Source organism: Pan paniscus, chromosome 12 (genome assembly GCF_029289425.2).
Source record: "Pan paniscus chromosome 12, NHGRI_mPanPan1-v2.0_pri, whole genome shotgun sequence".
In the NCBI taxonomy this organism is placed as follows: domain Eukaryota; kingdom Metazoa; phylum Chordata; class Mammalia; order Primates; family Hominidae; genus Pan; species Pan paniscus.
Window position 1 is genome coordinate 13,181,710 of NC_073261.2, and position 72,089 is coordinate 13,253,798.

Sequence of the window (72,089 nt, forward strand, 5' to 3'; positions counted from 1 at the left end):
GGAAATATCTACACTGCTATCTGAATAAACATGGAAATATCTACACCGCTGTCTCTAAAAACATGGAAATATCTACACCGCTGTCTCTATAAACATGCAAATATCTACACAGCTGTCGAGATAAACTTGGAAATATCTACAGGGCCATCTCTATAAACGTGGAAATATCTGCACCACTGTCTATATAAACATGGAAATATCTACAGGGCCATCTCTATAAACGTGGAAATATCTGCACCACTGTCTCTATAAACATGGAAATATCTTCACCGCTATCTCTATAAACGTTGAAATATCTACACCGGTGTCCCTTTAAACATGGAAATATCTAAACAGCTATCTGTATATTCTTGGAAATATCAACACCGCTATCTCTATAAACGTGGAAATATCTACACCGCTGTCTTTATAAACATTGAAATATCTACACCGGTTTCTCTATAAACGTGGAAATATCTACACCGCTATCTGAATAAACGTCGAAATATCTACACCACTATCTGTATAAACGTGGAAATATCTACACGGCTGTCTGTATAAACATGGAAATATCTACACCGCTGTCTCTATAAACGTGGAAATATCTATACCGCTATCAGTATAAACGTGGAAATATCTACACCTCTTTCTGTGTAAACATGTAAATAACTACAATGCTATTTCTGTAAATGTGTAAACATTTAAACCGTTTTCTGTATGAACATGGCAATATTTACACCGCTATCTCCATAAACATGTAAATATTTTCAACGCTATCTGTAAAAACACGGAAATATTTAGACTGCTATCTGTATAAACATGGAAATATCTACACTGCCATCTGTATAAAGATGGAAATATCTACACCACGAGCTATATAAACATGGAAATACGTACACCGCTATGTCTAAAAACATGGAAATAGCTACACCACTGTCTGTATGAACATGAAAATATCTACACCGCTATCTTTGTAAACTTAGAAATAACTACACCGCTGTCTGTATAAACATGGAAATATCCACAGTGCCATCAGTATAAACATGGAAATATCTAAACGGCTGTCTCTACAAACATGGAAATATCTACACTGATATCTGTATAAACATGGAAATATCTACACCGCTATCTCTATAAACGTGGAAATATCTACACCGCTATCAGTATAAACGTGGAAATACCTACACCGCTGTCTGTATAAACATGGAAATATCTACACCACTATCTCTATAAACGTGGAAATATCTACACCACTATCTGCATAAACGTGGAAATATCTACACCGCTTTCTGTATAAACATGGAAATATCTACACCGCTATCTCTGTATACGTGGAAATATCTACACCAATTTCTGTGTAAACATGGAAATATCTACACCGCTATCTCTGTAAATGGGTAAACATTTAAACCATTATGTGTATAAACATGGAAATATTTACACCGCTATCTCTGTAAACATGGAAATATTTACAACGCTATCTGTATAAACATGGAAACATTTACACCGCTATCTTTATAAAGATGGAAATATCTACACCGCTATTTCTATAAACATGGAAATATTTACACCGCCATCTGTATAAAAATGGAAATATCTACACTGCCATCTGTATAAAGATGGAAATATCTACACTGTCATCTGTATACACATGGAAATATCTACACAGCCATCTGTATAAAGATGGAAATATCAACACCGCTATCTGTATACACATGGAAATACCTACACCGCTATCTCTATAAACAGAAATATCTACACCGCCATCTCTATAAACATGGAAATATATAAACCGCCATGTGTATAAATATGGAAATAACTACACAGTCATCTGTATAAACACGGAAATATCTACACCACCATCTGTATAAACATGGAAATATTTACTCCGCCATCTGTATAAACATGGAAATATCTCCACCACTATCTGTAAACATGGAAATATCTCCACCGCTATCTGTAAAAATATGGAAATATCTGCACTGCCCTCTCTATAAACATGGAAATATCTACACCGCCATCTGCATAAATGTGGAAATATCTACAACGTCATATGTATAAACATGGAAATATCTACACTGCCATCTGTATAAGCATAGAAATTCCTACACTGCCATGTGTAGAAAGATGGAAATATCTGCACCACGATCTGTATAAATATGGAAATAACAACACCTCCACCTGAATAAACATGGAAATAACTGCACGGCTATCTGAATAAATATGGAAGTATCAACACCGCTGTCTCTATGAACATGAAAATTTCAACACCGCAATCTGTATAAACATGGAAATATCTACATGGCAATCTCTATAAAAATGGAAATATCTGCAACGCCATCAGTATAAACATTGAAACTAATACACAGTCATCTGTATAAACCTGGAATTATATACAGCACTACCGGTATAAACATGGAAATAACTGCACGGCCATCTGTATAAACATGGAAATATCTACACTGCTATCTGTGTAAACATGGAAATATCTATACCGCTGTCTGTGTAAAGATGGAAATATCTACACCGCAGTCTGTGCAATGATGGAAATATCTACCCCTCTATCTGTGTAAAGTTGGAAACATCTACACCGCCATCTGTATAAACATGTAAATATCTACACCGCAATCTGAATAAACATGGAAATATCTACACCGCTATCTGTATAAATATGGAAATAACTACACTGCTATCACTATAAATTTGGAAATATCTACACCGATGTCTGTATAAACATGAAAATATCTCCACCGCTATCTGTATAAATATGGAAACAACTACACCGCTATCTGTATAAACATGTAAATATCTACACCACTATCTGTATAAACATGGAAATATCTACAACGTTATCTCTATAGACATGGAAATTTCTACACAGGTATCTGTGTAAACACGGAAATATCTTCACCGCTATCTGTGTAAAGATGGAATTATCTACACCGCAATCTGTGCAAGGATGGAAATATCTACACCGCTATCTCTGTAAACATGGAAGTATCTGCACCGCTATCTGTATAAACATGAAATACCTACACCGTCATCTTCATAAATAAGGAACTATCTACAGCGCCATCTGTGTAAACATGGAAATATCTACACCGCTATCTGTACAAACATGGAAATACCAACACCACTATCTGTATAAACTTGGAAATATCTACACCGCTATCTGTATAAACATGGAAATATCTCCACCACTATCTCTATAAAAATGGAAATAACTACACCGCCATCTCTATAAAGATGGAAGTATCTACAATGTTATCTCTATAAACATAGAAATATCTACAGCACCATCTCCATAAACATGGAAATATCTACACCAGCATCTGGATAAACATGGAAACATCTACACCGCCATCTGTATAAACATGGAAATATCTACACCGCAATCTGTATAAACATGGAAATATCTACATGGCAATGTCTATAAACATGAAAAACCTACACCGCCATCTGTATAAACATGGAAATACCTACACGGTCATCTGTATAAACATGGAAATATCTACTCCACTATCTGTATAAACATGGAAATATCTACAATGCCATCGGTATAAACATGGAAATATCTACACCGCCATCTATGTATACCTGGAAGTATCCACACAGCCATCTCTATAAACATGGAAATATCTACACCGCTATCCATATAAGCATGGAAATAGCCACACCGCTATCTGTATAAACATGGAAATATCCACACCAACATCTGTAAAAACATGGAAATATCTACAGATTCATGTGTATAAACATGGAAATATCTACACCTCCATCTTCATAAACATGGAAATATCTACAGCGCCCTCTGTATAGACATGGAAATATCTACACAGCCATCAGTATAAACATGGAAATATCTACACCGCTATCAGTATAAAGTTGAAAATATCTACACTGCTATCTGTATAAACATGGAAATATCTACACCGCTGTCTGTATAAACATGGAAATAACTACACTGCTATCTGTATAAACATGGAAATATCTACACCACTATCTCCATAAACATTGAAATACATACATCTCCATCTGTATTAACGTGGAAATATCTACACTGCCATCTGTATAAACATGGAAATATCTACACCACTATATCTATAAACATGGAAATAGCTACACCGCTATCTGTATAAATATGGAAATATCAACACCGCTATCTGTATAAACATGGAAATATCTCCACCGCTATCTGTACAAACATGGAAATATCTACACCGCCATCTGTATAAACATGGAAATATCTCCACCACTATCTCTATATACATGGAAATATCTACACCGTTATCTGTGTAAATATGGAAATTTCTACAGCGCAATCTGTGCAAACAGAAATATCTACACTGTGAGCTGTATAAACATGGAAATATCTACACCGCTATCTGTATGAACATGGAAATACCAACACGGCTATCTCTATAAACATGGAAATATCTACACTGCAATCTGTATATAAATGGAAATATATAAAACACTATGTCTATAAACATGGAAATACCTATATCGCCATCTCTATACACATGGAAATACCTACACCGCTATCTCTATAAACATAGAAATAACTACACCACCATCTCTATAAACATGGAAATATCTACACCGAAATCTGCATAAATATGGAAATACCTACACCGCTATCTGTATTAACATGGAAACATCTACACCGCCATCTGTATAAACTTGGAAATATCTACACTGTCATCTGTGGAAAGATGGAATTATCTACAACGCAACTGTATAAAAAAGGAAATATCTAAACAGCTATCTGTATAAACATGGAAATATGTACACCACTATCTGTATAAAAATGGAAATATGTACACCGCTATCTGTAGAAATATGAAAATATCTACACCGCTATCTCTATAAACTTGGAAATGTCTACACTGCTATCTGTATAAACATGGAAACTTCTACACCGCTGTCACTATAAACATGGAAATATCTACACCGCCATCTGTATAAAAATGGAAATACCTACACAGTCATCTGTATAAACATAGAAATACCTGCAACGCCATCTGTATAAACATGGAAATATGTACACTGCCTTCTGTATAAACATGGAAATATCTACACAGCAATCTCTATAAACATGGAAATATCTACACCACTATCTGTAAAAACATGGAAATATCCTCAACGCTATCTGTATAAACATGGAAATATCTACAACTTCATCTCTATAAACATGGAAATATCCACACTGCCATCTGCATAAACATGGTAATATCTACAACGCTATCTCTATAAACTTGGAAATGCCTACACCACTATCTGTAAAAACATGGAAATATCCTCAACGCTATCTGTATAAACATGGAAATATCTACAACTTCATCTCTATAAACATGGAAATATCCGCACTGCCATATCTATAAACATGAAAATATCTACACCATGATCTTCATAAACATGGAACTATCTACATCCCCATGTGTATAAACATGGAAATATCTACACTGCCATCTGTATAAAGATGTAAATATCTACACCATGAGCTGTATAAACATGGAAATATCTACACCGCTATCTGTATAAACATGGAAATAACAACACCGCTATCTCTATAAACATGGAAATATCTACACTGCTATCTGTATATCCATGGAAATATCTACAACACTATGTCTATAAACATGGAAATACCTACATCAACATCTCTATACACATGGAAATATCTACTCCGCTATCTCTATAAACATAGAAATACCTACACCGTTATCTGTATTAACATGGAAACATCTACACCGCCGTCTGTATAAACATGGAAATATCTACACTGCCATCTGCAGAAAGATGGAATTATCTACACCGCGATCTGTATAAACATGGAAATATCTACTACGCTATTTGTATAAACATGGAAAAATCTACACCGCTATCTGTATAAACATGAAAATATCTACACAGCGATCAGTATAAACAAGGAAATATCTACAACGCTATCTGTATAAACATGGAAATATCTACACCGCTATCTGTATAAACATGGAAATAACTACACTGCTATCTGTATAAATATGGAAATATCTTCACCGCTATCTCTATAAACATGGAAATGACTACACTGCTATCTGTATAAATATGGAAATGTCTACACCGCTGTCTCTATAAACATGGAAATAACTATACCGCCATCTGTATAAACATGGAAAGACTTACACAGTCATCTGTATAAACATAGAAATAACTACACCACCATCTGTATAAACATGGAAACATGTACACTACCATCAGTATAAACATGGAAATATCTACACAGCAATCTCTATAAACATGGAAATATCTACACCGCTATCTGTAAAAACATGGAAATATCCACAACGCTATCTGTATAAACATGGAAATATCTACACCTCCGTCTGTATAAACATGGAAATATCTACACTGCCATCTGTATACACATGGAAATATCTACACCGCCATCTTTAAAAACATGGAAATATCTACACCGCTATCTGTGTAAACGTGGAAATATCCCCACCGCTATCTTTATAAACATGGAAATATCTACATCGCTTTCTGTGTAAACATGGAAATATCTACACCGCTATCTGTGTAAAGATGTAAATTTCTACACCGCAATCTGTGCAAAGATGGAAATATCTGCATCGCGAGCTGCATAAACATGGAAATATCAACAGCGCTATCTGTATAAACATGGAAATAACAACATCGCTATCTGTATAAACATGGAAATACCTAAACTAATATCTGTATAAACATGGAAATATCTTCACCACTATCTACAAAAATATGGAAAAACCTACACCGCCATCTCTATAAACATGGAAATATCTACACAGCTATCTCTACAAACATATAAATATCTACACCACCATATCTATAAAGATGGAGATATCTACAACGCCATCTGCATAAACATGTAAATATCTACACCGCCATCTGTATAAACATGGAAATATCTACACAGCCAACTGTATAAACATAGAAATATCTACACTGCCATCTGTAAAAAGATGGAAATATCTACACCGATATCTGTATAAACATGGAAATACCTACACCCCTATCTCTATAAACATGGAAATACTGACACAGATATCTCTATAAACATGGAAATGTCTACACCACCATCTATATAAATATGAAAATATCTACACCACCGTCTCCATAAACATGGAACTATCTACACCGCCATTTGTATAAAAATGGAAATATCTACACCGCTATCTGTTTAAACATGGATATATCTACACAGCCATCTCTATAAACATGGAAATATCTACACAAATATCCATATCAACATGGAAAAAGCCACACCGCTATCTGTATAAACATGGAAATATCTACACCGCCAAGTGTTAAAAGTTTGAAATATCTACACAGTCATCTGTAAAAACATGGAAATATCTACACCTCCATCTATATAAACATGGAAATAACTGCACTACCATCTGTATACACATGGAAATATCTACACAGCCATCTGTATAAACATGGCAATATCTACACCGCTATCTATATAAATATGTAAATATCTACAATGGTATCTGTGTAATCATGGAAATATTTACACAGCTATATGTGTAAACATGGAAACATCTACAGGGCTATCTGTGTAAAGATGGAAATATCTACACCGCAATCTGTGCAAAGATGGAAATACGTACACCGCTATCTGTGTAAACATGGAAATATATACACCGCTATCTCTATAAACATGGAAATATCTACACCACTATCTGTATAAACAGGGAAATATCTTTACCGGCATCTGTATAAACATGGAAATATCTACACCGCCATCTGAATAAACATGGACATATCTACACCGCTATCTGTATAAATATGGAAATAACTACACGGCTATCTCTATAAACATGGAAATATCTACACCACTATCTCTGTAAACATGGAAATATCTACACTGCTATCTCTATAAACATGGAAATATCTACACCGCCATCTGTAAAAACATGGAAATATCCACACAGTCATCTCTATAAACATGGAAATATCTACAGCACTATCTCTATAAACATGGAAAGGTCTACACTGCCATCTCTATACACCTGGAAATATCTACACAGCCGTCTGTATAAAAATGGAAATATCTACACCGCTATCACTATACACATGGAAATACCTACACCGCTATCTATATAAACATGGAAATATCAATACCGCCATCTCTATAAACATGAAAGTATCTATACCGCCATCTCCATTAACATGGAACTATCTACACCACCATCTCTGTAAACATGGAAATATCTACACCGATATCTGTATAGGCATGTAAATATCTACACTGCCATTTGTATAAAGATGGAAATATCTACACCACCATCTGAATAAACTTCCAAATGTCTACACGGCTATTTGTACAAATATGGAAATATCTACACTGCTATCTCTATAAACATGAAATATCTACACAGCTATCTGTATAAACTTGGAAATATCTACACCGCTATCTCTATAAACATGGAAATATCTACACCGCTATCTCTATGAACATGGAAATATCTACATCGCTATCTGTACAAACATGGAAATATCTCCACCACTATCTCTATAAACATGGAATTATCTACACTTCTATCTGTATAAACATGGAAATAACTACACCACTATCTGTATGAACATGGAAATATCTACACTGCTATCTGTATAAACGTGGAAATATCTACACCACTATCTGTATAAACATGGAAATTTCTCAAACGCAATCTGTATAAACTTGGAAATACCTACACTGCTATCTGTATAAACTTGGAAATATCTGCACCGCTATCTGTATAAACATGGAAATACCTACACCACTATCTGTATAAACATGGAAATGTCTACATCTTTATCGGTATAAACATGGAAATATCTCCACAGCTATCTGTATAAACATGGAAATATCTACACCACTATCTGTATAAACATGGAAATGTCTACATCTTTTTCGGTATAAACGTGGAAATATCAACACCGCTATCTTTATTAACATGGAAATACTACACCGCTATCTGTATAAATATTGAAATATCTACACCGCTATCTCTATAAACATGGAAATAACTACACCGCTTTCTGTATAAACATGGAAATATCGACTCCGCTATCTCCATAAACATGGAAATATCTACACCGCTATCTGCATAAACTTGGAATTATCCACAACGCCATCTGTATAAACATGGGAAATATCTCCACTACTATCTGTATAAACATGGAAATATCTTCATCGCTATCTGTATAAACATGGAAATAGACACACCGCTGTCTGTATAAACATGGAAATATCTTCAATGCCATCTGTAAAAAGATGGAAATATCTACACAGTCATCTGTGTAAACATGGAAATATCTACACCGCTATCTTTATAAACAAGGAAATACCTACACCGCTATCTGTATAAACATGGAAATATCCACACTGCTATCTGTATAAACATGGAAATATCTACACCGCTATCTGTATAAACATAGAAATACCTACACCTCCATCTGTGTAAACATGGAAATATCAACACTACCATCTGTATACACCTGGAAATATCCACACTGCCATCAGTATAAACATGGAATTATCTACACCGCTATCTCTATAATCATGGAAATATCTACATCGCTATTTGTACAAACATGGAAATTTCTACACTGCCATCTGTATAAACATGGAAGTAGCCACACTGCTATCTGTATAAACATGGAAGTAGCCACACTGGAATCTGTATAAACATGGAAATACATACACCACCATCTGAAAAAACATCGAAATATCTACACAGCTATCTGTATAAATATGGAAATATCAACTCCGCCATCACTATAAACATGGAAATATCTCCAACGCTATCTGTATAAACATGGAAATATCTCCACCGCAATCTTTATAAACCTGGAAATATCTCCACCGCTATCTGTATGAACATGGAAATGTCTACATCGCTATCTGTACAAAGATAGAAATATCTCCACCGCTAACTCTATAAACATGGAATAATCTACATCGCTATCTGTATAAACATGGGAATATCTCCCCCGCAATCAGTATAAGCATGGAAATACCTACACCGCTATCTATATAAACATATAAATACCTACACCGCCGTCTGTATAAACATGGAAATATCTACACAGCCATCTCTGTAAACATGGAAATATCAACATCGCTATCTGTATAAACATTGAAAAAGCCACAGTGCTATCTGTCTAAACATGGAAATATCTACACCACCATCTGTATAAACATGGAAGTATCTACACCTCCCTCTGTATAAACATGGAAATATCTACACTGCTATCTGTATAAACATGGAAATATCTACACAGCCATCTGTATAAACCTGGAAATATCTACAAGGCTATCTCTATGAACATGGAAATACCTACACCGCGATCTGTAAAAACATGGAAATATCTACACCGCTATCTGTATAAACATGGAAACATCTACAACGCTATATGTAGAAACATGGAAATTTCTACACCGCCATCTCTATAAATATGGAAATCTATCCAACGCTATCTGTATAAACATTTTAATATTTCCACCGCTACCATATAAACATGGAAATAACTACACAGCTATCTGTATAAACATGGAAATATCTACAGCGCTATCAGTATAAACTTGGAAATATCTACACCGCCATCTCCATGAACATGGAAATGTCTACACTGCTATCTGTATAAACATGGATATATCTACATGGCTATCTCTATATACATGGAAATATCTAAACCACCATCGGTTTAAACATGGAAATAGCCACACAGTCGTCTGTGTAAACGTGGAAATATATACACCACTATCTGTATAAACATGGAAATATCCATACCGCTATCTGTATAAACATGGAAATATCTACACCGAAATCTGTAAAAACATGGAAATATTTACACATTAATCTGTATAAACATGGAAATATCTACACCACCATCTGAATAACCAGGGAAATATCTACACGGCTATCTGTATAAATATGGAAATACCTACACCGCTATCTCTACAAACATGGAAATATCTACAACGCTACCTATGTAAACATGGAAATATCTACACCGCCATCTGTATAAACATGGGAATAGCTACACCGCCATCTGTATAAACATGGAAATGTATACACCAACATCTGTATAAACATGGAAATAACTACACCGCTATCTGTATAAATATGGAAATATCTACACCGATATCTCAATAAACATTTAAATATCTACACCGCTATCTGTGTTAACATGGAAACATCTACACCGCTACCTGTATAAACATGGAAATATCTACACATTCATCTGTATAAACATTGAAATATCTACACCAATATCTCTATAAACATGGAAATACCTACACCGGCATCTCTATACACATGGAAATATCTACACCGCTATCTCAATAAACATACAGTATCTACACCGCCATCTCTAAAAACATTGAAATATCTACACCGCTATCTGTATAAACATGGAAATATCTATACCACTATCTCTATAAACTTGGAAATACCTACACCGCCATCTCTATAAACTTGTAATTATCTGCACCGGTATCTCTATAAACATAGAAATATCTACACAACCATCTCTATAAACATGGAAACATCTACACCGCCATCTACATAAACATGGAAATATCTACACCACCATCAGTATAATCATCGAAATATCTACACCGCCATCTGTATAAACATAGGAATATCTACACTGCCATCTGTAGAAAGATGGAGATATCTACACCACAATCTGAATAAACATGGAAATATCTACACCTCTACCTGTATAAACATGGAAATGTCTACACCACCATCTCTATAAACATGGAAATATCTATCTGCCATCTGTATACACATGGAAATATCCACACAGCCATCTGAATAAACATGGAAATATCTACACCGCTATCTGTACAAACTTGGAAATATCTACACCGCTATCTGTATAAACCTGGAAATAACTTCATCGCTATCTGTATAAGCATGGAAATATCTCCACCGCTATCTGTATAAATATGGGAAGATCTACACCGCCATCTGCATAAACATGGAAATAACAACACCGCTATCTCTACAAACCTGGAAATATCTACACCACTATCTGTACAAACTTGGAAATATCTACACCACTATCTGTATAAATATGGAAATATCTACACCTCCTTCTGAATAAACATGGAAATATCCACACCGCAATCTGTATAAATACGGAAATATCTACACCGCTATCTCTACAAACATGGAATTATCTACACCTCTATCTGTATAAACATGGAAACAGCTCCACTCTTATCTGTGTAAACATGGAAAGATGTACATCTTTATCTGTATAATCATGGAAATATCTACACAGCTATGTGTATAAACATGGAAATATCTACAACGCTATCTGTGTAAACACGGAAATATCTACACAGGTCTCTGTGTAAACATGGAAATATCTACCCCGCTATCTGTGTAAAGATGGAAATATCTACACCGCAATCTGTGCAACGATGGAAATACCTTCATCGCTATCTCTGTAAACATGGAAATAACTTCACTGCCATCTGTATATACATGGAAATATCTACACAGCCATCAGTATAAATATGGAAATATCTGCACCGCTATCTCTATAAACATGGAAATACCTGCACCTCTACCAGTATAAACATGGAAATATCTACAACGCTATCTCTATAAATATGGAAATATCTACACCGCCATCTCAATAAACATAAAAACATCTACACCGCCATCTCCATAAACATGGAACTATCTACACAACCATCTGTGTAAAAATGTTAAGGTCTACACCGCTATCTGTATATACATGGAAATATCTATACCGCTATCTGTATAAAGGTGGAAATAACTACAACGCTATCTGTGTAAACATGGAAATATCTACAGAGTTATCTGTGTAAACATGGAAATATCTACACCGCTATCTGTGTAAAGATGGAAAACTCTACACCGCAATCTGTGCAAAGGTGGAAATATCTACACCGACATCTGTGTAAACATGGAAATATCTACACAGCTATCTGAACAAACATGGAACTACCTACAACGCTATCTGTATAAACATGGAAATATCTACACCGCCATCATTATAAACATGGAAATATCTACACCGCCATCTGTGCAAACATGGAAATACCTACCCCACTATCTGTATAAATATATAAATATCTAAACCAATATCTCTATAAACATGGAAATATCTACACAGCTATCTGTATAAACATGGAAATATCTACACCGCCATCTGTATAAACATGGAAATATCTACACCGCTATCTGTATAAAGATGGAAATATCTACACCGCTATCTGTATAAACATGGAAATATCTACAACGCTGTCTGTATAAACATGGAAATATCTACATCGCTATCTGTATAAACATGGAAATATCTCCACCGCTATCTCTATAAACATGGAAATATCTACACCACAATCTTTATAAACATGGAAATATCTACACCGCTGTCTGTATAAACATGGAAATTTCTATAACACTATCTGTGTAAACATGGAAATACCTACACCGTTATCAGTATAAATATGGTAATATCTACACCACTATCTCTATTAATATGGAAATGTCTACACCGCTATCTGTATAAACATGGAAATATATACACAGCCATCTCTATAAACATGGAAATATCTCCATCGCTATCTGTATAAACATGGAAATTGCCACACCGCAATCTGTATAAACAAGGAAATATCTACACAGCCATGTGTAAAAACATGGAAATATCTACACAGTCATCTGTAGAAACATGGAAGTATCTACACCTCCATCTGTATAAACATGGGAATATCTACACTGCCATCTGTATACACATGGAAATATCTACACAGCAATCTGTATAAAGATGGAAATATCTTCATCGCTATCTCTATAAACATGGAAATAACTACCCCGCTATCTGTATAAACATGGAAATATCTACACCGCTATCTGTATAAACATGGAAATATCTACACAGCTATGTGTATAAACTTGGAAATATCTACACCGCCATCTCTATAAACATGGAAATATCCCCAACGTTATCTGTATAAACATGGAAATATCTTCACTGCTATCTGTATAAACATGGAAATAGCTCCACCGCTATCTCTATAAACATGGAAATATCTACACCACAATCTTTATAAATATGGAAATATCTCCACCGCTGTTGGTATAAACATGGAAATATCTACACCGCTATCTGTATAAACATGGAAATATCTACATGGCTACCTCTATGTACATGGAAATATCTACACTGCCATCTGTATAAACATGGAAATACCTACACAGTTGTCTCTGTAAACATGGAAATATCTACACCATTATCTGTATAAACATGGAATTATCTACACCTCGATCTGTATAAACATGGAAATGACTACACAGCCATCTCTATAAACCTGGAAATATTTACATCGCTATCTGTATAAACATGGAAATAAACATACCGCTATCTGAATAAACATGGAAATATCTACACCACCATCTGTAAAAATATAGAAATACCCACACAGTCATCTGTATAAACATGGAAGTAACTTCACCTCCTTCTGTATAAACATGGAAATATATACACTGCCATCTGTATACACATGGAAATATCTACACAGCCATCTGTATAAATCTGGAAATAACTACATCGCTATCTCTATAAACATGGAAATAACTACACCGTTATCTGTATAAACTTGGAAATACCTACACCGCTATCGGTATAAACTTGGAAATATCTACATCGCCATCTCTATAAACATAGAAATATATCCACAACTATCTCTATGTACATGGAAATATCTAAACCACTATCTCTATAAATATGGAAATATCTCCACCGCTATCTGTATAAACATGGAAATAACTCCACCGCTATCTGTATAAATACGGAAATATATACATCGCTATCTGCATAAACATGGAAATATCTACACTGCCATCTGTATAAAAATGGAAATAGCCACAAAACGATCTGTATAAACATGGAAGTATCTACACCGCCATCTGAATAAACATGGAAATATCTACATGGCTATCTGTATAAATATGGAAATATCTACAACGCTATCTCTATAAACACGGAAATATCTTCACAGCTATCTCTATAAACATGGAAATATCTACACCGCCATCTGTATAAACATGGACATATCTACACCGCCATCTGTATAAACATGGAAATATATACACCACCATCTGTATAAACATGGAAATATCTACACCGCCATCTCTATAAACATGGAAATATCTACATCGCTATCTGCATAAACATGGAAATATCTATACTGCCATCTGTATAAACATGGAAATAGCCACACCGCTATCTGTATAAACATGGAAGTATCTACACCGCCGTCTGAATAAATATGGAAATATCTACACGGCTATCTGTATAAAGATGTAAATATCTACACTGCGTGCTGCATAAACAGGGAAATATCTACACCGATATCGGTATAAACATGGAAATATCTAATGGGGTATCTCTATAAACATGGAAATATCTACATCGCTATCTCTATAAACATGGAAATATCTACACCGCAATTTCGAAGAACATAGAAATATCTACACAGTCATGTGTATAAACATGGAAACATATTCACCTCCATCTGTAGAAACATGGAAATTTCTACACTGCCATCTGTATACAAATGGAAATATCTACACAGCCATCTGAATAAAAATGGAAATATCTACAACGTTATCTGTATAAACATGGAAATATCTACACTGTCATCTGTATACACATGGAAATAGCTACACAGCCATCAGTAAAAACATGGAAACAGCTACACCGCTATCTCTATACACATGGAAATACCTACACCGCTATCTCTATAAACATGGAAATATCTAAACCGGTATCTTTATAAACATAGAAATATCTACTCCGACATCTCTATAAACATGAAAATATCTACACCAACATCTACATAAACGTGGAAATATCTACACCACCATCTGTGTAAACCTGGAAATATCTACAACGCTATCTGCTTAAACATGGAAATATCTACACTGCCATCTGTAAAAAGATGGAAATACCTACAATGCCAGCTCTTTAAACGTGGAAATATCTACACCGCTATCTGTATAAACATAGAAATACCAACACCGCTATCTGTATAAACATGGAAATATCTACACTGCTATCTGTATAAACATAGAAATATCTACACCGCTATCCCATAAACATGGAAATACCCACACCGCCATCTCTATAAACATGGAATTATCTGCACCGCTCTCTCTATAAATATAGAAATAACTACACCATCATCTTTATAAACATGGAAATATCTACACCGCAATCTGCATATACATGGAAATACCTACACCGCCATCTGTATAAACATGGAAATATCTACACCGCCATCTGTATAAACATAGAAATATCTATACCGCCATCTGTAAAAAGATGGATATATCTACAACGCAATCTGTATAAACCTGGAAATATCTACACCGCTACCTGTATAAACCTGGAAATATCTACACCAACATGTGTATAAAGATGGAAATATCTACACCGTCATCTGTTTAAACATGGAAATATAACACTGCTATCTGTATAAACATGGAATTATCTACACCACAATCTGCATAAATATGGAAATATCTACACCAACATCTTTATAAACATGGAAATATCTACACCGCCATCTGTATAAACATAGAAATATTTACACCGCCATCTGTAAAAAGATTGAAAATTCTACACCGATATCTCTATAAACATGGAAATATGTACACCGCAACCTGTATAAACATGGAAATGTCTACACCGTTATCTGTATAATTATGGAAATGTCTACACCGCTATCTCTCTAAACATGGAGATGTCTACACGGCTATCTGTATGAACACGGAGATATCTACATGGCTATCTCAATAAACATGGAAATATCTACACCGCCATCTGTATAAACTTGGAAATACCTACACAGTCATTTGTATAAACATGGAAATATCTACACCGTCATCTGTATAAAGATGGAAATATCTACACCGCTATCTGTGTAAACATGGAAATATCTACACCGATATCTGTATAAACTTGGAAATACCTACACCGCTATCTGTATAAACATAGAAATATCTACACTGCCATCTGTAAAAACATGGGAATATCTCCACTGCTATCTGTATAAACATCCAAATATCTGCACCACTATCTGTATAAATATGGAGATGTGTACATCGCTATCTGTATAAGCATGGAAACATCTCCACCGCTATCTGTATAAACATGGAACTATCTTCACCGCTATCTTTATAAACATGGAAATAGATACAACGCTATCTGTGTAAACATGGAAATATCTACACAGCTATCTGTGGAAACATGGAAATATCTAAAACGCTATCTGTGTAAACATGGAAATAACTACACCGCAATCTGTGCAAAGGTGGAAATATGTACACCGCTATCATTGTAAACATGGAAATATCTGCACTACTATCTGTATAAACATGGAAATATCTACACCGCTATCTGTATAAACATGGAAATATTTATGACGCTATCTGTGAAAACATGGAAGTATCTACACCGGCATATGTATAAGCATGGAAATATCTACACCGCTATCTCTATAAACATGGAAATATCTACACCGCTATCTCTGTAAACATGGAAATATCTACACCGTCATCTCTGTAAATATGGAAATTTCTACACCTCCATCTGTAAAAACATGGAAATATATACACCGCCATCTGTAGAAACATGGAAATATCTACACCACGATCTGTATAAACGTGGAAATATCTAAAGCGCTATCTGTATAAACATGGAAATATCTACACCGTCAACTGTATAAGCATGAAAATATCTACACCGCTATCTGTGTAAAGATGGAAATATCCACACCGGTATCTATGTAAACATGGAAATGTCTATACTGTTATCTGTATAAACATGGAAATATCTACACCGCAATCTCTATAAATATGGAAATATCTTCACTGTCATCTCTATAATCATGGAAATATCTACACTGCCATCTGTATAAAGATGGAAATATCCACACTGCCATCTGTATAAACATGGAAATATCTACACAGCCATCTGTATAAACATGGAAATACCTACAAAGCCATCTGTATAAACATGGAAATATCTACACCGCTATCTCTATAAACTTGGAAACATCTACACCGCTATCTGTATAAACATGGAAATATCTCCACCGCTATCTGTATAAACATGGAAATATCCTCAAAGCTATCTGTATAAACATGGAAATATCTACACCGCTATCTGTATAAACATGGAAATATCTACACCGCTATCGGTATAAACATGGAAATATCAACACAGCTATTGGTATAAACATGGAAATATCTCCATCGCTATCTGTATAAACATGGCAATATCATCACCGCTATCTGTGTAAACATGGAAATGTCTACACCACGATCTGTATATACATGGTAATATCTACACCGCTATCTGTATAAACCTGGAAATATCTACACCGCTATCTGTATAAATATGGAAATATCTACACCGCTATCTCTATAAACATTTAGATGTCTACACCGATATCTGTATAAACATGGAAATATCTACAGGGCTATCTCTATAGACATGGAAATATCTACACCGCCATCTGTATAAACATGGAAATAACTACACAGTCATCTATATAAACATGGAAACATCTACACTACTATCTGTATAAACATGGAAATATCTACACTGCCATCTGTATAAACATGGAAATATCTACACAGCCATCTGTATAAACATGGAAATATCTACACCGCTATCTCTATAAACTTGGAAATATCTACACCGCTATCTCTATAAACATGGAAATATCTACACCGCCATCTGTATAAACATGGAAGTACCTACACCGTCATCTGTATAAACATGGAAATATCTACACCACTATCTGTATAAACAAGGAAATATCTACACTGTCATTTGTGTAAACTCGAAATATCTACACAGCCATCTCTATAAACATGGAAATATCTACACTGCTATCTGTATAAATATGGAAATAGCCCCACCGCTATCTGTATAAGCGTGGAAATACCTACACCGCCATCTGTAAAAACATGGAAATATCTACACAGTCATCTGTATAAAGATGAAAGTATCTACACCTCCATCTGTATAAACACGGAAATATCTACACTGCCATTTCTATCCATGGAAATATCTACACAGCCATCTGTAGGAACATGGAAATATCTACACCGCTATCTCCATAAACATGGAAATACCTGCACCGCAATCTGCATAAACATGGAAATACCATCACCGCTATCTGTATAAACATGGAATTATGTACACCACAATCTGTATAAACCTGGAAATATCTACAACACCATCTGTGTAAACATGGAAATGTATCCACTGCTATCTGTATAAACATGGAAATATCCCCACATCTATCTCTATAAACATGGAAATATCTACACCGCTATCTGTATAAACTTGGGAATATCTATACCGCTATCTGTATAAACATGGAAATACCTACACCGCTATCTGTATAAACATGGAAATATCTACACCGCTATCCGTATAAACATGGAAATATCTCCAAAGCTATCTGTATAAACATGGAAATATCTACACCGCTATCTGTATAAACATGGAAATATATACACAGCCATCTGTTTAAACATGGAAACATCTAAACCGCTATCTGTATAAACATGGAAATATCTACACCACTATTTGTATAAACATGCAAATATCTACAAACATATCTGTGTAAACATGGAAATATCTGCACCGCTATCTGTGTAAAAATGGAAATCTCTGCACCGCTATCTGTGTAAAGATGGAAATATCCACACCGCAGTCTGAGCAAAGATGGAAATATCTACACCTCTATCTGTGTAAAGTTGGAAATATCTACACTTCAATCTGTGTAAACATGGTAACATATACACTGCTATCTGTATAAACATGGAAATAACTATATCGCAATCTGTAAAAATATGGAAATATCTACACAGTCATCGATATAAAGTGGGAAATATCTAAACCTCCATCTCTATAAACATGGAAATATCTACAATGACATCTGCATTCACATGGAAATATCTACACAGCCATCTGTATAAACATGGAAATAACTACATCGCTATCTCTATAAACATGGAAATACCTACACCTCAATCTGTACAAACATGGAAATATCTACAATGCTATCTGTATAAACAAGGAAATATCTCCACTGCTATCTATATAAACATGGAAATATCTACATCGGTATCTTTATGAACATGGAAATATCTACACCACTACCTGTATAAATATGGAAATATCTACACCGCTATCTCTATAAACATGGAAATGTCTACACCGCTATCTGTATAAACATGGAAATATCTACATGGCTATCTCTATAAACATGGAAATATCAACACCGCCATTTATATAAACATGGAAATAATTACACGGCCATCTGCATAAACATGGAAATATCTACACCACTATCTGAATAAAGATGGAAATATCCACACTGCCATCTGTATAAACATGGAAATACCTACACAACCATCTGTATAAACATGGAAATATCTACACCGCCATCTGTATAAACATGGAAATATCTACACCGCTATCTGTATAAACACGGATATATCTGCACCACTATCTGTATAAACTTGGAAATATCTACACCACCATCTGTATGAACATTTAAATATCTACACCGCTATCTGTAAAAACATGGAAATATCTCCACTGCTATCGGTATAAACATGAAAATATCTACACGGCTATCTGTATAAACATGGAAATATCTACACCGCTATCTGTATGAACATGGAAATATATACACCGCTATCTGTATGAACATGGAAATATCCACACCGCTGACTGTATAAACATGGAAATATCTCCACCGCCATTTGTATAAACATGGAAATATCTACACCGCTATCTTTATAAACATGGAAATATCTACACCGCTATCTGTATAAATATGGAAATATCTACAAAACTGTCTGTGTAAACGTGGAAATATCTAAACAGCTATCTGTGTAAAGCTGGAAATATGTACACCGCTGTCTGTGTAAAGTTGGATATATCTACACCGCAATCAGTGCAAATATGTAAATATCTACACTGCTATCTGTGTAAACATGGAAAAACCTACACCGCAGTCTGTATAAATATGGAAATATCTACACAGCTATCTCTATAAACTGGGAAATGTCTACACCGCTATCTGTATAAACATGGAAATATCTACAGGGCTATCTCTATAAACATGGAAATATTTACACGGCCATCTGTATAAACATGGAAATACCTACACACTCATCTGTATAAACATGGAGATATCTACACTACTATCTGTATAAACATGGAAATAACTACACTGCCATCTGTATAAACATGGAAATATCTACACAGCCATCTCTATAAACATGGAAATATCTACACCGCTATCTCTATAAACATGGAAATACCTACACCGCAATCTGTATAAACATGGAAATATCTACACCGCTATCTGTATAAACATGGAAATATTTGCACCTCTATCTGTATAAACATTGAATTATCTACATGGCTATCTCTAAAAATATGGAAATATATACACCGCCATTTGTATAAACATGGAAACACCTACAGGGGCATCTGTATAAATATGGAAATATTTACACCACTATCTCTATGAACTTGGAAATATCTACACTGCCATCTGTAAAAACATGTATATATATACACAGCCATCTCTATAAACATGGAAATATCTTCAACGCTATCAGTATAAACATGGAAATAGCCACACTGCTATCTGTATAAACAAGGAAATATCTACACCAGCATCTGTAAAAATATGGAAATATCTACAAAGTCATTTGTAAAACCTTTGAAATATCTGTACCTCCATCTGCATAAACATGGAAATATCTACACTGCCATCTGAATACACGTGGAAATATCTACACAGCCATCTGTATAAACATGGAAATAACTGCACGCTATCTCTATAAACATGGAAATATGTACACCGCTATCTGTATAAACATGGAAATATCTGCACCACTATCTGTATAAGCTTGGAAATATCGACACCGCCATCTGAATAAACATGGAAACATCTCCACTGCTATCTATATAAACATGGAAATATCTGCACTGCTATCTGTATAAACATGGAAATATCTACACCGCTATCTGTATAAACATGGAAATATCTACACCGCTATCAGTATAAGCATGGAAATATCCACACCGCTATCTGTATATACATGGAAATAACTACACCGCTATCTCTATAAACATGGAAATATCTACACGACTATAAATATAAACATGGAAATATCTACACCGCCCTCTGTATAAACATGGAAATATCTACACCACTATCTGTATAAACATGGAAATATCTACACCGCTGTCTGTATAAACATGGAAATATCTACACAGCTATCTGTATAATGGAAATATCTACACCGCTATGTGTACAAATATGGAAATATCTACACCGCTATCTCTATAAACATGGAAATGCCTACACTGCTATCTGTATAAACATGGAAATATCTACAGGGCTATCTCTATAAACATGGAAATATCTCCACGGCCATCTGCATAAACATGGAAATATCTCCACTGCCGTCTGTATAAACATGGAAATATCTCCACCGCTATCTCTTTAAACATGGAAATATCTACACAGCTCTGTGTATAAACATGGAAATATCTACACCACTATCTGTATAAACATGAAAATATCTACATCGCTATCTGTATAAACATGGGAATATCTATACCGCTATCTGTAAAAACAAGGAAATATCCCCACCGCTATCTATATAAACATGGAAATATCTACCTCGGTAACTTTATAAACATGGAAATATCGACACCACTACCTGTATAAATATGGAAATATCTACACCGCTATCTCTGTAAACATGGAAATGTCTACACCGCTATCTGTATAAACATGGAAATATCTACATGGCTATCTCTATAAACATGCAAATATCAACACCGCCATTTATATAAACATGGAAATAATTACACAGCCATCTGTATAAACATGGAAATATCTACACCACTATCTGTATAAAGATGGAAATATCCACACTGCCATCTGTATAAACATGGAAATATCTACACCGCTATCTGTATAAACACGGATATATCTGCACCACTATCTGTATAAACTTGGAAATATCTACACCACCATCTGTATGAACATTTAAATATCTACACCGCTATCTGTAAAAACATGGAAATATCTCCACTGCTATCGGTATAAACATGAAAATATCTACACGGCTATCTGTATAAACATGGAAATATCTACACCGCTATCTGTATGAACATGGAAATATATACACCGCTATCTGTATGAACATGGAAATATCCACACCGCTGACTGTATAAACATGGAAATATCTCCACCGCCATTTGTATAAACATGGAAATATCTACACCGCTATCTTTATAAACATGGAAATATCTACACCGCTATCTGTATAAATATGGAAATATCTACAAAACTGTCTGTGTAAACGTGGAAATATCTAAACAGCTATCTGTGTAAAGCTGGAAATATGTACACCGCTGTCTGTGTAAAGTTGGATATATCTACACCGCAATCAGTGCAAATATGTAAATATCTACACTGCTATCTGTGTAAACATGGAAAAACCTACACCGCAGTCTGTATAAATATGGAAATATCTACACAGCTATCTCTATAAACTGGGAAATGTCTACACCGCTATCTGTATAAACATGGAAATATCTACAGGGCTATCTCTATAAACATGGAAATTTTTACACGGCCATCTGTATAAACATGGAAATACCTACACACTCATCTGTATAAACATGGAGATATCTACACTACTATCTGTATAAACATGGAAATAACTACACTGCCATCTGTATAAACATGGAAATATCTACACAGCCATCTCTATAAACATGGAAATATCTACACCGCTATCTCTATAAACATGGAAATACCTACACCGCAATCTGTATAAACATGGAAATATCTACACCGCTATCTGTATAAACATGGAAATATTTGCACCTCTATCTGTATAAACATTGAATTATCTACATGGCTATCTCTAAAAATATGGAAATATATACACCGCCATTTGTATAAACATGGAAACACCTACAGGGGCATCTGTATAAATATGGAAATATTTACACCACTATCTCTATGAACTTGGAAATATCTACACTGCCATCTGTAAAAACATGTATATATATACACAGCCATCTCTATAAACATGGAAATATCTTCAACGCTATCAGTATAAACATGGAAATAGCCACACTGCTATCTGTATAAACAAGGAAATATCTACACCAGCATCTGTAAAAATATGGAAATATCTACAAAGTCATTTGTAAAACCTTTGAAATATCTGTACCTCCATCTGCATAAACATGGAAATATCTACACTGCCATCTGAATACACGTGGAAATATCTACACAGCCATCTGTATAAACATGGAAATAACTGCACGCTATCTCTATAAACATGGAAATTCGTACACCGCTATCTGTATAAACATGGAAATATCTGCACCACTATCTGTATAAGCTTGGAAATATCGACACCGCCATCTGAATAAACATGGAAACATCTCCACTGCTATCTATATAAACATGGAAATATCTGCACTGCTATCTGTATAAACATGGAAATATCTACACCGCTATCTGTATAAACATGGAAATATCTACACCGCTATCAGTATAAACATGGAAATATCCACACCGCTATCTGTATAAACATGGAAATAACTACACCGCTATCTCTATAAACATGGAAATATCTACACGACTATAAATATAAACATGGAAATATCTACACCGCCCTCTGTATAAACATGGAAATATCTACACCACTATCTGTATAAACATGGAAATATCTACACCGCTGTCTGTATAAACATGGAAATATCTACACAGCTATCTGTATAATGGAAATATCTACACCGCTATGTGTACAAATATGGAAATGTCTACACCGCTATCTCTATAAACATGGAAATGCCTACACTGCTATCTGTATAAACATGGAAATATCTACAGGGCTATCTCTATAAACATGGAAATATCTCCACGGCCATCTGCATAAACATGGAAATATCTCCACTGCCGTCTGTATAAACATGGAAATATCTCCACCGCTATCTCTTTAAACATGGAAATATCTACACAGCTCTGTGTATAAACATGGAAATATCTACACCACTATCTGTATAAACATGAAAATATCTACATCGCTATCTGTATAAACATGGGAATATCTATACCGCTATCTGTAAAAACAAGGAAATATCCCCACCGCTATCTATATAAACATGGAAATATCTACATCGGTAACTTTATAAACATGGAAATATCGACACCACTACCTGTATAAATATGGAAATATCTACACCGCTATCTCTGTAAACATGGAAATGTCTACACCGCTATCTGTATAAACATGGAAATATCTACATGGCTATCTCTATAAACATGCAAATATCAACACCGCCATTTATATAAACATGGAAATAATTACACAGCCATCTGTATAAACATGGAAATATCTACACCACTATCTGTATAAAGATGGAAATATCCACACTGCCATCTGTATAAACATGGAAATATCTACACAGCCATCTGTATAAACATGGAAATATCTACACCGCCATCTGTATAAACATGGAAATATCTACACCGCTATCTGTATAAACACGGATATATCTGCACCACTATCTGTATAAACTTGGAAATATCTACACCATCCTCTGCATAAACATTTAAATATCTACTCCGCTATCTGCATAAACATGGAAATATCTCCACTGCTATCGGTATAAACATGAAAATATCTACACGGCTATCTGTATAAACATGGAAATATCTACACCGCTATCTGTATGAACATGGAAATATATACACCGCTATCTGTATGAACATGGACATACCCACACCGCTGTCTGTATAAACATGGAAATATCTCCACCGCCATTTGTATAAACATGGAAATATCTACACCGCTATCTTTATAAACATGGAAATATCTACACCGCTATCTGTATAAATATGGAAATATCTACAAAACTGTCTGTCTAAACGTGGAAATATCTAAACAGCTATCAGTGTAAAGCTGGAAATATGTACACCGCTGTCTGTGTAAAGTTGGATATATCTACATCACAATCAGTGCAAATATGTAAATATCTACACTGCTATCTGTATAAACATGGAAATATCTACACCGATGTCTTTATAAATATGGAAATATCTACACAGCTATCTCTATAAACTGGGAAATGTCTACACCGCTATCTGTATAAACATGGAAATATCTACAGGGCTATCTCTATAAACATGGAAATATTTATACCGCCATCTGTATAAACATGGAAATAACTACACACTCATCTGTATATACATGGAGATATCTACACTACTATCTGTATAAACATGGAAATAACTACACTGCGATCTGTATAAACATGGAAATATCTACACAGCCATCTGTATAAACATGGAAATATCTACACCGCTATCTCTATAAACATGGAAATACCTACACCGCAATCTGTATAAACATGGAAATATCTACACCGCTATCTGTATAAACATGGAAATATTTGCACCTCTATCTGTATAAACATTGAAATATCTACATGGCTATCTCTAAAAACATGTAAATATCTACATCGCCATTTGTATAAATATGGAAACACCTACAGGGGCATCTGTATAAATATGGAAATATTTACACCACTATCTCTATGAACTTGGAAATATCTACACTGCCATCTGTAAAAACATGTATATATCTACACAGCCATCTCCATAAACATGGAAATATCTTCAACGCTATCTGTATAAACATGGAAATAGCCACACTGCTATCTGTATAAACAAGGAAATATCTACACCAGCATCTGTAAAAATATGGAAATATCTACACAGTCATTTGTATAAACTTTGAAATATCTATACCTCCATCTGCATAAACATGGAAATATCTACACTGCCATCTGTATACACGTGGAAATGTCTACACAGCCATCTGTATAAACATGGAAATAACTGCACGCTATCTCTATAAACATGGAAATAGGTACACCGCTATCTGTATAAACATGGAAATATCTGCACCGCTATCTGTATAAGCTTGGAAATATCGACACCGCCACCTGAATAAACATGGAAATATCTCCACCGCTACCTATATAAACATGGAAATATCTGCACTGCTATCTGTATAAACATGCAAATATCTACACCGCTATCTGTACAAACTTGGAAATATCTACACCGCTATCAGTATAAACATGGAAATATCCACACCGCTATTTGTATAAACATGGAAATAACTACACCGCTATCTCTATAAACATGGAAGTATCTACACGACTATAAATATAAACATGGAAATATCTACGCCGCCCTATGTATAAACATGGAAATATCTACACCACTATCTGTATAAACATGGAAATATCTACACCGCTGTCTGTATAAACATGGAAATATCTACACAGCTATCTGTATAATGGAAATATCTACAACGCTATGTGTACAAATATGGAAATATCTACACCGGTATCTCTATAAACATGGAAATGCCTACACTGCTATCGGCATAAACATGGAAATATCTAGAGGGGTATCTCTATAAACATGGAAATATCTACACCGCCATCTGTATAAACATGGAAATACCTACACAGCCATCTGTATAAACATGGAAATATCTACGCTGTTATCTCTATAAACATGGAAATATCTACAATGCAGTCTGAATAAACATGGAAATATCTACACAGTCATCTGTATAAACATGGAAATATCGACACCGCTATCTGTAAAATTTGGAAATATCTACACCGCCATCTGTATAAACATGGAAATCTCTCCACCGCTATCTGTTTAAACATGGAAATATCTACAAAGCTATCTGTATAAACATGGATATATCTACACAGCTATCTGTATAAACATGGAAATATCTCCATCGCTATCTGTATAAACATGGAAATGTGTACATCGCTATCTGTATAAACATGGAAATATCTGCACCGCTACCTCTATAAACATGGAAATTTCTACACCGCTATCTGTATAAACATGGAAATAACTACACCACGATCTGTATAAACATGGAAATATCTACACCGCTATCTGTATAAACATGGAAATATCTACACCGCTATCTGTATAAGCATGGAAATATCTGCATAGCTATCAGTATAAATATGGTGATATCTACACCACTATCTCTGTAAACATGGAACTGTCTACACCGCTATCTGTATAAACATGGAAATATCTACAGGGTTATCACTATAAAAAGGGAAATATCTACAACGCCATCTGTATAAACCTGGAAATACCTACAGAGTCATCCGTATAAACATGGAAATATCTACAGAGCCTTCTGTATAAAGTTGGAAATATCTACACTGCTATCTGTGTAAACATGGAAATAGCCACACCGCTATCTGCATAAAGATGGAAATATCTACACCGCCATCTGTAAAAACAGGAAAATATCTACAGAGTCATCTGTATAAACATGGAAATATCTACACCTCCATCTGTATAAACATGGAAATATTCACACAGCCATCTGTATAAACATGGAAATATCTACATAGCCATCTCTATAAACATGGAAATATCTTCACCGCTATCTGTATAAACATGGAAATAGCCACACCGCCATCTGTAAAAACATGGAAATGTCTGCACAGTCATCTGTATAGACACGAAAATATCTACACTGCCATCTGTATAAACATGGAAATATCTACACTACCATCTGAATACAGATGGAAATATCAACACAGCCATCCGTACAAACATGGAAATATCTACACCGCTATCTGTATAAACATGGAAATACGGGCCCCGCAATCTGTATAAACATGGAAATATCTGCACCGCTATCTGTATAAACTTGGAAATATCTACACCGCCATCTGTATAAACATGGAAATAACTTCACCGCTATCTGTATAAAATTGGAAATATCTACACCGCTATGTGTATAAACATGGAAATATCTACACCGCTATCTGTATAAACATGGAAATATCTCCACTGATATCTGTACAAACATGGAAATATCTCCACCGCTATCTGTATCAACATGGAAATATCTACACGGCTATCTCTATTAACATGGGAATATCTACACCGATATCTGCATAAACATGGAAATATCTACACCGCTATCTGTATAAACATGGAAATATCTACACCGCTATCGGTATAAACATGGAAATATCTACACCGCTGTCTGTATAAACATGGAAATATCTCCACCGCTATCTGTATGAACATGGAAATATCTACACCACGATCTGTACAAACATGGAAATATCTACACCGCTATCTGCATAAACATGGAAATACCTACACAGCTATGAGTATATACATGGAAATATCTACACCTCCATCTGTATAAACATGGAAATATCTACACCACCATCTGAATAAACATGGAAATATCTACACCGATATCTGTAAAAACATGGAGATATCTACCCCGCTATGTCTAAAAACAAGAAATATCTACACCGCTATCTATATAAACATGGAAATATCTCCACTGCTGTCTGTATAAATGTGGAAACGTCTACACCACTGTCTGTATAAACACGGAAATATCTACACTGCTATATGTATAAACATGGAAATAACTACGCCGCTATCTGTGTAAAGATGGAAATATCTACACTGCAATCTGTGCAAAGTTGTAAATATCTTCACCGCTATCTCTATAAACATGGAAATATCTGCACCGGTATATGTACAAACATGGAAATATCTACACCGTTATCTCCATAAACATGGAAATGTCTACACCGCCATCTGTATAAACATGGAAATATCTACCCAGTCATCTGTATATACATGGAAATATCTACACCACCTTCTGTATAAACATAGAAATATCTACAGTGCCATCTGTAGAAAGATGGAAATATTTGCACCGCGATCTGCATAAAAATGGAAATATTTACAACTCTACCTGTATAAACATGGAAATATCTACACCAGTATCTGTATAAATATGGGAATATGTACACCGCTATCTGTATAAACATGGAAATATCTACAACGCTATCTGAATAAACATGGAAATACCTACACCGCTATGAGTATATACATGGAAATATCTACACCGCCATCTGTATAAACATGGAAATATTTACGCCGACATCTTTAAAAATATGAAAATATCTACAGAGTAGTCTGTATAAACATGGAAATATCTACACCTCCATCTGTATAAACATGGAAATATATACACTGCCATCTGTATACACATGGAAATATCTACACAGCCATCTGTATAAACTTGGAAATATCTACACCGCTATCTGTATAAACACGGAAATATCTACACAGCCATCTCTATAAAGATGGAAATATCTCCACCGCTATCTATATAAACATGGAAATACCTCCACCGCTATCTGTATAAACAGGGAAATATCGACACCGTTGTCTGTATAAACATGGACATATCTACACGGCTATCTCTATAAACATGGAAATACCTACACTGCAATCTGTATAAACATGGAAATACCTACACCGCTATCTGTATGAACATGGAAAAATATACACTGCTATCTGTATAGATATGGAAATATCTACACCGCTATCTGTATAAACATAAAAATGACTACAATGCTATCTGTATAAACATGGGAATATCCACATGGCTATGTCTATAAAGATGACAATGTCTACACCGAAATCTGTATAAACATGGAAATATCTACACAGTCATCTGCATAAACGTGGAAATATCTACACCACTATCTGTATAAACATAGAAATATATACACAGCCATCTGTATAAACATGGAAGTATCTACAAAGCCATCTGTATAAACATGGAAATATCTATACAGCCATCTGTATAAAAATGGAAAGATCTACACCGCCATCTGTATAAACATGGAAATAGCCACACCACTATCTGTATAAACATGGAAATAACAACACCGCCATCTGTAAAAACATGGAAATATCTACACAGTCATCTGTATAAACATGGAAATACCTACAGTGCCATCTGTATAAACATGGAAATATTTACACCGCGATCTATATGAACATGGAAATACCTACGCCGCAATCTTTATGAACATGGAAATATCTACACCGCTATATATATAAATATGGAAATATCTTCACCGCTATCTGTATAAACATGGAAATTCCTACACTGCTATCTGTATAAACAAGGAAATATCTACATCTCTATCTGTATAAACATGGAAATATCTCCACCGCTATCTCTATAAACAAGGAAATATCTACACCTCCATCAGTATAAACATGGGAAAACTACACTGCCATCTGTATTCACATGGAAATACCTACACAGCCATCAGTATAAACATGGAAATAACTTCACCGCAATCTCTGTAAACGTTGAAATATGTACACCGCTATGGGTATAAACATGCAAACATCTACACTGCTATCTACATAAACATGGAAATATCTACACCACTATCTGTATAAACATGGAAATATCTACAACGCTATCTGTGTAAACATGGGAATATCTACACAGCTATCTGTGTAAAGATGGGAATATCTACACCGCAGTCTGTGCAAATATGGAAATATATACACCGCTATCCCTGTAAACCTGGAAATATCTACACCGCTATCTGTATAAATACGGAAATATCTACACCACCCTCTGTATAAACATGGAAATATCTACACCAGGATCTGTATAAACATGGAAATATCTACACCGCTCTCTGTATAAACATGGAAATATCTACACCGCTATCTCTATAAACATGGAAATAGTGACACCGCTATCTGTATAAATATGGAAATATCTACACCGCTATCAATATAAACATGGAAATATCTACATGGCTATCTCTAAAAACATGGAAATATCTACATCGCTATCTGTATAAACATGGAAATACCTACACAGTCGTATGAATAAACCTGGAAATATCTATAGCATTATCTGTATAAACATGGAAATATCTACACTGCCATCTTTATAAACATATAAATATCTACACAGACATCTCTATAAACATGGAAATACCTACACCGCTATCTGTATAAACATGGAAATAGCCACACCGCTATTGGTATAAACATGGAAATATCTACTCCGCTATCTCTATATACTTGGAAAAATCTCCACCGCTATGTGTATAAACATGGAAATAGCTCCACCGCTATGTTTATAAACATGGAAATATCTACTCCGCTATCTCTATAAACACGGAAAAATCTCCACCGATATGTGTATAAACATGGAAATACCTCCACCACTATGTTTATAAACATGGAAATATCTACAACACTATCTGAGTAAACATGGAAATATCTACACAGCTATCTGTGTAAACATGGAAATATGTACTTCGCTATCTGTGTAAAGATGGAAATATCTTCATCGCAATCTGTGCAAATACGGAAATACCGACAGCGCCATCTCTGTAATCATGTAAATATCTACACCGCTATCTGTATAAAGATGGAAATACCTACACCGCTATCTGTATAAACATGGAAATGTCGACACCGCTATCTGTATAAATATGGAAATTTCTACACGGCTATCTCTATAAACATCGAAATGTCAACACCGCTGTCTGTATAAACATGAAAATATCCACATGGCTATGTCTATGAACATGGAAATGTCTACACTGCCATCTGTATAAACATGGAAATAGCTACACAGTCATCGGTATAAACGTGGAAATATCTACACAAATATCTGTATAAACATGGAAAATGTACACTGCCATCAGTATAAACATGGAAGTATCTACAAAGCCATCTGCATAAACATGGAAATATCTTCACAGCCATATCTATAAACATGGAAATATCTACACCGCTATCTGTATAAACATGGAAATATCAACAACGCCATCTGTAAAAACATGGAAATATCTACAGAGTCATCTGTATAAACTTGTAAATATCTACACCTACATCTGTATAAACATGAAAATATCTACACTGCCATCTGTGTAAACATGGAAATATCTACACCGCTATCTAAATAAACATGGAAATACCTACACCGCAATCTGTATAAACATGGAAAAATCTACACAACTATCTCTATAAACATGGAAATATCTTCACGGCTATCTGTATAAATATGGAAATATCTACACCGCTATCTCTATTTACATGGAAGTGTCTACACCGCTATGTGTATAAACATGGAAATATCTACACCGCTATCTGTATAAACATGGAAATATCTTCACCGCTATCTGTATAAATATGGAAATATCTACACCGCTATCTCTATATACATGGAATTGTCTACACCGCTATCTGTATAAACATGGAAATATCTCCACCGCTATCTCTATAAAAATCGAAATGTCTACATCGCTATCTGTATAAACATGGAAATATCCACATGGCTATGTCTGTCAAAATGCAAATGCCTACACTGCCATCTGTATAACCATGGATATAACTACACAGTCATCTGTATGAACATGGAAATATCTACACCGCTATCTGTATAAACATGGAAATACCTACTCCGCCATCTGTGTAAACATGGAAATATCTACAATGCTATCTGTATAAACATGGAAATATCTACACCGCTATCTCTATAAACTTGGAAATATCTCCACCGCTATCTGTATAAACATGGAAATATCTACACTGCTATGTGTATAAACATGGAAACATCTACACCTCTATCTGCATAAACTTGGAAATAGCTACACCGCTTTCTGTATAAACATGAAAATATCTACATCGCTATCTGTATAAAAATGCAAACATCTCCACTGCTATCTCTATAAACATGGAAATATCTACAACACTATCTTTATAAACGTGGAAATATCTACAAAGCTATCTGTATAAACATGGAATTATCTACCATGCTATCTGTGTAAACATGGAAATATCTACACAGCTATCTGTGTAAACATGGAAATATGTACACCGCTATCTTTGTAAAGATGGGAATAACTACACCGCAGTCTGTGCAAATATGGAAATATATACACCGCTATCCCTGTAAACTTGGAAATATCAACACCGCTATCTGTATAAACATGGAAATATCTAGACCACTATCTGTATAAACACGGAAATATCTACACCACGATCTGTATAAACATAGAAATATCTACACCGCTATTTGTATAAACATGGAAATATCTACAACGCTATCTGTATAAACATGGAAATAGCTGCACCGCTGTCTGTATAAATATGGAAATATCTACACCGCTATCTCTGTAAACATAGAAATGTCTACACATCTATCTGTATAAACATGGAAATAACTACATGGCTATCTATATAAACATGGAAATATCTACACCGATATCTGTATAAACATGGAAATACCTTCACAGTCATCTGTATAAACATGGAAATATTTACTCCACTATCTGTATAAACATGGAAATATCTACAATGCCATCTGTATACACATGGAAATAGCTACACGGCAATCTGTGCATAGATGGAAACATCACCACCGCCATCTGTACAAACATGAAAATATCTACACCGATATCTGTAAAAACATGGAAATATCTACACCGCTATCTGTATAAAAATGGAAATATCTACACAGCCATCTCTATAAAGATGGAAATATCTCCACCGCTATCTATATAAACATGGAAATACCTCCACCGCTATCTGTATAAACATGGAAATACCTACACCGCTATCTGTATGAACATGGAAAAATATACACTGCTATCTGTATAGATATGGAAATATCTACACCGCTATCTGTATAAACATAAAAATGACTACAATGCTATCTGTATAAACATGGGAATATCCACATGGCTATGTCTATAAACATGACAATGTCTACACCGAAATCTGTATAAACATGGAAATATCTACACAGTCATCTGCATAAACGTGGGAATGTCTACACCAATATCTGTATAAACATAGAAATATCTACACAGCCATCTGTATAAACATGGAAGTATCTACACAGCCATCTGTATAAACATGGAAATATCTATACAGCCATCTGTATAAAAATGGAAAGATCTACACCGCCATCTGTATAAACATGGAAATAGCCACACCACTATCTGTATAAACATGGAAATATCAACACCGCCATCTGTAAAAACATGGAAATATCTACACAGTCATCTGTATAAACATGGAAATATCTACACAGTCATCTCTATGAACATGGAAATATCTACACAGCCATTTCTATAAACATGGAAATATCTACAAAGTTATCTGTATAAACATGGAAATAGTCACACCGATATCTGTGTAAACATGTAAATATCTACACCTCTATGTGTATAAACATGGAAATACCTACAGTGCCATCTGTATTCACATGGAAATAGCAACACAGCCATCTATATTCACATGGAAATAACTACACAGCCATCTGTATAAACATGGAAATATCTCCACCGCTTTCTGTAGAAACATGGAAATATACACACCTCTATCTGTATAAATATGGAAATATCTACACCGCTATCTGTATAAATATGGAAATATCTACACCGCTGTCTGCATAAATATGAAAATATCTACAACGCTATCTGTGTAAACATGGAAATATCTACACAGCTCTCTGTGTAAACATGGAAATATCTACACCGCCATCTGTGTAAAAATGGAAATATCTACACCGAAATCTGTGCAAATATGGGAATATCTATACCGCTATATCTGTAAACATGGAAATATCTAAACCGCTATCTGTATAAACATGGAAATATGTACACCGCTATCTGTATAAACAAGGAAATATCTACGCCACCATCTGTATAAACATGGAAATATCTACACCGCCATCTGTTTCAACATGGAAATGTCTACACCGCTATCTGTTTAAATATGGAAATATCTACACCGCTATCTCTATAAACATGGAAATACCTACACAGCTCTCTGTGTAAACACGGATATACCAACTCCGCTATCTGTATAAACACGGAAATATCTACACCGCTATCTGTATAAACATGGAAATAGGTACACCGCTCTCTGTATAAACATGGAAATATCTACACCGCTATCTCTATAACCATGGAAATATCTACACCGCCATCTGTATAAAGATGCAAATACCTACCGAGTCATCTGTATAAACATGGAAATATTTACACCACTATCTCTATAAACATGGAAATATCTATACCGCCACCTGCATAAACATGCAAATATGTACCCAGTCATCTGTATAAACATGGAAATATCTACACCACCATCTCTATAAACATGGAAATATCTACACTGCTTCTGTATACACATGGAAATATCTACAACGCCATCTGTATAAACCTGGAAATATCTTCACTGCCATCTGTGGAAAGATGGAAATATCTACACCGTGATCCGTAAAAACGTGGAAATATCTACACCGCTACCTGTATAATTATGGAAATACCTACACCTCTATCTGTATAAACATGGAAATACCTACACTGCTATCTCTATAAACATGGAAATATCTACACCACCATCTGTATAAACATGCAAATATCTACCCAGTCATCTGTATAAACATGGAAATATCTACACCGCTATCTCTATAAACATGGAAATACCTACACCGCTATCTCTATAAACATGGAAATATCTACACCGCAATCCCTATAAACATGGAAATATCTACACCTCCATCTCTATAAATATGAAAACATCTACACCACCATCTCCAGAAACATGGAACTATCTACACCGCCGTCTGTATAAACATGGAAATATCTACACAGCCATCTGTATAAACATGGAAATATCTACACCGCCATCTGTATAAACATGGAAATATCTACACCGCTATCTGTATAAACACGGATATATCTGCACCACTATCTGTATAAACTTGGAAATATCTACACCACCCTCTGCATAAACATTTAAATATCTACTCCGCTATCTGCATAAACATGGAAATATCTCCACTGCTATCGGTATAAACATGAAAATATCTACACGGCTATCTGTATAAACATGGAAATATCTACACCGCTATCTGTATGAACATGGAAATATATACACCGCTATCTGTATGAACATGGACATACCCACACCGCTGTCTGTATAAACATGGAAACATCTCCACCGCCATTTGTATAAACATGGAAATATCTACACCGCTATCTTTATAAACATGGAAATATCTATACCGCTATCTGTATAAATATGGAAATATCTACAAAACTGTCTGTCTAAACGTGGAAATATCTAAACAGCTATCAGTGTAAAGCTGGAAATATGTACACCGCTGTCTGTGTAAAGTTGGATATATCTACATCACAATCAGTGCAAATATGTAAATATCTACACTGCTATCTGTATAAACATGGAAATATCTACACCGATGTCTTTATAAATATGGAAATATCTACACAGCTATCTCTATAAACTGGTAAATGTCTACACCGCTATCTGTATAAACATGGAAATATCTACAGGGCTATCTCTATAAACATGGAAATATTTATACCGCCATCTGTATAAACATGGAAATAACTACACACTCATCTGTATATACATGGAGATATCTACACTACTATCTGTATAAACATGGAAATAACTACACTGCGATCTGTATAAACATGGAAATATCTACACAGCCATCTGTATAAACATGGAAATATCTACACCGCTATCTGTATAAACATGGAAATACCTACACCGCAATCTGTATAAACATGGAAATATCTACACCGCTATCTGTATAAACATGGAAATATTTGCACCTCTATCTGTATAAACATTGAAATATCTACATGGCTATCTCTAAAAACATGTAAATATCTACATCGCCATTTGTATAAACATGGAAACACCTACAGGGGCATCTGTATAAATATGGAAATATTTACACCACTATCTCTATGAACTTGGAAATATCTACACTGCCATCTGTAAAAACATGTATATATCTACACAGCCATCTCCATAAACATGGAAATATCTTCAACGCTATCTGTATAAACATGGAAATAGCCACACTGCTATCTGTATAAACAAGGAAATATCTACACCAGCATCTGTAAAAATATGGAAATATCTACACAGTCATTTGTATAAACTTTGAAATATCTATACCTCCATCTGCATAAACATGGAAATATCTACACTGCCATCTGTATACACGTGGAAATGTCTACACAGCCATCTGTATAAACATGGAAATAACTGCACGCTATCTCTATAAACATGGAAATAGGAACACCGCAATCTGTATAAACATGGAAATATCTGCACCGCTATCTGTATAAGCTTGGAAATATCGACACCGCCACCTGAATAAACATGGAAATATCTCCACCGCTACCTATATAAACATGGAAATATCTGCACTGCTATCTGTATAAACATGCAAATATCTACACCGCTATCTGTACAAACTTGGAAATATCTACACCGCTATCAGTATAAACATGGAAATATCCACACCGCTATTTGTATAAACATGGAAATAACTACACCGCTATCTCTATAAACATGGAAGTATCTACACGACTATAAATATAAACATGGAAATATCTACGCCGCCCTATGTATAAACATGGAAATATCTACACCACTATCTGTATAAACATGGAAATATCTACACCGCTGTCTGTATAAACATGGAAATATCTACACAGCTATCTGTATAATGGAAATATCTACAACGCTATGTGTACAAATATGGAAATATCTACACCGGTATCTCTATAAACATGGAAATGCCTACACTGCTATCGGCATAAACATGGAAATATCTAGAGGGGTATCTCTATAAACATGGAAATATCTACACCGCCATCTGTATAAACATGGAAATACCTACACAGCCATCTGTATAAACATGGAAATATCTACGCTGTTATCTCTATAAACATGGAAATATCTACAATGCAGTCTGAATAAACATGGAAATATCTACACAGTCATCTGTATAAACATGGAAATATCGACACCGCTATCTGTAAAATTTGGAAATATCTACACCGCCATCTGTATAAACATGGAAATCTCTCCACCGCTATCTGTTTAAACATGGAAATATCTACAAAGCTATCTGTATAAACATGGATATATCTACACAGCTATCTGTATAAACATGGAAATATCTCCATCGCTATCTGTATAAACATGGAAATGTGTACATCGCTATCTGTATAAACATGGAAATATCTGCACCGCTACCTCTATAAACATGGAAATTTCTACACCGCTATCTGTATAAACATGGAAATAACTACACCACGATCTGTATAAACATGGAAATATCTACACCGCTATCTGTATAAACACGGAAATATCTACACCGCTATCTGTATAAGCATGGAAATATCTGCATAGCTATCAGTATAAATATGGTGATATCTACACCACTATCTCTGTAAACATGGAACTGTCTACACCGCTATCTGTATAAACATGGAAATATCTACAGGGTTATCACTATAAAAAGGGAAATATCTACAACGCCATCTGTATAAACCTGGAAATACCTACAGAGTCATCCGTATAAACATGGAAATATCTACAGAGCCTTCTGTATAAAGTTGGAAATATCTACACTGCTATCTGTGTAAACATGGAAATAGCCACACCGCTATCTGCATAAAGATGGAAATATCTACACCGCCATCTGTAAAAACAGGAAAATATCTACAGAGTCATCTGTATAAACATGGAAATATCTACACCTCCATCTGTATAAACATGGAAATATTCACACAGCCATCTGTATAAACATGGAAATATCTACAAAGCCATCTCTATAAACATGGAAATATCTTCACCGCTATCTGTATAAACATGGAAATAGCCACACCGCCATCTGTAAAAACATGGAAATGTCTGCACAGTCATCTGTATAGACACGAAAATATCTACACTGCCATCTGTATAAACATGGAAATATCTACACTACCATCTGAATACAGATGGAAATATCAACACAGCCATCCGTACAAACATGGAAATATCTACACCGCTATCTGTATAAACATGGAAATACGGGCCCCGCAATCTGTATAAACATGGAAATATCTGCACCGCTATCTGTATAAACTTGGAAATATCTACACCGCCATCTGTATAAACATGGAAATAACTTCACCGCTATCTGTATAAAATTGGAAATATCTACACCGCTATGTGTATAAACATGGAAATATCTACACAGCTATCTGTATAAACATGGAAATATCTACACCGCTATCGGTATAAACATGGAAATATCAACACAGCTATTGGTATAAACATGGAAATATCTCCATCGCTATCTGTATAAACATGGCAATATCATCACCGCTATCTGTGTAAACATGGAAATGTCTACACCACGATCTGTATATACATGGTAATATCTACACCGCTATCTGTATAAACCTGGAAATATCTACACCGCTATCTGTATAAATATGGAAATATCTACACCGCTATCTCTATAAACATTTAGATGTCTACACCGATATCTGTATAAACATGGAAATATCTACAGGGCTATCTCTATAGACATGGAAATATCTACACCGCCATCTGTATAAACATGGAAATAACTACACAGTCATCTATATAAACATGGAAACATCTACACTACTATCTGTATAAACATGGAAATATCTACACTGCCATCTGTATAAACATGGAAATATCTACACAGCCATCTGTATAAACATGGAAATATCTACACCGCTATCTCTATAAACTTGGAAATATCTACACCGCTATCTCTATAAACATGGAAATATCTACACCGCCATCTGTATAAACATGGAAGTACCTACACCGTCATCTGTATAAACATGGAAATATCTACACCACTATCTGTATAAACAAGGAAATATCTACACTGTCATTTGTGTAAACTCGAAATATCTACACAGCCATCTCTATAAACATGGAAATATCTACACTGCTATCTGTATAAATATGGAAATAGCCCCACCGCTATCTGTATAAGCGTGGAAATACCTACACCGCCATCTGTAAAAACATGGAAATATCTACACAGTCATCTGTATAAAGATGAAAGTATCTACACCTCCATCTGTATAAACACGGAAATATCTACACTGCCATTTCTATCCATGGAAATATCTACACAGCCATCTGTAGGAACATGGAAATATCTACACCGCTATCTCCATAAACATGGAAATACCTGCACCGCAATCTGCATAAACATGGAAATACCATCACCGCTATCTGTATAAACATGGAATTATGTACACCACAATCTGTATAAACCTGGAAATATCTACAACACCATCTGTGTAAACATGGAAATGTATCCACTGCTATCTGTATAAACATGGAAATATCCCCACATCTATCTCTATAAACATGGAAATATCTACACCGCTATCTGTATAAACTTGGGAATATCTATACCGCTATCTGTATAAACATGGAAATACCTACACCGCTATCTGTATAAACATGGAAATATCTACACCGCTATCCGTATAAACATGGAAATATCTCCAAAGCTATCTGTATAAACATGGAAATATCTACACCGCTATCTGTATAAACATGGAAATATATACACAGCCATCTGTTTAAACATGGAAACATCTAAACCGCTATCTGTATAAACATGGAAATATCTACACCACTATTTGTATAAACATGCAAATATCTACAAACATATCTGTGTAAACATGGAAATATCTGCACCGCTATCTGTGTAAAAATGGAAATCTCTGCACCGCTATCTGTGTAAAGATGGAAATATCCACACCGCAGTCTGAGCAAAGATGGAAATATCTACACCTCTATCTGTGTAAAGTTGGAAATATCTACACTTCAATCTGTGTAAACATGGTAACATATACACTGCTATCTGTATAAACATGGAAATAACTATATCGCAATCTGTAAAAATATGGAAATATCTACACAGTCATCGATATAAAGTGGGAAATATCTAAACCTCCATCTCTATAAACATGGAAATATCTACAATGACATCTGCATTCACATGGAAATATCTACACAGCCATCTGTATAAACATGGAAATAACTACATCGCTATCTCTATAAACATGGAAATACCTACACCTCAATCTGTACAAACATGGAAATATCTACAATGCTATCTGTATAAACAAGGAAATATCTCCACTGCTATCTATATAAACATGGAAATATCTACATCGGTATCTTTATGAACATGGAAATATCTACACCACTACCTGTATAAATATGGAAATATCTACACCGCTATCTCTATAAACATGGAAATGTCTACACCGCTATCTGTATAAACATGGAAATATCTACATGGCTATCTCTATAAACATGGAAATATCAACACCGCCATTTATATAAACATGGAAATAATTACACGGCCATCTGCATAAACATGGAAATATCTACACCACTATCTGAATAAAGATGGAAATATCCACACTGCCATCTGTATAAACATGGAAATACCTACACAACCATCTGTATAAACATGGAAATATCTACACCGCCATCTGTATAAACATGGAAATATCTACACCGCTATCTGTATAAACACGGATATATCTGCACCACTATCTGTATAAACTTGGAAATATCTACACCACCATCTGTATGAACATTTAAATATCTACACCGCTATCTGTAAAAACATGGAAATATCTCCACTGCTATCGGTATAAACATGAAAATATCTACACGGCTATCTGTATAAACATGGAAATATCTACACCGCTATCTGTATGAACATGGAAATATATACACCGCTATCTGTATGAACATGGAAATATCCACACCGCTGACTGTATAAACATGGAAATATCTCCACCGCCATTTGTATAAACATGGAAATATCTACACCGCTATCTTTATAAACATGGAAATATCTACACCGCTATCTGTATAAATATGGAAATATCTACAAAACTGTCTGTGTAAACGTGGAAATATCTAAACAGCTATCTGTGTAAAGCTGGAAATATGTACACCGCTGTCTGTGTAAAGTTGGATATATCTACACCGCAATCAGTGCAAATATGTAAATATCTACACTGCTATCTGTGTAAACATGGAAAAACCTACACCGCAGTCTGTATAAATATGGAAATATCTACACAGCTATCTCTATAAACTGGGAAATGTCTACACCGCTATCTGTATAAACATGGAAATATCTACAGGGCTATCTCTATAAACATGGAAATATTTACACGGCCATCTGTATAAACATGGAAATACCTACACACTCATCTGTATAAACATGGAGATATCTACACTACTATCTGTATAAACATGGAAATAACTACACTGCCATCTGTATAAACATGGAAATATCTACACAGCCATCTGTATAAACATGGAAATATCTACACCGCTATCTGTATAAACATGGAAATACCTACACCGCAATCTGTATAAACATGGAAATATCTACACCGCTATCTGTATAAACATGGAAATATTTGCACCTCTATCTGTATAAACATTGAAATATCTACATGGCTATCTCTAAAAACATGTAAATATCTACATCGCCATTTGTATAAACATGGAAACACCTACAGGGGCATCTGTATAAATATGGAAATATTTACACCACTATCTCTATGAACTTGGAAATATCTACACTGCCATCTGTAAAAACATGTATATATCTACACAGCCATCTCCATAAACATGGAAATATCTTCAACGCTATCTGTATAAACATGGAAATAGCCACACTGCTATCTGTATAAACAAGGAAATATCTACACCAGCATCTGTAAAAATATGGAAATATCTACACAGTCATTTGTATAAACTTTGAAATATCTATACCTCCATCTGCATAAACATGGAAATATCTACACTGCCATCTGTATACACGTGGAAATGTCTACACAGCCATCTGTATAAACATGGAAATAACTGCACGCTATCTCTATAAACATGGAAATAGGTACACCGCTATCTGTATAAACATGGAAATATCTGCACCGCTATCTGTATAAGCTTGGAAATATCGACACCGCCACCTGAATAAACATGGAAATATCTCCACCGCTACCTATATAAACATGGAAATATCTGCACTGCTATCTGTATAAACATGCAAATATCTACACCGCTATCTGTACAAACTTGGAAATATCTACACCGCTATCAGTATAAACATGGAAATATCCACACCGCTATTTGTATAAACATGGAAATAACTACACCGCTATCTCTATAAACATGGAAGTATCTACACGACTATAAATATAAACATGGAAATATCTACGCCGCCCTATGTATAAACATGGAAATATCTACACCACTATCTGTATAAACATGGAAATATCTACACCGCTGTCTGTATAAACATGGAAATATCTACACAGCTATCTGTATAATGGAAATATCTACAACGCTATGTGTACAAATATGGAAATATCTACACCGGTATCTCTATAAACATGGAAATGCCTACACTGCTATCGGCATAAACATGGAAATATCTAGAGGGGTATCTCTATAAACATGGAAATATCTACACCGCCATCTGTATAAACATGGAAATACCTACACAGCCATCTGTATAAACATGGAAATATCTACGCTGTTATCTCTATAAACATGGAAATATCTACAATGCAGTCTGAATAAACATGGAAATATCTACACAGTCATCTGTATAAACATGGAAATATCGACACCGCTATCTGTAAAATTTGGAAATATCTACACCGCCATCTGTATAAACATGGAAATCTCTCCACCGCTATCTGTTTAAACATGGAAATATCTACAAAGCTATCTGTATAAACATGGATATATCTACACAGCTATCTGTATAAACATGGAAATATCTCCATCGCTATCTGTATAAACATGGAAATGTGTACATCGCTATCTGTATAAACATGGAAATATCTGCACCGCTACCTCTATAAACATGGAAATTTCTACACCGCTATCTGTATAAACATGGAAATAACTACACCACGATCTGTATAAACATGGAAATATCTACACCGCTATCTGTATAAACACGGAAATATCTACACCGCTATCTGTATAAGCATGGAAATATCTGCATAGCTATCAGTATAAATATGGTGATATCTACACCACTATCTCTGTAAACATGGAACTGTCTACACCGCTATCTGTATAAACATGGAAATATCTACAGGGTTATCACTATAAAAAGGGAAATATCTACAACGCCATCTGTATAAACCTGGAAATACCTACAGAGTCATCCGTATAAACATGGAAATATCTACAGAGCCTTCTGTATAAAGTTGGAAATATCTACACTGCTATCTGTGTAAACATGGAAATAGCCACACCGCTATCTGCATAAAGATGGAAATATCTACACCGCCATCTGTAAAAACAGGAAAATATCTACAGAGTCATCTGTATAAACATGGAAATATCTACACCTCCATCTGTATAAACATGGAAATATTCACACAGCCATCTGTATAAACATGGAAATATCTACAAAGCCATCTCTATAAACATGGAAATATCTTCACCGCTATCTGTATAAACATGGAAATAGCCACACCGCCATCTGTAAAAACATGGAAATGTCTGCACAGTCATCTGTATAGACACGAAAATATCTACACTGCCATCTGTATAAACATGGAAATATCTACACTACCATCTGAATACAGATGGAAATATCAACACAGCCATCCGTACAAACATGGAAATATCTACACCGCTATCTGTATAAACATGGAAATACGGGCCCCGCAATCTGTATAAACATGGAAATATCTGCACCGCTATCTGTATAAACTTGGAAATATCTACACCGCCATCAGTATAAACATGGAAATAACTTCACCGCTATCTGTATAAAATTGGAAATATCTACACCGCTATGTGTATAAACATGGAAATATCTACACCGCTATCTGTATAAACATGGAAATATCTACACCGCTATCGGTATAAACATGGAAATATCAACACAGCTATTGGTATAAACATGGAAATATCTCCATCGCTATCTGTATAAACATGGCAATATCATCACCGCTATCTGTGTAAACATGGAAATGTCTACACCACGATCTGTATATACATGGTAATATCTACACCGCTATCTGTATAAACCTGGAAATATCTACACCGCTATCTGTATAAATATGGAAATATCTACACCGCTATCTCTATAAACATTTAGATGTCTACACCGATATCTGTATAAACATGGAAATATCTACAGGGCTATCTCTATAGACATGGAAATATCTACACCGCCATCTGTATAAACATGGAAATAACTACACAGTCATCTATATAAACATGGAAACATCTACACTACTATCTGTATAAACATGGAAATATCTACACTGCCATCTGTATAAACATGGAAATATCTACACAGCCATCTGTATAAACATGGAAATATCTACACCGCTATCTCTATAAACTTGGAAATATCTACACCGCTATCTCTATAAACATGGAAATATCTACACCGCCATCTGTATAAACATGGAAGTACCTACACCGTCATCTGTATAAACATGGAAATATCTACACCACTATCTGTATAAACAAGGAAATATCTACACTGTCATTTGTGTAAACTCGAAATATCTACACAGCCATCTCTATAAACATGGAAATATCTACACTGCTATCTGTATAAATATGGAAATAGCCCCACCGCTATCTGTATAAGCGTGGAAATACCTACACCGCCATCTGTAAAAACATGGAAATATCTACACAGTCATCTGTATAAAGATGAAAGTATCTACACCTCCATCTGTATAAACACGGAAATATCTACACTGCCATTTCTATCCATGGAAATATCTACACAGCCATCTGTAGGAACATGGAAATATCTACACCGCTATCTCCATAAACATGGAAATACCTGCACCGCAATCTGCATAAACATGGAAATACCATCACCGCTATCTGTATAAACATGGAATTATGTACACCACAATCTGTATAAACCTGGAAATATCTACAACACCATCTGTGTAAACATGGAAATGTATCCACTGCTATCTGTATAAACATGGAAATATCCCCACATCTATCTCTATAAACATGGAAATATCTACACCGCTATCTGTATAAACTTGGGAATATCTATACCGCTATCTGTATAAACATGGAAATACCTACACCGCTATCTGTATAAACATGGAAATATCTACACCGCTATCCGTATAAACATGGAAATATCTCCAAAGCTATCTGTATAAACATGGAAATATCTACACCGCTATCTGTATAAACATGGAAATATATACACAGCCATCTGTTTAAACATGGAAACATCTAAACCGCTATCTGTATAAACATGGAAATATCTACACCACTATTTGTATAAACATGCAAATATCTACAAACATATCTGTGTAAACATGGAAATATCTGCACCGCTATCTGTGTAAAAATGGAAATCTCTGCACCGCTATCTGTGTAAAGATGGAAATATCCACACCGCAGTCTGAGCAAAGATGGAAATATCTACACCTCTATCTGTGTAAAGTTGGAAATATCTACACTTCAATCTGTGTAAACATGGTAACATATACACTGCTATCTGTATAAACATGGAAATAACTATATCGCAATCTGTAAAAATATGGAAATATCTACACAGTCATCGATATAAAGTGGGAAATATCTAAACCTCCATCTCTATAAACATGGAAATATCTACAATGACATCTGCATTCACATGGAAATATCTACACAGCCATCTGTATAAACATGGAAATAACTACATCGCTATCTCTATAAACATGGAAATACCTACACCTCAATCTGTACAAACATGGAAATATCTACAATGCTATCTGTATAAACAAGGAAATATCTCCACTGCTATCTATATAAACATGGAAATATCTACATCGGTATCTTTATGAACATGGAAATATCTACACCACTACCTGTATAAATATGGAAATATCTACACCGCTATCTCTATAAACATGGAAATGTCTACACCGCTATCTGTATAAACATGGAAATATCTACATGGCTATCTCTATAAACATGGAAATATCAACACCGCCATTTATATAAACATGGAAATAATTACACGGCCATCTGCATAAACATGGAAATATCTACACCACTATCTGAATAAAGATGGAAATATCCACACTGCCATCTGTATAAACATGGAAATACCTACACAACCATCTGTATAAACATGGAAATATCTACACCGCCATCTGTATAAACATGGAAATATCTACACCGCTATCTGTATAAACACGGATATATCTGCACCACTATCTGTATAAACTTGGAAATATCTACACCACCATCTGTATGAACATTTAAATATCTACACCGCTATCTGTAAAAACATGGAAATATCTCCACTGCTATCGGTATAAACATGAAAATATCTACACGGCTATCTGTATAAACATGGAAATATCTACACCGCTATCTGTATGAACATGGAAATATATACACCGCTATCTGTATGAACATGGAAATATCCACACCGCTGACTGTATAAACATGGAAATATCTCCACCGCCATTTGTATAAACATGGAAATATCTACACCGCTATCTTTATAAACATGGAAATATCTACACCGCTATCTGTATAAATATGGAAATATCTACAAAACTGTCTGTGTAAACGTGGAAATATCTAAACAGCTATCTGTGTAAAGCTGGAAATATGTACACCGCTGTCTGTGTAAAGTTGGATATATCTACACCGCAATCAGTGCAAATATGTAAATATCTACACTGCTATCTGTGTAAACATGGAAAAACCTACACCGCAGTCTGTATAAATATGGAAATATCTACACAGCTATCTCTATAAACTGGGAAATGTCTACACCGCTATCTGTATAAACATGGAAATATCTACAGGGCTATCTCTATAAACATGGAAATATTTACACGGCCATCTGTATAAACATGGAAATACCTACACACTCATCTGTATAAACATGGAGATATCTACACTACTATCTGTATAAACATGGAAATAACTACACTGCCATCTGTATAAACATGGAAATATCTACACAGCCATCTCTATAAACATGGAAATATCTACACCGCTATCTCTATAAACATGGAAATACCTACACCGCAATCTGTATAAACATGGAAATATCTACACCGCTATCTGTATAAACATGGAAATATTTGCACCTCTATCTGTATAAACATTGAATTATCTACATGGCTATCTCTAAAAATATGGAAATATATACACCGCCATTTGTATAAACATGGAAACACCTACAGGGGCATCTGTATAAATATGGAAATATTTACACCACTATCTCTATGAACTTGGAAATATCTACACTGCCATCTGTAAAAACATGTATATATATACACAGCCATCTCTATAAACATGGAAATATCTTCAACGCTATCAGTATAAACATGGAAATAGCCACACTGCTATCTGTATAAACAAGGAAATATCTACACCAGCATCTGTAAAAATATGGAAATATCTACAAAGTCATTTGTAAAACCTTTGAAATATCTGTACCTCCATCTGCATAAACATGGAAATATCTACACTGCCATCTGAATACACGTGGAAATATCTACACAGCCATCTGTATAAACATGGAAATAACTGCACGCTATCTCTATAAACATGGAAATACGTACACCGCTATCTGTATAAACATGGAAATATCTGCACCACTATCTGTATAAGCTTGGAAATATCGACACCGCCATCTGAATAAACATGGAAACATCTCCACTGCTATCTATATAAACATGGAAATATCTGCACTGCTATCTGTATAAACATGGAAATATCTACACCGCTATCTGTATAAACATGGAAATATCTACACCGCTATCAGTATAAACATGGAAATATCCACACCGCTATCTGTATAAACATGGAAATAACTACACCGCTATCTCTATAAACATGGAAATATCTACACGACTATAAATATAAACATGGAAATATCTACACCGCCCTCTGTATAAACATGGAAATATCTACACCACTATCTGTATAAACATGGAAATATCTACACCGCTGTCTGTATAAACATGGAAATATCTACACAGCTATCTGTATAATGGAAATATCTACACCGCTATGTGTACAAATATGGAAATATCTACACCGCTATCTCTATAAACATGGAAATGCCTACACTGCTATCTGTATAAACATGGAAATATCTACAGGGCTATCTCTATAAACATGGAAATATCTCCACGGCCATCTGCATAAACATGGAAATATCTCCACTGCCGTCTGTATAAACATGGAAATATCTCCACCGCTATCTCTTTAAACATGGAAATATCTACACAGCTCTGTGTATAAACATGGAAATATCTACACCACTATCTGTATAAACATGAAAATATCTACATCGCTATCTGTATAAACATGGGAATATCTATACCGCTATCTGTAAAAACAAGGAAATATCCCCACCGCTATCTATATAAACATGGAAATATCTACCTCGGTAACTTTATAAACATGGAAATATCGACACCACTACCTGTATAAATATGGAAATATCTACACCGCTATCTCTGTAAACATGGAAATGTCTACACCGCTATCTGTATAAACATGGAAATATCTACATGGCTATCTCTATAAACATGCAAATATCAACACCGCCATTTATATAAACATGGAAATAATTACACAGCCATCTGTATAAACATGGAAATATCTACACCACTATCTGTATAAAGATGGAAATATCCACACTGCCATCTGTATAAACATGGAAATATCTACACCGCTATCTGTATAAACACGGATATATCTGCACCACTATCTGTATAAACTTGGAAATATCTACACCACCATCTGTATGAACATTTAAATATCTACACCGCTATCTGTAAAAACATGGAAATATCTCCACTGCTATCGGTATAAACATGAAAATATCTACACGGCTATCTGTATAAACATGGAAATATCTACACCGCTATCTGTATGAACATGGAAATATATACACCGCTATCTGTATGAACATGGAAATATCCACACCGCTGACTGTATAAACATGGAAATATCTCCACCGCCATTTGTATAAACATGGAAATATCTACACCGCTATCTTTATAAACATGGAAATATCTACACCGCTATCTGTATAAATATGGAAATATCTACAAAACTGTCTGTGTAAACGTGGAAATATCTAAACAGCTATCTGTGTAAAGCTGGAAATATGTACACCGCTGTCTGTGTAAAGTTGGATATATCTACACCGCAATCAGTGCAAATATGTAAATATCTACACTGCTATCTGTGTAAACATGGAAAAACCTACACCGCAGTCTGTATAAATATGGAAATATCTACACAGCTATCTCTATAAACTGGGAAATGTCTACACCGCTATCTGTATAAACATGGAAATATCTACAGGGCTATCTCTATAAACATGGAAATATTTACACGGCCATCTGTATAAACATGGAAATACCTACACACTCATCTGTATAAACATGGAGATATCTACACTACTATCTGTATAAACATGGAAATAACTACACTGCCATCTGTATAAACATGGAAATATCTACACAGCCATCTCTATAAACATGGAAATATCTACACCGCTATCTCTATAAACATGGAAATACCTACACCGCAATCTGTATAAACATGGAAATATCTACACCGCTATCTGTATAAACATGGAAATATTTGCACCTCTATCTGTATAAACATTGAATTATCTACATGGCTATCTCTAAAAATATGGAAATATATACACCGCCATTTGTATAAACATGGAAACACCTACAGGGGCATCTGTATAAATATGGAAATATTTACACCACTATCTCTATGAACTTGGAAATATCTACACTGCCATCTGTAAAAACATGTATATATATACACAGCCATCTCTATAAACATGGAAATATCTTCAACGCTATCAGTATAAACATGGAAATAGCCACACTGCTATCTGTATAAACAAGGAAATATCTACACCAGCATCTGTAAAAATATGGAAATATCTACAAAGTCATTTGTAAAACCTTTGAAATATCTGTACCTCCATCTGCATAAACATGGAAATATCTACACTGCCATCTGAATACACGTGGAAATATCTACACAGCCATCTGTATAAACATGGAAATAACTGCACGCTATCTCTATAAACATGGAAATTCGTACACCGCTATCTGTATAAACATGGAAATATCTGCACCACTATCTGTATAAGCTTGGAAATATCGACACCGCCATCTGAATAAACATGGAAACATCTCCACTGCTATCTATATAAACATGGAAATATCTGCACTGCTATCTGTAAAAACATGGAAATATCTACACCGCTATCTGTATAAACATGGAAATATCTACACCGCTATCAGTATAAACATGGAAATATCCACACCGCTATCTGTATAAACATGGAAATAACTACACCGCTATCTCTATAAACATGGAAATATCTACACGACTATAAATATAAACATGGAAATATCTACACCGCCCTCTGTATAAACATGGAAATATCTACACCACTATCTGTATAAACATGGAAATATCTACACCGCTGTCTGTATAAACATGGAAATATCTACACAGCTATCTGTATAATGGAAATATCTACACCGCTATGTGTACAAATATGGAAATGTCTACACCGCTATCTCTATAAACATGGAAATGCCTACACTGCTATCTGTATAAACATGGAAATATCTACAGGGCTATCTCTATAAACATGGAAATATCTCCACGGCCATCTGCATAAACATGGAAATATCTCCACTGCCGTCTGTATAAACATGGAAATATCTCCACCGCTATCTCTTTAAACATGGAAATATCTACACAGCTCTGTGTATAAACATGGAAATATCTACACCACTATCTGTATAAACATGAAAATATCTACATCGCTATCTGTATAAACATGGGAATATCTATACCGCTATCTGTAAAAACAAGGAAATATCCCCACCGCTATCTATATAAACATGGAAATATCTACATCGGTAACTTTATAAACATGGAAATATCGACACCACTACCTGTATAAATATGGAAATATCTACACCGCTATCTCTGTAAACATGGAAATGTCTACACCGCTATCTGTATAAACATGGAAATATCTACATGGCTATCTCTATAAACATGCAAATATCAACACCGCCATTTATATAAACATGGAAATAATTACACAGCCATCTGTATAAACATGGAAATATCTACACCACTATCTGTATAAAGATGGAAATATCCACACTGCCATCTGTATAAACATGGAAATATCTACACAGCCATCTGTATAAACATGGAAATATCTACACCGCCATCTGTATAAACATGGAAATATCTACACCGCTATCTGTATAAACACGGATATATCTGCACCACTATCTGTATAAACTTGGAAATATCTACACCATCCTCTGCATAAACATTTAAATATCTACTCCGCTATCTGCATAAACATGGAAATATCTCCACTGCTATCGGTATAAACATGAAAATATCTACACGGCTATCTGTATAAACATGGAAATATCTACACCGCTATCTGTATGAACATGGAAATATATACACCGCTATCTGTATGAACATGGACATACCCACACCGCTGTCTGTATAAACATGGAAATATCTCCACCGCCATTTGTATAAACATGGAAATATCTACACCGCTATCTTTATAAACATGGAAATATCTACACCGCTATCTGTATAAATATGGAAATATCTACAAAACTGTCTGTCTAAACGTGGAAATATCTAAACAGCTATCAGTGTAAAGCTGGAAATATGTACACCGCTGTCTGTGTAAAGTTGGATATATCTACATCACAATCAGTGCAAATATGTAAATATCTACACTGCTATCTGTATAAACATGGAAATATCTACACCGATGTCTTTATAAATATGGAAATATCTACACAGCTATCTCTATAAACTGGGAAATGTCTACACCGCTATCTGTATAAACATGGAAATATCTACAGGGCTATCTCTATAAACATGGAAATATTTATACCGCCATCTGTATAAACATGGAAATAACTACACACTCATCTGTATATACATGGAGATATCTACACTACTATCTGTATAAACATGGAAATAACTACACTGCGATCTGTATAAACATGGAAATATCTACACAGCCATCTGTATAAACATGGAAATATCTACACCGCTATCTCTATAAACATGGAAATACCTACACCGCAATCTGTATAAACATGGAAATATCTACACCGCTATCTGTATAAACATGGAAATATTTGCACCTCTATCTGTATAAACATTGAAATATCTACATGGCTATCTCTAAAAACATGTAAATATCTACATCGCCATTTGTATAAACATGGAAACACCTACAGGGGCATCTGTATAAATATGGAAATATTTACACCACTATCTCTATGAACTTGGAAATATCTACACTGCCATCTGTAAAAACATGTATATATCTACACAGCCATCTCCATAAACATGGAAATATCTTCAACGCTATCTGTATAAACATGGAAATAGCCACACTGCTATCTGTATAAACAAGGAAATATCTACACCAGCATCTGTAAAAATATGGAAATATCTACACAGTCATTTGTATAAACTTTGAAATATCTATACCTCCATCTGCATAAACATGGAAATATCTACACTGCCATCTGTATACACGTGGAAATGTCTACACAGCCATCTGTATAAACATGGAAATAACTGCACGCTATCTCTATAAACATGGAAATAGGTACACCGCTATCTGTATAAACATGGAAATATCTGCACCGCTATCTGTATAAGCTTGGAAATATCGACACCGCCACCTGAATAAACATGGAAATATCTCCACCGCTACCTATATAAACATGGAAATATCTGCACTGCTATCTGTATAAACATGCAAATATCTACACCGCTATCTGTACAAACTTGGAAATATCTACACCGCTATCAGTATAAACATGGAAATATCCACACCGCTATTTGTATAAACATGGAAATAACTACACCGCTATCTCTATAAACATGGAAGTATCTACACGACTATAAATATAAACATGGAAATATCTACGCCGCCCTATGTATAAACATGGAAATATCTACACCACTATCTGTATAAACATGGAAATATCTACACCGCTGTCTGTATAAACATGGAAATATCTACACAGCTATCTGTATAATGGAAATATCTACAACGCTATGTGTACAAATATGGAAATATCTACACCGGTATCTCTATAAACATGGAAATGCCTACACTGCTATCGGCATAAACATGGAAATATCTAGAGGGGTATCTCTATAAACATGGAAATATCTACACCGCCATCTGTATAAACATGGAAATACCTACACAGCCATCTGTATAAACATGGAAATATCTACGCTGTTATCTCTATAAACATGGAAATATCTACAATGCAGTCTGAATAAACATGGAAATATCTACACAGTCATCTGTATAAACATGGAAATATCGACACCGCTATCTGTAAAATTTGGAAATATCTACACCGCCATCTGTATAAACATGGAAATCTCTCCACCGCTATCTGTTTAAACATGGAAATATCTACAAAGCTATCTGTATAAACATGGATATATCTACACAGCTATCTGTATAAACATGGAAATATCTCCATCGCTATCTGTATAAACATGGAAATGTGTACATCGCTATCTGTATAAACATGGAAATATCTGCACCGCTACCTCTATAAACATGGAAATTTCTACACCGCTATCTGTATAAACATGGAAATAACTACACCACGATCTGTATAAACATGGAAATATCTACACCGCTATCTGTATAAACATGGAAATATCTACACCGCTATCTGTATAAGCATGGAAATATCTGCATAGCTATCAGTATAAATATGGTGATATCTACACCACTATCTCTGTAAACATGGAACTGTCTACACCGCTATCTGTATAAACATGGAAATATCTACAGGGTTATCACTATAAAAAGGGAAATATCTACAACGCCATCTGTATAAACCTGGAAATACCTACAGAGTCATCCGTATAAACATGGAAATATCTACAGAGCCTTCTGTATAAAGTTGGAAATATCTACACTGCTATCTGTGTAAACATGGAAATAGCCACACCGCTATCTGCATAAAGATGGAAATATCTACACCGCCATCTGTAAAAACAGGAAAATATCTACAGAGTCATCTGTATAAACATGGAAATATCTACACCTCCATCTGTATAAACATGGAAATATTCACACAGCCATCTGTATAAACATGGAAATATCTACATAGCCATCTCTATAAACATGGAAATATCTTCAACGCTATCTGTATAAACATGGAAATAGCCACACCGCCATCTGTAAAAACATGGAAATGTCTGCACAGTCATCTGTATAGACACGAAAATATCTACACTGCCATCTGTATAAACATGGAAATATCTACACTACCATCTGAATACAGATGGAAATATCAACACAGCCATCCGTACAAACATGGAAATATCTACACCGCTATCTGTATAAACATGGAAATACGGGCCCCGCAATCTGTATAAACATGGAAATATCTGCACCGCTATCTGTATAAACTTGGAAATATCTACACCGCCATCTGTATAAACATGGAAATAACTTCACCGCTATCTGTATAAAATTGGAAATATCTACACCGCTATGTGTATAAACATGGAAATATCTACACCGCTATCTGTATAAACATGGAAATATCTCCACTGATATCTGTACAAACATGGAAATATCTCCACCGCTATCTGTATCAACATGGAAATATCTACACGGCTATCTCTATTAACATGGGAATATCTACACCGATATCTGCATAAACATGGAAATATCTACACCGCTATCTGTATAAACATGGAAATATCTACACCGCTATCGGTATAAACATGGAAATATCTACACCGCTGTCTGTATAAACATGGAAATATCTCCACCGCTATCTGTATGAACATGGAAATATCTACACCACGATCTGTACAAACATGGAAATATCTACACCGCTATCTGCATAAACATGGAAATACCTACACAGCTATGAGTATATACATGGAAATATCTACACCTCCATCTGTATAAACATGGAAATATCTACACCACCATCTGAATAAACATGGAAATATCTACACCGATATCTGTAAAAACATGGAGATATCTACCCCGCTATGTCTAAAAACAAGAAATATCTACACCGCTATCTATATAAACATGGAAATATCTCCACTGCTGTCTGTATAAATGTGGAAACGTCTACACCACTGTCTGTATAAACACGGAAATATCTACACTGCTATATGTATAAACATGGAAATAACTACGCCGCTATCTGTGTAAAGATGGAAATATCTACACTGCAATCTGTGCAAAGTTGTAAATATCTTCACCGCTATCTCTATAAACATGGAAATATCTGCACCGGTATATGTACAAACATGGAAATATCTACACCGTTATCTCCATAAACATGGAAATGTCTACACCGCCATCTGTATAAACATGGAAATATCTACCCAGTCATCTGTATATACATGGAAATATCTACACCACCTTCTGTATAAACATAGAAATATCTACAGTGCCATCTGTAGAAAGATGGAAATATTTGCACCGCGATCTGCATAAAAATGGAAATATTTACAACTCTACCTGTATAAACATGGAAATATCTACACCAGTATCTGTATAAATATGGGAATATGTACACCGCTATCTGTATAAACATGGAAATATCTACAACGCTATCTGAATAAACATGGAAATACCTACACCGCTATGAGTATATACATGGAAATATCTACACCGCCATCTGTATAAACATGGAAATATTTACGCCGACATCTTTAAAAATATGAAAATATCTACAGAGTAGTCTGTATAAACATGGAAATATCTACACCTCCATCTGTATAAACATGGAAATATATACACTGCCATCTGTATACACATGGAAATATCTACACAGCCATCTGTATAAACTTGGAAATATCTACACCGCTATCTGTATAAACACGGAAATATCTACACAGCCATCTCTATAAAGATGGAAATATCTCCACCGCTATCTATATAAACATGGAAATACCTCCACCGCTATCTGTATAAACAGGGAAATATCGACACCGTTGTCTGTATAAACATGGACATATCTACACGGCTATCTCTATAAACATGGAAATACCTACACTGCAATCTGTATAAACATGGAAATACCTACACCGCTATCTGTATGAACATGGAAAAATATACACTGCTATCTGTATAGATATGGAAATATCTACACCGCTATCTGTATAAACATAAAAATGACTACAATGCTATCTGTATAAACATGGGAATATCCACATGGCTATGTCTATAAAGATGACAATGTCTACACCGAAATCTGTATAAACATGGAAATATCTACACAGTCATCTGCATAAACGTGGAAATATCTACACCACTATCTGTATAAACATAGAAATATATACACAGCCATCTGTATAAACATGGAAGTATCTACAAAGCCATCTGTATAAACATGGAAATATCTATACAGCCATCTGTATAAAAATGGAAAGATCTACACCGCCATCTGTATAAACATGGAAATAGCCACACCACTATCTGTATAAACATGGAAATAACAACACCGCCATCTGTAAAAACATGGAAATATCTACACAGTCATCTGTATAAACATGGAAATACCTACAGTGCCATCTGTATAAACATGGAAATATTTACACCGCGATCTATATGAACATGGAAATACCTACGCCGCAATCTTTATGAACATGGAAATATCTACACCGCTATATATATAAATATGGAAATATCTTCACCGCTATCTGTATAAACATGGAAATTCCTACACTGCTATCTGTATAAACAAGGAAATATCTACATCTCTATCTGTATAAACATGGAAATATCTCCACCGCTATCTCTATAAACAAGGAAATATCTACACCTCCATCAGTATAAACATGGGAAAACTACACTGCCATCTGTATTCACATGGAAATACCTACACAGCCATCAGTATAAACATGGAAATAACTTCACCGCAATCTCTGTAAACGTTGAAATATGTACACCGCTATGGGTATAAACATGCAAACATCTACACTGCTATCTACATAAACATGGAAATATCTACACCACTATCTGTATAAACATGGAAATATCTACAACGCTATCTGTGTAAACATGGGAATATCTACACAGCTATCTGTGTAAAGATGGGAATATCTACACCGCAGTCTGTGCAAATATGGAAATATATACACCGCTATCCCTGTAAACCTGGAAATATCTACACCGCTATCTGTATAAATACGGAAATATCTACACCACCCTCTGTATAAACATGGAAATATCTACACCAGGATCTGTATAAACATGGAAATATCTACACCGCTCTCTGTATAAACATGGAAATATCTACACCGCTATCTCTATAAACATGGAAATAGTGACACCGCTATCTGTATAAATATGGAAATATCTACACCGCTATCAATATAAACATGGAAATATCTACATGGCTATCTCTAAAAACATGGAAATATCTACATCGCTATCTGTATAAACATGGAAATACCTACACAGTCGTATGAATAAACCTGGAAATATCTATAGCATTATCTGTATAAACATGGAAATATCTACACTGCCATCTTTATAAACATATAAATATCTACACAGACATCTCTATAAACATGGAAATACCTACACCGCTATCTGTATAAACATGGAAATAGCCACACCGCTATTGGTATAAACATGGAAATATCTACTCCGCTATCTCTATATACTTGGAAAAATCTCCACCGCTATGTGTATAAACATGGAAATAGCTCCACCGCTATGTTTATAAACATGGAAATATCTACTCCGCTATCTCTATAAACACGGAAAAATCTCCACCGATATGTGTATAAACATGGAAATACCTCCACCACTATGTTTATAAACATGGAAATATCTACAACACTATCTGAGTAAACATGGAAATATCTACACAGCTATCTGTGTAAACATGGAAATATGTACTTCGCTATCTGTGTAAAGATGGAAATATCTTCATCGCAATCTGTGCAAATACGGAAATACCGACAGCGCCATCTCTGTAATCATGTAAATATCTACACCGCTATCTGTATAAAGATGGAAATACCTACACCGCTATCTGTATAAACATGGAAATGTCGACACCGCTATCTGTATAAATATGGAAATTTCTACACGGCTATCTCTATAAACATCGAAATGTCAACACCGCTGTCTGTATAAACATGAAAATATCCACATGGCTATGTCTATGAACATGGAAATGTCTACACTGCCATCTGTATAAACATGGAAATAGCTACACAGTCATCGGTATAAACGTGGAAATATCTACACAAATATCTGTATAAACATGGAAAATGTACACTGCCATCAGTATAAACATGGAAGTATCTACAAAGCCATCTGCATAAACATGGAAATATCTTCACAGCCATATCTATAAACATGGAAATATCTACACCGCTATCTGTATAAACATGGAAATATCAACAACGCCATCTGTAAAAACATGGAAATATCTACAGAGTCATCTGTATAAACTTGTAAATATCTACACCTACATCTGTATAAACATGAAAATATCTACACTGCCATCTGTGTAAACATGGAAATATCTACACCGCTATCTAAATAAACATGGAAATACCTACACCGCAATCTGTATAAACATGGAAAAATCTACACAACTATCTCTATAAACATGGAAATATCTTCACGGCTATCTGTATAAATATGGAAATATCTACACCGCTATCTCTATTTACATGGAAGTGTCTACACCGCTATGTGTATAAACATGGAAATATCTACACCGCTATCTGTATAAACATGGAAATATCTTCACCGCTATCTGTATAAATATGGAAATATCTACACCGCTATCTCTATATACATGGAATTGTCTACACCGCTATCTGTATAAACATGGAAATATCTACACCGCTATCTCTATAAAAATCGAAATGTCTACATCGCTATCTGTATAAACATGGAAATATCCACATGGCTATGTCTGTCAAAATGCAAATGCCTACACTGCCATCTGTATAACCTTGGATATAACTACACAGTCATCTGTATGAACATGGAAATATCTACACCGCTATCTGTATAAACATGGAAATACCTACTCCGCCATCTGTGTAAACATGGAAATATCTACAATGCTATCTGTATAAACATGGAAATATCTACACCGCTATCTCTATAAACTTGGAAATATCTCCACCGCTATCTGTATAAACATGGAAATATCTACACTGCTATGTGTATAAACATGGAAACATCTACACCTCTATCTGCATAAACTTGGAAATAGCTACACCGCTTTCTGTATAAACATGAAAATATCTACATCGCTATCTGTATAAAAATGCAAACATCTCCACTGCTATCTCTATAAACATGGAAATATCTACAACACTATCTTTATAAACGTGGAAATATCTACAAAGCTATCTGTATAAACATGGAATTATCTACGATGCTATCTGTGTAAACATGGAAATATCTACACAGCTATCTGTGTAAACATGGAAATATGTACACCGCTATCTTTGTAAAGATGGGAATAACTACACCGCAGTCTGTGCAAATATGGAAATATATACACCGCTATCCCTGTAAACTTGGAAATATCAACACCGCTATCTGTATAAACATGGAAATATCTAGACCACTATCTGTATAAACACGGAAATATCTACACCACGATCTGTATAAACATAGAAATATCTACACCGCTATTTGTATAAACATGGAAATATCTACAACGCTATCTGTATAAACATGGAAATAGCTGCACCGCTATCTGTATAAATATGGAAATATCTACACCGCTATCTCTGTAAACATAGAAATGTCTACACATCTATCTGTATAAACATGGAAATAACTACATGGCTATCTATATAAACATGGAAATATCTACACCGATATCTGTATAAACATGGAAATACCTTCACAGTCATCTGTATAAACATGGAAATATTTACTCCACTATCTGTATAAACATGGAAATATCTACAATGCCATCTGTATACACATGGAAATAGCTACACGGCAATCTGTGCATAGATGGAAACATCACCACCGCCATCTGTACAAACATGAAAATATCTACACCGATATCTGTAAAAACATGGAAATATCTACACCGCTATCTGTATAAAAATGGAAATATCTACACAGCCATCTCTATAAAGATGGAAATATCTCCACCGCTATCTATATAAACATGGAAATACCTCCACCGCTATCTGTATAAACATGGAAATACCTACACCGCTATCTGTATGAACATGGAAAAATATACACTGCTATCTGTATAGATATGGAAATATCTACACCGCTATCTGTATAAACATAAAAATGACTACAATGCTATCTGTATAAACATGGGAATATCCACATGGCTATGTCTATAAACATGACAATGTCTACACCGAAATCTGTATAAACATGGAAATATCTACACAGTCATCTGCATAAACGTGGGAATATCTACACCAATATCTGTATAAACATAGAAATATCTACACAGCCATCTGTATAAACATGGAAGTATCTACACAGCCATCTGTATAAACATGGAAATATCTATACAGCCATCTGTATAAAAATGGAAAGATCTACACCGCCATCTGTATAAACATGGAAATAGCCACACCACTATCTGTATAAACATGGAAATATCAACACCGCCATCTGTAAAAACATGGAAATATCTACACAGTCATCTGTATAAACATGGAAATATCTACACAGTCATCTCTATGAACATGGAAATATCTACACAGCCATTTCTATAAACATGGAAATATCTACAAAGTTATCTGTATAAACATGGAAATAGTCACACCGATATCTGTGTAAACATGTAAATATCTACACCTCTATGTGTATAAACATGGAAATACCTACAGTGCCATCTGTATTCACATGGAAATAGCAACACAGCCATCTATATTCACATGGAAATAACTACACAGCCATCTGTATAAACATGGAAATATCTCCACCGCTTTCTGTAGAAACATGGAAATATACACACCTCTATCTGTATAAATATGGAAATATCTACACCGCTATCTGTATAAATATGGAAATATCTACACCGCTGTCTGCATAAATATGAAAATATCTACAACGCTATCTGTGTAAACATGGAAATATCTACACAGCTCTCTGTGTAAACATGGAAATATCTACACCGCCATCTGTGTAAAAATGGAAATATCTACACCGAAATCTGTGCAAATATGGGAATATCTATACCGCTATATCTGTAAACATGGAAATATCTAAACCGCCATCTGTATAAACATGGAAATATGTACACCGCTATCTGTATAAACAAGGAAATATCTACGCCACCATCTGTATAAACATGGAAATATCTACACCGCCATCTGTTTCAACATGGAAATGTCTACACCGCTATCTGTTTAAATATGGAAATATCTACACCGCTATCTCTATGAACATGGAAATACCTACACAGCTCTCTGTGTAAACACGGATATACCAACTCCGCTATCTGTATAAACACGGAAATATCTACACCGCTATCTGTATAAACATGGAAATAGGTACACCGCTCTCTGTATAAACATGGAAATATCTACACCGCTATCTCTATAACCATGGAAATATCTACACCGCCATCTGTATAAAGATGCAAATACCTACCGAGTCATCTGTATAAACATGGAAATATTTACACCACTATCTCTATAAACATGGAAATATCTATACCGCCACCTGCATAAACATGCAAATATGTACCCAGTCATCTGTATAAACATGGAAATATCTACACCACCATCTCTATAAACATGGAAATATCTACACTGCTTCTGTATACACATGGAAATATCTACAACGCCATCTGTATAAACCTGGAAATATCTTCACTGCCATCTGTGGAAAGATGGAAATATCTACACCGTGATCCGTAAAAACGTGGAAATATCTACACCGCTACCTGTATAATTATGGAAATACCTACACCTCTATCTGTATAAACATGGAAATACCTACACTGCTATCTCTATAAACATGGAAATATCTACACCACCATCTGTATAAACATGCAAATATCTACCCAGTCATCTGTATAAACATGGAAATATCTACACCGCTATCTCTATAAACATGGAAATACCTACACCGCTATCTCTATAAACATGGAAATATCTACACCGCAATCCCTATAAACATGGAAATATCTACACCTCCATCTCTATAAATATGAAAACATCTACACCACCATCTCCAGAAACATGGAACTATCTACACCGCCGTCTGTATAAACATGGAAATATCTACACAGCCATCTGTATAAACATGGAAATATCTACACCGCCATCTGTATAAACATGGAAATATCTACACCGCTATCTGTATAAACACGGATATATCTGCACCACTATCTGTATAAACTTGGAAATATCTACACCACCCTCTGCATAAACATTTAAATATCTACTCCGCTATCTGCATAAACATGGAAATATCTCCACTGCTATCGGTATAAACATGAAAATATCTACACGGCTATCTGTATAAACATGGAAATATCTACACCGCTATCTGTATGAACATGGAAATATATACACCGCTATCTGTATGAACATGGACATACCCACACCGCTGTCTGTATAAACATGGAAACATCTCCACCGCCATTTGTATAAACATGGAAATATCTACACCGCTATCTTTATAAACATGGAAATATCTATACCGCTATCTGTATAAATATGGAAATATCTACAAAACTGTCTGTCTAAACGTGGAAATATCTAAACAGCTATCAGTGTAAAGCTGGAAATATGTACACCGCTGTCTGTGTAAAGTTGGATATATCTACATCACAATCAGTGCAAATATGTAAATATCTACACTGCTATCTGTATAAACATGGAAATATCTACACCGATGTCTTTATAAATATGGAAATATCTACACAGCTATCTCTATAAACTGGGAAATGTCTACACCGCTATCTGTATAAACATGGAAATATCTACAGGGCTATCTCTATAAACATGGAAATATTTATACCGCCATCTGTATAAACATGGAAATAACTACACACTCATCTGTATATACATGGAGATATCTACACTACTATCTGTATAAACATGGAAATAACTACACTGCGATCTGTATAAACATGGAAATATCTACACAGCCATCTGTATAAACATGGAAATATCTACACCGCTATCTGTATAAACATGGAAATACCTACACCGCAATCTGTATAAACATGGAAATATCTACACCGCTATCTGTATAAACATGGAAATATTTGCACCTCTATCTGTATAAACATTGAAATATCTACATGGCTATCTCTAAAAACATGTAAATATCTACATCGCCATTTGTATAAACATGGAAACACCTACAGGGGCATCTGTATAAATATGGAAATATTTACACCACTATCTCTATGAACTTGGAAATATCTACACTGCCATCTGTAAAAACATGTATATATCTACACAGCCATCTCCATAAACATGGAAATATCTTCAACGCTATCTGTATAAACATGGAAATAGCCACACTGCTATCTGTATAAACAAGGAAATATCTACACCAGCATCTGTAAAAATATGGAAATATCTACACAGTCATTTGTATAAACTTTGAAATATCTATACCTCCATCTGCATAAACATGGAAATATCTACACTGCCATCTGTATACACGTGGAAATGTCTACACAGCCATCTGTATAAACATGGAAATAACTGCACGCTATCTCTATAAACATGGAAATAGGTACACCGCAATCTGTATAAACATGGAAATATCTGCACCGCTATCTGTATAAGCTTGGAAATATCGACACCGCCACCTGAATAAACATGGAAATATCTCCACCGCTACCTATATAAACATGGAAATATCTGCACTGCTATCTGTATAAACATGCAAATATCTACACCGCTATCTGTACAAACTTGGAAATATCTACACCGCTATCAGTATAAACATGGAAATATCCACACCGCTATTTGTATAAACATGGAAATAACTACACCGCTATCTCTATAAACATGGAAGTATCTACACGACTATAAATATAAACATGGAAATATCTACGCCGCCCTATGTATAAACATGGAAATATCTACACCACTATCTGTATAAACATGGAAATATCTACACCGCTGTCTGTATAAACATGGAAATATCTACACAGCTATCTGTATAATGGAAATATCTACAACGCTATGTGTACAAATATGGAAATATCTACACCGGTATCTCTATAAACATGGAAATGCCTACACTGCTATCGGCATAAACATGGAAATATCTAGAGGGGTATCTCTATAAACATGGAAATATCTACACCGCCATCTGTATAAACATGGAAATACCTACACAGCCATCTGTATAAACATGGAAATATCTACGCTGTTATCTCTATAAACATGGAAATATCTACAATGCAGTCTGAATAAACATGGAAATATCTACACAGTCATCTGTATAAACATGGAAATATCGACACCGCTATCTGTAAAATTTGGAAATATCTACACCGCCATCTGTATAAACATGGAAATCTCTCCACCGCTATCTGTTTAAACATGGAAATATCTACAAAGCTATCTGTATAAACATGGATATATCTACACAGCTATCTGTATAAACATGGAAATATCTCCATCGCTATCTGTATAAACATGGAAATGTGTACATCGCTATCTGTATAAACATGGAAATATCTGCACCGCTACCTCTATAAACATGGAAATTTCTACACCGCTATCTGTATAAACATGGAAATAACTACACCACGATCTGTATAAACATGGAAATATCTACACCGCTATCTGTATAAACACGGAAATATCTACACCGCTATCTGTATAAGCATGGAAATATCTGCATAGCTATCAGTATAAATATGGTGATATCTACACCACTATCTCTGTAAACATGGAACTGTCTACACCGCTATCTGTATAAACATGGAAATATCTACAGGGTTATCACTATAAAAAGGGAAATATCTACAACGCCATCTGTATAAACCTGGAAATACCTACAGAGTCATCCGTATAAACATGGAAATATCTACAGAGCCTTCTGTATAAAGTTGGAAATATCTACACTGCTATCTGTGTAAACATGGAAATAGCCACACCGCTATCTGCATAAAGATGGAAATATCTACACCGCCATCTGTAAAAACAGGAAAATATCTACAGAGTCATCTGTATAAACATGGAAATATCTACACCTCCATCTGTATAAACATGGAAATATTCACACAGCCATCTGTATAAACATGGAAATATCTACAAAGCCATCTCTATAAACATGGAAATATCTTCACCGCTATCTGTATAAACATGGAAATAGCCACACCGCCATCTGTAAAAACATGGAAATGTCTGCACAGTCATCTGTATAGACACGAAAATATCTACACTGCCATCTGTATAAACATGGAAATATCTACACTACCATCTGAATACAGATGGAAATATCAACACAGCCATCCGTACAAACATGGAAATATCTACACCGCTATCTGTATAAACATGGAAATACGGGCCCCGCAATCTGTATAAACATGGAAATATCTGCACCGCTATCTGTATAAACTTGGAAATATCTACACCGCCATCTGTATAAACATGGAAATAACTTCACCGCTATCTGTATAAAATTGGAAATATCTACACCGCTATGTGTATAAACATGGAAATATCTACACCGCTATCTGTATAAACATGGAAATATCTCCACTGATATCTGTACAAACATGGAAATATCTCCACCGCTATCTGTATCAACATGGAAATATCTACACGGCTATCTCTATTAACATGGGAATATCTACACCGATATCTGTATAAACATGGAAATATCTACACCGCTATCTGTATAAACATGGAAATATCTACACCGCTATCGGTATAAACATGGAAATATCTACACCGCTGTCTGTATAAACATGGAAATATCTCCACCGCTATCTGTATGAACATGGAAATATCTACACCACGATCTGTACAAACATGGAAATATCTACACCGCTATCTGCATAAACATGGAAATACCTACACAGCTATGAGTATATACATGGAAATATCTACACCTCCATCTGTATAAACATGGAAATATCTACACCACCATCTGAATAAACATGGAAATATCTACACCGATATCTGTAAAAACATGGAGATATCTACCCCGCTATGTCTAAAAACAAGAAATATCTACACCGCTATCTATATAAACATGGAAATATCTCCACTGCTGTCTGTATAAATGTGGAAACGTCTACACCACTGTCTGTATAAACACGGAAATATCTACACTGCTATATGTATAAACATGGAAATAACTACGCCGCTATCTGTGTAAAGATGGAAATATCTACACTGCAATCTGTGCAAAGTTGTAAATATCTTCACCGCTATCTCTATAAACATGGAAATATCTGCACCGGTATATGTACAAACATGGAAATATCTACACCGTTATCTCCATAAACATGGAAATGTCTACACCGCCATCTGTATAAACATGGAAATATCTACCCAGTCATCTGTATATACATGGAAATATCTACACCACCTTCTGTATAAACATAGAAATATCTACAGTGCCATCTGTAGAAAGATGGAAATATTTGCACCGCGATCTGCATAAAAATGGAAATATTTACAACTATACCTGTATAAACATGGAAATATCTACACCAGTATCTGTATAAATATGGGAATATGTACACCGCTATCTGTATAAACATGGAAATATCTACAACGCTATCTGAATAAACATGGAAATACCTACACCGCTATGAGTATATACATGGAAATATCTACACCGCCATCTGTATAAACATGGAAGTATTTACGCCGACATCTTTAAAAATATGAAAATATCTACAGAGTAGTCTGTATAAACATGGAAATATCTACACCTCCATCTGTATAAACATGGAAATATATACACTGCCATCTGTATACACATGGAAATATCTACACAGCCATCTGTATAAACTTGGAAATATCTACACCGCTATCTGTATAAACACGGAAAGATCTACACAGCCATCTCTATAAAGATGGAAATATCTCCACCGCTATCTATATAAACATGGAAATACCTCCACCGCTATCTGTATAAACAGGGAAATATCGACACCGTTGTCTGTATAAACATGGACATATCTACACGGCTATCACTATAAACATGGAAATACCTACACTGCAATCTGTATAAACATGGAAATACCTACACCGCTATCTGTATGAACATGGAAAAATATACACTGCTATCTGTATAGATATGGAAATATCTACACCGCTATCTGTATAAACATAAAAATGTCTACAATGCTATCTGTATAAACATGGGAATATCCACATGGCTATGTCTATAAAGATGACAATGTCTACACCGAAATCTGTATAAACATGGAAATATCTACACAGTCATCTGCATAAACGTGGAAATATCTACACCACTATCTGTATAAACATAGAAATATATACACAGCCATCTGTATAAACATGGAAGTATCTACAAAGCCATCTGTATAAACATGGAAATATCTATACAGCCATCTGTATAAAAATGGAAAGATCTACACCGCCATCTGTATAAACATGGAAATAGCCACACCACTATCTGTATAAACATGGAAATAACAACACCGCCATCTGTAAAAACATGGAAATATCTACACAGTCATCTGTATAAACATGGAAATACCTACAGTGCCATCTGTATAAACATGGAAATATTTACACCGCGATCTATATGAACATGGAAATACCTACGCCGCAATCTTTATGAACATGGAAATATCTACACCGCTATATATATAAATATGGAAATATCTTCACCGCTATCTGTATAAACATGGAAATTCCTACACTGCTATCTGTATAAACAAGGAAATATCTACATCTCTATCTGTATAAACATGGAAATATCTCCACCGCTATCTCTATAAACAAGGAAATATCTACACCTCCATCAGTATAAACATGGGAAAACTACACTGCCATCTGTATTCACATGGAAATACCTACACAGCCATCAGTATAAACATGGAAATAACTTCACCGCAATCTCTGTAAACGTTGAAATATGTACACCGCTATGGGTATAAACATGCAAACATCTACACTGCTATCTACATAAACATGGAAATATCTACACCACTATCTGTATAAACATGGAAATATCTACAACGCTATCTGTGTAAACATGGGAATATCTACAGAGCTATCTGTGTAAAGATGGGAATATCTACACCACAGTCTGTGCAAATATGGAAATATATACACCGCTATCCCTGTAAACCTGGAAATATCTACACCGCTATCTGTATAAATACGGAAATATCTACACCACCCTCTGTATAAACATGGAAATATCTACACCAGGATCTGTATAAACATGGAAATATCTACACCGCTCTCTGTATAAACATGGAAATATCTACACCGCTATCTCTATAAACATGGAAATAGTGACACCGCTATCTGTATAAATATGGAAATATCTACACCGCTATCAATATAAACATGGAAATATCTACATGGCTATCTCTAAAAACATGGAAATATCTACATCGCCATCTGTATAAACATGGAAATACCTACACAGTCGTATGAATAAACCTGGAAGTATCTATAGCATTATCTGTATAAACATGGAAATATCTACACTGCCATCTTTATAAACATATAAATATCTACACAGACATCTCTATAAACATGGAAATACCTACACCGCTATCTGTATAAACATGGAAATAGCCACACCGCTATTGGTATAAACATGGAAATATCTACTCCGCTATCTCTATATACTTGGAAAAATCTCCACCGCTATGTGTATAAACATGGAAATAGCTCCACCGCTATGTTTATAAACATGGAAATATCTACAACACTATCTGAGTAAACATGGAAATATCTACACAGCTATCTGTGTAAACATGGAAATATGTACTTCGCTATCTGTGTAAAGATGGAAATATCTTCATCGCAATCTGTGCAAATACGGAAATACCGACAGCGCCATCTCTGTAATCATGTAAATATCTACACCGCTATCTGTATAAAGATGGAAATACCTACACCGCTATCTGTATAAACATGGAAATGTCGACACCGCTATCTGTATAAATATGGAAATTTCTACACGGCTATCTCTATAAACATCGAAATGTCAACACCGCTGTCTGTATAAACATGAAAATATCCACATGGCTATGTCTATAAACATGGAAATGTCTACACTGCCATCTGTATAAACATGGAAATAGCTACACAGTCATCGGTATAAACGTGGAAATATCTACACAAATATCTGTATAAACATGGAAAATGTACACTGCCATCAGTATAAACATGGAAGTATCTACAAAGCCATCTGCATAAACATGGAAATATCTTCACAGCCATATCTATAAACATGGAAATATCTACACCGCTATCTGTATAAACATGGAAATATCAACAACGCCATCTGTAAAAACATGGAAATATCTACAGAGTCATCTGTATAAACTTGTAAATATCTACACCTACATCTGTATAAACATGAAAATATCTACACTGCCATCTGTGTAAACATGGAAATATCTACACCGCTATCTAAATAAACATGGAAATACCTACACCGCAATCTGTATAAACATGGAAAAATCTACACAACTATCTCTATAAACATGGAAATATCTTCACGGCTATCTGTATAAATATGGAAATATCTACACCGCTATCTCTATTTACATGGAAGTGTCTACACCGTTATGTGTATAAACATGGAAATATCTACACCGCTATCTGTATAAACATGGAAATATCTTCACCGCTATCTGTATAAATATGGAAATATCTACACCGCTATCTCTATATACATGGAATTGTCTACACCGCTATCTGTATAAACATGGAAATATCTACACCGCTATCTGTATAAACATGGAAATATCTACACTGCCATTTGCATACACATGGAAACATCAACACAGCCATCTGTATAAACATGGAAATAACTACCCCGCTATCTCTATAAACATGGAAA